Source organism: Pongo abelii, chromosome 13 (genome assembly GCF_028885655.2).
Source record: "Pongo abelii isolate AG06213 chromosome 13, NHGRI_mPonAbe1-v2.0_pri, whole genome shotgun sequence".
Lineage (NCBI taxonomy): Eukaryota > Metazoa > Chordata > Mammalia > Primates > Hominidae > Pongo > Pongo abelii.
The window spans coordinates 83,507,193-83,579,281 of record NC_071998.2 but is presented as its reverse complement, the minus strand read 5'-3'; the positions used below and the strand labels follow the sequence as shown (position 1 = coordinate 83,579,281).

Below are 72,089 nucleotides of genomic sequence, written 5' to 3'. Positions count from 1 at the left end.
AAGATAACCATAAGGTTTTGCATGACTCAGCTAGGTTAATCAAAGATGATGGTTGCTATTTTGGGAGAAGGGAAGTTAATTAAATATGTAACTAATTTTATATTAGAGAAAACTAATATAATTAAACTGCAGTTTTGAGTGGTATGAGTCAGTATGATGATTAAGAGTGGGAGTCATGAAAAAATACAGTATTTATTAACTATTGGGGGATTGACAAATGAAGTCTTCAAAAAGTTTGGGATGGGCTTGGTTATGTGTAATCGTCATGAATTTTTTGTTCAAGTATTTAAAATGTTCAGTGAAAGCTATATAACTACATCACAAACTTTATTTGTGATTTCTAGCAATCTTCCAAGTGAGGCGGAGAAATTAAAGATCTAGAATGCACCTCTGTTGGCTGGAAGCAGTGGCTCTTGCCTGGAATCCCAGCACTTTGGGAGGCCGAGGCAGGCAGATCACGAGGTCAAGAGATCGGGACCATCCCGGCCAACATGGTGAAACCCTGTCTCTACTAAAAATACAAAAATTAGCTAGGCACGGTGGCGGGCGCCTGTAATCCCAGCTACTCGGGAGGCTGAGGCAAGAGAATCGCTTGAACCCAGGAGGCGGAGGTTACAGTGAGCCAAGATAGCACCACTGCACTCCAGCCTGGCGACAGAGTGAGACTCCGTCTAAAAAAAAAAAAAAAAGAAGAAGAACCTCTGTGTGGAGGAAAACAATTCTATTAGAGGAAATAAAAGGCACAAGGAGGAATGTCATATTATTTTGGTACAAGCAGATTTCCAAATACTTAATTAGCAAAGAGTGTTTATCAGAAATCTTGTTTTCTTCTGTATGTTTCATCACACTTCAAATTAGCAAAGAACATTGCCTTTCATCAACATCAAGATGAGGAGAGATAAATTCTGCATGTTGCAAGGAAGAAGAAAAATAATGAGTAAGGAAGGAGCTCACTGTAAGGATGATTCTTGGCGGAAGCAAGTGGTAGCTCACAGAGGGTGGTGGTAGTGAGAAAATGGTTCCTGTCCCCCACCCCAGGGCTCAACCCTCAGATTTGTGCTTATGTCTGGTCTCCAGCCAGGGGCAGAGAACTGAAGGATAAAACAGGAAAATCTATTGAGAGGGGCAACTGAGATCCTCAATCACAAGTTACTGTAAGGTGAAAATTGCCTGCTCTTTCTTTCTTTCATTTTTTTCTTTGAGACAGAGTTGCTTTGTCGCCCAGGCTGGAGTGCAGTGGCACCATCTCGGCTCACTGCAACCTCTGCCTCCCAGGTTCCAGCAATTCTCCTGCTTCAGCCTCCCGACTAGCTGGGATTATAAGCACCTGCCACCATGCCCAGCTAATTTTTGTATTTTTAGTAGAGACAGGGTTTCACCATGTTGGCCAGGCTGGTCTCGAACTCCTGACCTCATGATCTGCCCACCTCGGCTTCCCAAAGTGCTGGGATTACAGGCATGAGCCACCATACCCAGCCTGCCTGCTCTTTCAAATGGAATCCTACAGTTGTCACATCTGGGGTACGTGCACTATTGTCTTTATTGTAACGGAAAACTGGCATTTACATGGTGTCTCAGTTTGCTTGGGCTATTGTAACAAAGTACAGCAGGTCCTAGAATAAGGTCATTTTGTTTTTATTTATTTTGAGACAGGGTCTTGCTCTGTTGCCCAGACTGAAGTGCAGTGGCACAATCATGGCTCAAGTGATCTTCCTCCGTCTCAGCCTCCCAAGCAGCTGGGACAACAGGCCCCTGCCACTATTCCTGGCTAATTTTTAAAAAATATTTTTTGTAGAGACTGGAGTCTTCCTGTGTTGCCCAGTCTGGTCTCAAACTCCTGTGCTCAAGCGATCCTACTGCCTTAGCCTCCCAAAGTGCTAGGATTATATCCATGAGCCACCTCCCCTGGCCTCAACAGGTCTTTGTTATAAGGTCGATGAGAAAAGAATGATCCTCATCTGGGGCCACTACCTGTGTTGGAGTCTGTCTGCATGTTCTCCCCATGTCTGTGTGGGTTTTTTCTCGGTGCTTTCGTTTCCTCCTTGATCCCATGATTGTGCCCATTAGGTGAACTGATGTGTCTACATGGTCCCAAGGTGAGTGAGGGTGGGCATGTGTGTGAGTGCGCCCTGCAAAGGGAGAAGTTGTGCTGTAGGAACTTAACTCTTGTTTATATCAATTAGCCTATTGATTAGAAAATTGATTTTGTTATACATCATTTCACTTAAAGTTAGTTTCCATGAACTTACTGACAATGTTAAGTGAGGGCTTTCTGTGTCACAGACTGGGCAGCTTAAACAACAGAAATTTGTTTTCCCACAATTCTGGAGTCCGGAAGTCTGAGATCAAGGCATCTGCAGTGTTGTTCTTTCCTGAGTCCTCTCTCCTTAGCTTTGCAGATGGGCGTCCTTGCCCTGTGTCCTCATCTCCTCTTCTGATAAGGAACACCAGTCATATTGGATTAGGTTCCACCTTAAGGACCTCAGTTAACCTTAGTTACCTCTTTATTTTTTATTTTATTTAATTAATTAATTTATGTATTTATTTTGAGACAGAGTCTCACTCTGTCACCCAGGTTGGAGTGTAGTGGCTCACTGCAACCTCTCCCTCCCGGGTTCAAGCGATTCTCCTGCCTCAGCCTCCTAAGTAGCTGGGACTACAGGCATGCGCCACCACACCCAGATAATTTTTGTAGTTTTAGTAGAGGCAGGGTTTCTCCATGTTGACCAGGCTGGTTTCGAACTCCCAACCTCAGGTGATCTGCCCGCCTTGGCCTCCCAAAGTGTTGCAATTACAGGTGTGAGCCAACACACCTGGCCTGTTATCTCTTTAAAGACCCTGCCTCCAAATACAGTCACATTCTGAGACGCTGGTGGTTGGGACTTCAACACACGAATTTTGGGTGTCCAGAGGACAGAGTATTATCTGCCACAGCAAACTGACACACACGGCTTCCAGCCAGGAGCATCTTGGAGAAGCTTTTGTCAGAAAGTGAGTCCAGGACTTGGCAACTATACCATGTGTGTCCCCTCTGAAGGGGACAAAGCCCAACCAGTTATTAACCACTCATGTGGGGTGCCTTTGGTTAATTAGAGTAAAAGGAGTCCAGTGGTAGGTGTTCTACTTCCAAGGAACAAGACACTGATACATTTACAATGTTTAGTAACAGCTAAATCACAGATGTTGATGGGATGCTGTTGTCTTTGGTTTTAAAACGGTAAATATGTTTCCTGAAGTATGAAAAAGCTCCTGTGTAGCAAATGCTGAGAAATACCATGGTGACAGTATTTTTGTGAGCCTGTCACCACAGACAGAGCCAATGCAATAATCCATCAGGCCCCTTCACCAGCCTCATGCTCTTCTTTATTCTAAAGAAGTGAGCAAGGAGAGGGCCACAGTCCAGTGTGGGAAAATGAGCTCTTTCAATGACACTTAAATTTAAATGTAATGAGCATTAAATGAGCATATTAATTCACAGGAGCAGTTGGTGCTTCTGCCTGAAAGTGGAGAAATGCATGTTTCCAGGGAAGCACAGACACAGTGGCAGGGTGACACAGCCAGCGCTCACAGAGCGTCCCTCAGGTGGGCAATCCGCAGTGCAAGGCCACCACACAGCAATGCCACTACACTGGCAGGGGCTTTGTAGCAGGGTTTCTCAAAGGGCATCCTCACACAATAGCATCGCTGTCAGCTGGAAACGTATCAGAAATGCAGATTCTTGGCCAGGTGCCATGGACCATGCTTATAATCCCAGCATTTTGGGAGGCTGAGGCGGGAGGATCACTTGAGCCCAGGAGATCGAGGCTGCAGTGAGCCGTGATTGTGCCACTGCACTCCAACCTGGGCAACGGAGCTGAGATCCTGTCTCAAAAAATGCAGATTCTTGGGCCCCATCCCAGATCCACTGAATCAAGAACTCTGGGTGTGGGCACAGCAATCAGTGTTTGAACCTCTATGTAGGTAGAGCAAAAACGCAAGACACACAGTTACATTTCATTTTAGATAAGTGACATCATTTTTTAATATGAATATGTCTCAATTATTGCATGGGACATGTTTAATACTAAAATGATTTGTTGTTTAACTGAAATTCACCTTTAGCTGGGGTACTGTTTTTTTTTAGACAGAGTCTCTCTCTGTTACCTAGGCTGGAGTGCAGTGGCGTGATCTCAGCTCACTGCAACCTCCGCCTCCCAGGTTCAAGTAATTCTCCTGCCTCAGCCTCCCAAATAGCAGGGATTACAGGCACATGCCACCATGCCCGGCTAATTTTTGTATTTTTAGTAGAGACAGGGTTTCACTATCTTGGCCAGGCTAGTCTTGAACTCCTGACTTTGTGATCCACCCGCCTTGGCCTCCCAGAGTGCTGGGATTACAGGCATGAGTCACTGCGCCCGGCCTGGGGTTCTGTATTGTATCTGGCAGCTCTGCCTCCAGGGGATTCTGATTCATGCTGAAATTTGGGAACCACCGGTATGGAGGCTTTGCCTAGGTCCAAAGCCCTGTTCTGACCATTTCAATGATGAAGAAAGTGTCTGATCCTCATATTCATTTCCCTGTTACCCTCTTTACCTCCCTGTTTCCCTGTTACCCTCTTACCTCCATCCTTCTTGTCTGATTCTCTCTGTTTACTCATTTGCATTTCCTGTGCCTTTTCACATTCGTGACTTCTTAGTTCTGTCTGTGATTTTATAAAAATAACTCCCAAATAAAAATTGCATGGATCTACTGCTTATTGGTTGTGGCTAACTCAGCCAGAGGTTAGACTGTGCATATTTGACACAGCAACTTGCCCAGGTTCATAAGTGCATTTATAAGACCCTTCTGCATCAGGTTTCCTGCCTGCATATGTACGTATTAAGTAGGTCTAGTTACTGAGAACTATGAACTCAAAGGAAAGGAAAACTCCATGCTTAAAAATGGTTGAAGAACATGCTCTTGCATTGATTCTGGGTTGGACTCAGCTACATGGAACTGTTGATGTTTAAGGAACCTTAAATGTGGGAGGTAGAGGGAATGGTCTATTGTATTGTTTATGACAGGTAATAATGAACCACCAAAGTTAATTGGATGATTGACTGAAGGTATTCGTTGGCCAAGGGCCTAAGAGCATTATATAGTATTTTGCCAGCATTTTATACAGAGAAATGGAAATTAAGTATTCTCTGTTCTTGGCTGGGTATGGTGGCTCACGCCTATAATCCCAGCACTTTGGGAGGCCGAAGCAGGTAGATTGATTGAGCTGAGGCGTTTGAGACCAGCTTGGTCAACATGGCGAAATGTCGTCTTTACAAAAAATACAAAAATTAGCCAGGCATGGTGGTGCACATCTGTAGTCCCAGCTACTCAGGAGGCTAATGTGGGAGGATGGCTTGAACCCAGGAGGTTGAGGCTGCAGTGAGCCGAGATCACGCCACTGCGCTTCAGCTGGGCGACAGAGTGAGACCCTGTCTCAAAAAAAAAATTTTTTTTTCAAGCATTCTCTATTCTTGTTAATGGCACATTTAATTACAAACAGAAAACCTCAGCCCCTAATGTCTGATGAAGGCTTTTATTTTTACTTTTTATTTTTATAAGCTCTGTTGGACTTGAGAAAGCTTTTTAAATTTTCTTTTTTTTTAAGCAGAATCTGATCAAATATTCAATATAACAGGAAACAGTGCATTTTATGCTTAAGAAGAAAATGTAGCACATCATGATTTAGGTTTTTAATACATTTCTATTTTGCAAATTGGGATTGAGACAGTTATGTTTGGTTTGGACAGTGACCCCAGCGTGATGATTGTCTGTGTGGCCTTAATGTTGATCAGGGTTGCTCTCATGAAAGATCATTTCAAGATCCATACAACCAAGATTTCAGGACTGTTGGCAAAATAGGGGAAAGTAAGTCACTATGGTGACACAGACACTCAAAAACATCTGCATCGGGAAACTACTTCATTTGGGTTTATAACGACCACTTTTTCTCTTTTTTTTTTGAGATGGAGTTTTGTTCTTTCACCCAGGCTGGAGTGCAGTGGTGCGATCTCAGCTCACTGTAACTTCCTCCTCCCGGGTTCAAGCGATTCTCCCGCCTCAGCCTCCCAAGTTTACAGGCTCCGGCTAATTTTTGTATATATATACACACATATATATACACACACACATATATACACATATAATTTTTGTATATACACACACACATATATATATACACACACACATATATATACATATATATTTATATATATATTTTTTGAGACGGAGTCTCGCTCTGTCACCCAGGCTGGAGTGCAGTGGCGCCATCTCGTCTCACTGCAAGCTCTGCTTCCCGGGTTCACGCCATTCTCCTGCCTCAGCCTCCTGAGTAGCTGGGACTACAGGCGCCCGCCACCATGCCCAGCTAAATTTTTGTATTTTTAGTAGAGACGTGGTTTCACCGTGTTAGCCAGGATGGTCTCGATCTCCTGACCTTGTGATCTGCCCGCCTCGGCCTCCCAAAGTGCTGGGATTACAGGCGTGAGCCACATCGCCCGGCTGCCTAATTTTTGTATTTTTAGTAGAGACAGGGTTTCACCATGTCGGCCAGGCTGGTCTCGAACTCCTAACTTCAGATGATCCACCCACCTTGGCCTCTGAAAGTGCTGAGATTACAGGCGTGAGCCACCACACCAGGCTATAATGACCACTTTTTACATAGTAGTCAATATAATGCATTTGATGCATATTGATTTTTATCTTGTAGAAACAGCAGTTAGACAAAAACATGGACAAACCCAATATAGTTGCAGAATAGAATGCAAGTGGGCAAGTCTCAGTGCCATCAAAATTGGAGTGCTGCTGGCCAGAGCTAGGAGGGGCCGCTGTGCTGGCGACCGAGCAGCAGGTGCTGATGCTCTCACATAGTCCAAGGGCAAGTTAAGTTGACAAAACAAGAAATGGAGTTTTGAGATTATTATTTGAAAGTGTAAAGATAAGCAATAAAAGAATCAAAATGAACTGAGGATTTATAGAACAGTAATAAAAGGGAAACTATAGGATTTTAAAGAAGAATAATAGAGTTAACCACCAGAAAAGTATTAACATAAGTGTTCCCAGCTTTGACAGAAAACTTTTTATTTCTTTTCTTTTTTTTTTTTTTTTTTGAGTTGGAGTTTCGCTCTTGTTGCCCAGGCTGGAGGGCAATGGCGTGATCTCGGCTCACTGCAACCTTTGCTTCCCAGGTTCAAGCGATTCCCCTGCCTCAGCCTCCCGAGTAGCTGGGATTACAGGCATGCGCCATACCCAGCCAACTTTATATTTTTAGTAGAGATGGGATTTCTCCATGTTGGTCAGGCTGGTCTTGAACTTCCGACCTCAGGTGATCTGCCCACCTCGGCCTCCCAAAGTGTTGAGATTACAGGTGTGAGCCACTGTGCCCGGCCTAGGAAAGCTTTTCTTTACCAATAGATCTGAGTGGTGGGGAGGTGGAGAGGATGGCAATTTAATTGACAATAGAAAGAATAACAGCAGAAAAGTTTGCTTTCACTGTATTTAGGAGCACTCCGAAAGGAGTGGCTCCAAGAGCCGCCAGGGGTGAGAGTTCATACATCAGCATCGTAAAAACAGGGTGGTTAGGACTTTGGAGGGAAGTATGGAAGGTTTTCAGAGGGCTTGCTCACACAGGGTTTAATCTTGGTGTTAACAGGCACCTTGAGAGGGGATGTATGGCAGTTTCATGATCAGAAATCTCTGCCTTTAATCATATATGGGAAGCTCAAAAAAGGCCTCTAGGCCGGGCGCAGTGGCTCACCCCTGTAATCCCAGCACTTTGGGAGGCGGAGGCGGGCAGATCACTTGAGGTCAGGATTTTGAGACCAATCTGGCCAACATGGTGAAACCCTGTCTCTACTAAAAATACAAAAATTAGCCAGGTGTGGTGGTGTGCACCTGTAATCCCAGCTACTTGGGAGGCTGAGGCAGGAGAATCGCTTGAATCCAGGAGGTGGAGGTTGCAGTGAGCCGAGATTGCACCACTGCACGCCAGCCTGGGTGATAGAGAGAGACTCCGTCTCGAAAAAAACAAACAAACAAAAAAAGTCTCTAGCTGTGTCTGCTGTATCTCAGATGTCTTCAATCTAAAGCAGGGGTTTCCAACTCCTGGACCATGGACTGGAGCTTGTCTGTGGCCTATTAGGAACGGGGCCACACAGCAGGAGGTGTATGGTGGGTGGGTGAGCCAGCATTATCTGTCAGATCTGCAGTGGCACTAGATTCTCATAGGAGCGCAAACCCTATTGTGAACTGCACATGTGAGGGATCTAGGTTGCTTGCTCCTTATGAGAATGTAACTAATGCCTGATGATCTGAGGTGGAACAGTTTCATCCTGAAACCATCCCCCCACCCAGCCCCAGGTTAAAAATTGTCTTCCACAAAACTGGTCCCTGGTGCCAAAAAGGTTGGGGACTGCTGGTCTAAAGCAATCTTTCTTCCCTCCTGGTGGGTTGTGGGTCCTTTCACTGGGAAGCTGCATTCCAGGTGGGGATGAGCAGGGCAAAGGAAATTTTCATCATAAACTTTTCTATGCAAAAGTTTACAATGTGCAATTTGATTTCCTTCCATGCCCTTAAATTACATCGATCAAAGAGAAAAGGGGAGAAGAGCCCCAGCCCAGCTTGATCCAGTGAGCTATGTTTGGAGAGGAAGCTCTGGGCAGGAGCTGGGGATGGTGGTGTTGGATCCTGTTGGGGGACAGGCCAGGGAAGCTGTGAGACAGATGATGGATGTGATGGGATGTGCCAGCAGAGGCCGGCGGGGCCAGCACATCCCTCCTACCTTCCTCCCTTCTATGGACATTTGGCGGAAGTCGTAGGTGACTAGTGAGTTAAAAAATGAATTACCAATGAGTAATTAGTTACTGATGAGGTTTTAAGGTTGTAATTATTAATTAATTCATGAGTTATTAGAGGAGTGTTAGCTATTAATGAGATGCTCTCTAACTCCAGTTCCTATGGTTCTGTGTTCCAGCTTCTAAAAAGAATAAACTCGGAATTAACTTTCAAATGTTATTATGCTTTAAATTTGTATCTGTCAAACCTCACAGTTACCTAAAAGAAGACATTTTTTAAAATAAGTAGAATATTCACTGTTGTAAACAAATGCTCAGTGCTACAAAGTGAAACCAGCACTCAGGCAAAAGTTTTCTCCGCAAGGCAATTTACTTCTGCAGAAGGGTGCTGCCTGCATCAATCATGATCACAGGAGCACATTGAACAAAAGAGGGAAAAGGTTTTTATCCCTAACACAGTCCCTACCTCTGTGTCACTTCCCCAGGGGCTGGGGTTGGACCGCTCATTATAAGTTGACCCGATTGGCTATTTGTGAATGCTTTTCCAAATAAGGAAGGGAAGGGGGATATGAGTTACAGTGGTGGGAAGTGCAGTTTCAGTGGGAAGAATGGGTGCAGAGGGTAACCAAGGGAACAGATGTGAGTTATTGATTAGAACTGGTGGGAAGGTTGTTCACAGTAACTAGGGACAAGGAGGCATGGACAACAAGGAAGTCGAGTTTGAGAACAAAAAGAATAAGGAAGTCAACAGGCTAAATCTTTGAAGAGGAATTTACTGTATCTTATAATTTCCCCCTTTCAATTTTTATGGTCCTTCCTCTTCAAACCTTTTTAACATGTCTTGGCTTTGCTATTCGACTTGATCCTCTAAAAGGAAAAGCTTATCTGAATAAGGTGGAGGAGAGCTAAGGGAGGTTTTAGTAAGTGCTGTTTCTATAAGCCTCTGTACTAGCCCATAGATACATGGTGTGACATGACACCCAACAGGAATGACTACACCTATTACGGCTGCAAGAGAAGTAAGAATTGAGGCTATGATTCCTTTCCATTTACCAAACCACCTTTCTAGCCATCCTGAAAAAGGGTTATTGACTCCAGAATTTTTAGCTAATTCATTGGATAAAGCAGTAAGGCCTTGTAAGGCCCTTGTTATGCTCCCACTAGGGGCAGTATTGTTTGGGATGAAGGTACAACATTGAGTTTTGATCATAACACAAACTCCACCTTTTTTGGCTAATATCATGTCTAGGGCCATTCTGTTTTCCCAAGCCATCTGGCTAGTAGGCCCTAACTGTTCAGCTATTCCTTTGACAGCATCTCTAGTGTAGTTAATAAACCACTGCTGGTTATAATAGATGTAATTTATCCAATCTATATTTTTATTGATAGTTACCCACCAAAATATTGATTCAAATCCTGCAGCTATCTGGTCTTGAGCTTTGAATTTGTGTGGTATTCCCTGCGGGACTCCAATTGCATCTAAATAAACTTGAGAGTCAAAAGACCCATAAGGGGCTTCTCTTATTTTACAGTGTTGTGGCTTTTCTTTTTCTGGTTGAAGAAATGCAAGGGTGAAAGGGATAGCCAATTGGACAAGAGTGCAAGTACCACTCCAGTTACTTGGCAGAGTGTCCAGTAAGGGCCCACCACAATACCACCATACATCTGCTTGAGAATGACTAACGGCAGACTGATGGGTAAGCTCTTGGAAGGGCTTAAGCTCACTACATCCCATTAAGCTTCCAAGGAATGCCAAGTTTTCCCCTTGTCATGAGAGACATGAGGTGAAACTGACATTGGGAGATGGAAGCTGGATGGCCCTCGGGGGCTGACCTGCAGGGTGTTGAACTTCAGGATAGAGCAGAGAGAGAGCTTGGCATGATTTATTGCCCCAAGCTGTAGAATCCTGGAAGAGAGCTACCATACAACCCATGCTTGGTCAACGGGAGGACCATCTGAGTGGAAAGGGGACAATCTGGGCCTCTGGCCTGCTGTGTGCACAAGCATAACAATTGCTTTTGTTTAAAGTGTGGATGGAATATTTAATCCATTCCATCCAGGCATTTGTGTCTTGATATCCTGTTTCAATTGCTAAAGTTTGTTTTAGGTCATTTACTTCTACAATATCTATTTTGGTTTTATCTTTGGGTGGAGGAAGAACAGAACATTGGGGGATAGTGTAGAAGGAGATGTAGGAGGTGAAGGAATAATAAAACATATCTCAAAAGATCCAGTAAGATGTGTCCCTGCTATTTTGGCTCCCATGCCATATAAGCGACTTAAAGTAGGTTTAGGGTCAGTAGAAGTTGGAATGAGAATAGAAATTTGCACTGGATTACATTGGTTATCCTGGCAATTGTGGGGGGTACTTCCTTTAGCAAAGCGAATGTATGGTTTTAAGGACATAGAACCACCGGTTGACGAGGTCCAGCCTTGATATTCAGTTGTCCACATAACATCATTCCAGCTATGGCAGACCTGTTTTCCTGCATTCGTTAAGGAACAAGGGTCTCGATAGGGGGAGCCTTTTATCTTAAAGGGGCAGAGATACTTCTCTGAGGCTGAGAGTTGCTTTTGACTTTGGAGATCTCCACAGGGTATGACAAGACATGCATCAAAGGTAATAGTTTGGGGTGAGCTTGACCTGGTTACATTAATAATGAGGTGGTCAGCCATAGAATGACGAAAGAAGAAGGAGTAATAGAATAGATGAAGGAGAGTTAAACTTTTCTTAGCATTAGTTTGGTAGGGATTTCCCCTGGGATAACGGCCCATGACTCCGGAGGTGGTGGCGCTTTCTTGACTCGGGTGTAATGGGTCCATTCTTTTTCTGCTATCCGGACTGCGGTTTCAGTGTTAGGAGCACCAGGTAAGGTCCTTCCCAGGCTGGTTAGAGTTTCTCCTCTTTCCAGCTTTTGATGAGGAGATGATCCCCAGGCTGATGTTGACGTACTGGGAACTCCAGGGACCGTGCCTGTGTTTTGAGACCTTTGGTTTTAAGAAAAGAGAAAGTAGAGTCTGATGAAAGCTTTTTATTTTTACTTTTTATTTTTATAAGCTCTGCTGGACTTGAGAAAGTTCTTTAAATTTTCTTCTTTTAAGTAGAATCTGATCAAATATTCAATATAACAGGAAACAGTGCATTTTATGCTTAAGGAGAAGAAAATGTAGCATATCATGATTTAGCTTTTTTTTTTTTTTTTTTTTTTGAGACGGAGTCTCGCTCTGTCACCCAGGCTGAAGTGCAGTGGTGCGAGCTCGGCTCTCTGCAAGCTCCTCCTCCCGGGTTCACGCCATTCTTCTGCCTCAGCCTCCTGAGCAGCTGGGACTACAGGCGCCCGCCACCATGCCCGGCTAATTTTTTTTTGTATTTTTAGTAGAGATGGAGTTTCACCGTGGTCTCGATCTCCTGACTTCGTGATCTACCTGCCTCCGCCTCCCAAAGTGCTGGGATTACAGGCGTGAGCCAGCGGCTCATGATTTAGGTTTTTAATACATTTCTATTTTGCAGATTGGGATTGAGACAGTTATGTTTGGTTTGGACAGTGACCCCAGCGTGATGATTATCTGTGTGGCCTTAATGTTGATCCGGGTTGTTCTCATGAAAGATCATTTCAAGATTCATACAACCAAGATTTCAAGACTGTTGGCAAAATAGGGGAAAGTAAGTCACTATGGTGATGCAGACACTCAAAAACATCTGTATTGGGAAACTACTTCATTTGGGTTTATAACGACCACTTTTTTTTTTTTTTTTTTTTGATACGGCGTTTTGCTCTTTCACCCAGGCTGGAGTGCAATGGCGAGATCTCGGCTCACTGCAACCTCCACCTCCTGGGTTCAAGTGATTATCCTGCCCCAGCCTCCCGAGTAGCTGGAATAACAGGCACCCAGCTAATTTTTGTATTTTTAGTAGAGACAGGGTTTCACCATATCAGCCAGGCTGGTCTTGAACTCCTGACCTCAGGTGATCCACCCGCCTTGGCCTCCCAAAGTGCTGGGATTACAGATGTGAGCCACTGTGCCTGGCCTAGATGATTTCTTCACAGCACGTATCATTAAAAAGTTATCCCAAACACCAGACATTAAATGGGAATATCATACTCTTTGGCACCCACCTTCGTCAGGTAGGGTAGAAAGGATGAATCAGACCCTGAAGAACCACTTAACCAAATTAGTTCTAGAAACTTGGTTGCCATGGATTAAATGTCTTCCTATTGCCTTGTTAAGAATCTGAACTGCCCCTCAGAAAGCTATTGGCCTTTCTCCTTATGAGATGCTCTATGGATTGCCCTATTTACACTCCACTGCTGACATTCCTACATTAGAAACAAAAAGACCAATTTCTCAGGAATTATATACTTGGTCTCTCCTCTACTTTCTCTTTAGAAGGCCTGGGAAGTGAGGGCCTAGGTCCCCTAGTTGGAGGCTTGGGTCCTTTGAACAGGGGTCTGGACGCTTTATAGTTTTTGGCCCCCTGGAGACCTTGTTTAGAAGCATATGGGTTTGGAGCCACCTGCTGGAAAGTAGACAGCATGGATTTTGCCTTTTGTTTCTGCTTTTCTTCGCCTCTCCTCACATACACTTTTTGAGCTTCTCTGAGAAGTTCACTTAGGGCTTGGTTTTCCCAATCTTCTAATTTTTGTAACTTTTTGAAAATGTCTGGCTAAATTTTAGTGACAAAATGGAGCTTTAACATTCCCTGTCCAAGGAGATCTTCCAAATTTTGGCCTGCATATCGTCTCATTTGCTCCTTTAGCCTGTCTAAGAATTTCATAGGCCCTTCATCTTTTTCCTGTTGTATATTAAATGCTTTAGAGAGCTTTGGGGTTCGGGTACTGATTCTCTAATTCCTTTTATTATCATTTCCCATAGGTCTTGCATATTTTCCCAGTGAGCTGCATTATTATTGTCCCACTGGCGGTCTTGGGTGGGAAATTTTTTATCTGCAGTAGAATGTTTTGACCAGGAGGGTGTTCATGTTCCCAAATTGGCATAGCAGCCCTACAGATTATGCTTCTTTCTTTCCTTGAAAAGAGGATACCTAGGATGGACATTAACTTGACTCAAGTGTGTAACTGAGGTCTCAAGAATTAATCAACTTGATCTGACACCCCATAAGGGTCATCTAACAATGGCTTCGGTTCCTTTTTCAAACTTTGGACTTCTGAACTGGTTAAGGGAGCATTCACAAAGCCAATAGCTCCCCCTCCTTGTGGCACCTCTTTTAAGGGAAAGAGAGCCGGGGCTGACTCCGTAGGTGTGGAGAGAAATGGGAAATTCTGGATATTCTTTTTATATTGTTCTACCTCATGCTGGAGTCCTTTTAGGGAGGAGTACTTAGGTTGGGAGGGAACAGGCTCATGGGATGATGATTCCTAAGAATCAGGATTGTAAGGAGGAGGAATAATGTGAGCAGGGGAAGGATCTGGAGCGAGATCCAGGATGGCAACAGCTGCCTGAGGGGAAGGTTTAGGGGCACTGAGTGGGGGAAGATGGTCTAGGGGAGCCCATGTGCTGGAGTCTTTAGGCACGGGAACTGGCTTTTCTGACTCTTCATTCTGAGTTGCTAGATTGGGTTTTTTCCTAGTTGTCTTTAAGGGAAAGAGGAGGACAGGTCCCTGCCTTCAACAAAGAGCATAGTCCAGTTCTTCTTAATTTTTTTTTTTTTTTGAGATGGAGTCTCGCTCAGTCACCCAGGGTGGAGTGCAGTGGCCTGATCTCAGCTCACTGCAAGCTCTGCCTCTTGGGTTCACGCCATTCTCCTGCCTTAGCCTCTCAAGTAGCTGGGACTACAGGCACCCACCACCACACCTGGCTAATTTTTTGTATTTTTTAGTAGAGACAGGGTTTCACTATGTTAGCCAGGATGGTCTTGATCTCCTGACCTCGTGATCCACCCACCTCGGCCTCCCAAAGTGCTGGGATTACAGGTGTGAGCCACTGCACCCGGCCTGTCCAGTTCTTCTTGAGAAACTGGACTTTTATCATTTACATATTGAATTAAAAGTTGACACATCACACCCTCATTGGACCCAAACTTTGGCCAGAAGATTGAGGGACTGAGGATGGGTCCCTGAGTCCAAATAAAATAGCAATATTTTATCATTTGTTGCTTTTTCTTATGTTTAGTCCTCTCATTATCTTTCCAATATTTCAACATGAAACCTAGGGAACTATCAGGGGGAGTATCTTTATCCATTTTTTTTTTTTTGAGATGGAGTCTTGCTCTGTTGCCCAGGCTGGAGTGCAGTGGTGCAATCTCAGCTCACTGCAAGCACTGCCTCCTGGGTTCACTCCATTCTCCTGCCTCAGCCTCCCAAGTAGCTGGGACTACAAGCGCCCGCCACCGCGCCCAGCTAATTTTTTGTATTTTTAGTAGAAATGGGGTCTCACTGTGTTAGCCACGATGGTCTCAATCTCTTGACCTCATGATCCGCCTGTCTCAGCCTCCCAAAGTGCTGGGATTACAGGCGTGAGCCACCGTGCCCAGCCCTATCTTTATCCTTTTTATTCCCTGTCTTGCTTGGGGTATTTCCCATGTTGGGTTCCAATTAGGTTCAATCTCTCATACTAGAGACTTCTAACCTATTCTTCTCTGGAGGCTTGCTGAGGCTCAATCCCTTGTATTAGAGATTTCTTGCCTATCCTTTAACCCCACCTGCTGGAGGCTCTTTGCACCCTTCTCCCTTTGCTTTGTCCGCTCTGGCCACTTCCCTCTTGGGAATGTTTCAGGCCCCTCTTAGCATTGATGGTAAGTCAGTATAAACCCCTGCTGGGACCCCCGAAGGGCCTCCCTAAGCCATATGAGGTGACCACAGAACTGCAGATTGGACTCACTCACACTGCACAGCAGTCATGCTTGTTGCCATTCATGCGCTTTAAGCCTCCAGAATATCCCAACCACCAAGGAAGTACTTTGTTCCTGCTGCAAAATTTCTTACCTTAGTATGTGCACAGAGTTACCTGGTCACCACAGTGTTGCAAGACTTTTTCTCCTCGCATTGCTGAGAGTCCGGGTTTATTCGTTGCACCAGGTGGGTCCTGATCCCTCACCCTGAGGCCACCTCAGTGAGGCAGTGGGACGCATTTCCTCACGGGAGGTGACTGAAGACCCCTTTCCCGGAGGAAAATGGGGATCCTGGATGAGTCCCCAGATTTGTTGGAAACAAATGCTCAGAGCTGCAAAGTGAAACCAACACTCAGGCAAAGGTTTTCTCAGCAAGGCAATTTACTTCTGCAGAAGGGTGCTGCCTGTGTCAATCACGATCACAGGAGCACACTGAACAAAGGAGGGGAAGGGTTTTTATCCCTAATGCAGTCCCTACCTCTGTGTCACTACTCCAGGGGTTGGGGTTGGACCACACATTCTAAGTTGACCTGATTGGCTATTTGTGAATACTTTTCCAAATAAGGAAGGGAAGAGGGATGTGCATTACAGTGATGGGACGTGCAGTTTCAGTGGGAAGAATGGGTGCAGAGTGGATAACCAAGGGAAAGATGTGAGTTATTGATTAGAACTGGTGAGAAGGTTGTTACAGTAACTAGAGGCAAGGAGGCATGGAGAACAAGGAAGCTGAGTTTGAGAACAAAGAATAAGGAAGTTAACAGGCTAAATCTTTGAAGAGGAATTTACTGTATCTGACATTCACCATCCACCCATTGCTCAGCAGATAGCCTGTGCTCGGCTCAGGGTCATGCTATGAGTGCCCACCAAGGCCCTCAGGCATTGGGACATCAGGTAGCAAGTACACATGGTAGCCCAGGTGTGAAAATGCCCAAGGAGAACATCAAGAGAGGCCACGCTGTCAGCCACCACCTCTAGACATGATGGTTAAAGAGAGCTGTCTCACTGGATTAGTGTTTCTCCAGAGAAACAGAGATAAGATGATCTATCTATCATCTATCTATCTATCTATCTATTTATCTATCTATCTATCTATCTGAATGTAAACCAAATATAAAGTCTAAGCCTCCTAACTGACTGAATGGATCAGTGGCCAAAGGGATTCCAAAGACACGGGAAAAACTAGTTCAGGTCATGACGGGAAGGGATGAGGGGTCAGACGTAACTCATTATACTCCCTCCCTTTTGGAGTTTAGAAAAACTGACCAATATTATCATTAAAATAGAGATCCCAAGACTGACAACACAGATTCTGTGTAGCAATGAGATACCCACTCTGAACTGACCCTGGTATAACATCCTGTGACAGATAACAGGCCCTAAAGAAAATCAAAGTATTTCACGCCAAAATTTATTTTTCTTTGACATATTTTGAAATGGACCTGTAAAGCTTTTTCTTTTGTTTCTTTCTTTCTTTTTTTTTTTTTTTTTTTTTTGTGAAATGGAGTTTCATTCTTGTTGCCCAGGCTGGAGTGCAGTGGCATGATCATGGCTCACTGCAACCTCCACCACCCAGGTTCAAGTGATTCTCCTGTCTCAACCTCCTGAGTAGCTGGGATTACAGATGCCCACCACCACACCTGGCTTATTTTTTGTATTTTTAGTAGAGATGGGATTTCATTACGTTGGACAGGCTGGCCTTGAACTCCTGACCTCAGGTGATCCACCTGCCTTGGCCTCCCAAAATGCTGGGATTACAGGTGTAAGCCACAACGCCAGGCACAAAGCCATTTCTTGTGGGGAAATCTACATTCTGTAGAAAATCCCCTTCCCTTTCCAGGTCTTTTCCTGATCCAGGAGAGATTTAATTAAGAGTCTGGCACCTTTTAAGGTCTGATAAGAGACAGTTACCATCTATTCTCTCTGAAGTGTGCTACCTGGAGGCACCATCTACATAACAAGTAACTCGGCTTCCACAGCCCCCTTATCTTAACCCCAAGCATTTCTATCTACTGACTTCAACTCTTCAGCCAAAGTTTAATTCTTCCAACTAATTTCCAATCAGGAAATCTTTGAATCCACCTATGACCTGGAAGCATCTTGCTTCGAGATGTCTTGCCTTTCCAGGCTGAACCAATGTATAGCTTACATGTATTAATTTATGTCTTTACCTGTAACTTCTGTCTCCCTAAAATGTATAAAATCAAGCTATAACCCAAACACCTTGGGCACCGGTTCTCAGAACCACCTGAGGATCATGATCCTCACATTTGTCTCAGAATAAACCTCTTCAAATATTTTGCAGAATTTGGCTTTTTTCATCAGTCTGTCTGTCTATCTATCTATCTATCTATCTATCTACCTACCTACCTATGGTAAAAGGAATATAAATCCTGGGATTTCCAAATCACTAAGCCAAAGGGAAAAGTCAAGCTGGGAACTGCATCAGGCAAACATGCCTCCCATTTTATTCCTAAATAAGATAGCTACAAAGATAAAAAAGCTACATGTTTCCCTAAAATATATAAAACCAAGCTGTACCCCAGCCACCTTGGGCACATGTCATCAGGACCTCCTGAGGCTGTGTCATGAGCTCATCCTTAATCTTGGCAAAATAAACTTCCTAAATAGATTGAGAGGTTTATTTTGAGGCACTGGTTCATATGACTGTGGGGCTGGCAAGTCTGGAATGTGCAGGGCAGGTGGCAGGCTGAAAACTCAGAGAAGAGTTGAAGCTACTGCTCGGGCCCAAAGGCAGTTTGCTGGCAGAATTCCCTCCTCCGTGGGGGAGGTGAGTCTTTTTCTTAAGGCCTTCAACTGATTGCATGAGCCCTGTAGGGGAGGAATAAAATATCTTTCCCTTATCCATCTTAGGGTTCATTGCATGAGGCCCCGCAAATTAGACTAGTAAAAGATGGAGAAACAGGAGAAAAACAAACTGAAGTTTACTAAAGCATGCTTACACATGGGAGGATTCAGAGATGAGTCGTTGAAAGGGGTAGTTAGTACTTGGGCTTAGGGCCGGGCACGGTAGCACACACCTGTAATCCCAGCACTTTGGGTGGCTGAGGTGTTACAGGAAAAGGGTCCTGATCCAGACCCCAAGAGAGGGTTCTTGGAACTCACACAAGAAAGAATTCAGCGCGAGTCCATACAGTAAAGTGAAAGCAAGTTTATTAAGAAACTAAAGGAATAAAGAATGGCTACTCCATAGGCAGAGTAGCCCTGAGGGCTGCTGGTTGCCCATTTTTATGGCTATTTCTTGATTATATGCTAAACAAGGAGTGTATTATTCCTGCCTCCCCTTTTTAGACCTATAGGATAACTTCCTGATGTTGCCATGGCATCTGTAAACCGTCATGGTGCTGGTAGGAGTGTAGCAGTGAGGATGACCAGAGGTCACTCTTGTCGCCGTCTTGGTTTTTGTGGGTTTTAGCCCACTTCTTTACTGCAAGCTGTTTTATCAGCAAGGTCTTTATGATCTGTATCTTGTGCTGACCTCCTATCTTATGCTGTGACTTAGAATGCCTGACTGTCTGGGAATGCAGCCCAGCAGTTCTCAGCCTTATTTCACCCAGCCGCTATTCAAAATGGAGTTGCTCTGGTTCAAACTCCTTTGACAGAGACAGGTGGATCACTTGAGTCCAGGAGTTCGAGACCACCCTAGGCAACATGGCAAAACCCCGTCTCTACAAAAAAAATACATAAAAATTAGCTGGGCATGGTGGCGTGTGCCTGTGTTCCCAACTACTTGGGGGGCTGAGGTGGGAGGATCACTGAGCCTGAGAGGTGGAGGTTGCAGTGAGCTGAGGTTGCATGGACATTGCAGTGAGTCCATACCGCGCCACTGCCCTCCAGCCTGAGTGACAGAGTGGCACCCTGTCTCAAAAACAAAAAAAAAGAACTTGGGCTCAGATTGTTGCATCTTAATAAAGAACAATAACTTTGTCGAGAACTGACAAGACGAAAGAGGAGTTAGGCTTTTAGGGGCAGCAAACAGACAAGGTTAATGTCTGGGGAAAAGGCAGGAAAGGGCTTGTGTGAGTAGTCTTCCTTGGTGCTATCTCATCTCGGTGATCTGGCTGTTAGCCCTTTCCTGATACAAGAAAGTGGGGAGCACCTTCACAAATGAAAATTTGTGCTCTGTTTTAAGGAAGGAAGTGGGACAGCAGAGAGCTCACTTTGTCTGCTTTTTTCAGTTGCCTTCAGCTTAAAATAATATTTACACCAGAGCGGCTTGTTCTGGGCAGCACACCCTGAACCCCTTCAGCCCCACCTGTATTACGGAGGTTCATCTGCTTCACTCAAAGTCTGGTGACTTAAACGTTAATCTCATCTGAAAAACACCTTTCCAGAAAGCATCTAGAATAATGCTTGACCAAATATTTGGGTACCAGACCCAACTAAGTTCACACATGAAATTAACCATCACACTGACTAAGTGAAAATGATGAAGACCATTCCAGGAAAGTGGATGATGGGTCCTGACTTGGATGAGAAAAGGTGGGGAAGGGGTCTGAGTGCACCACAGTGAAGCAGGGAGAGGGGAGCTGAAGCCACATGGTGGATATATAGGGAGTTTTGAGTATTCTGAGAGGTATGGGGATGAAACTGCTAAAGGAAAAAAATATATATTTGTGGTATTAGGTGCCAGGGACTTCTACAAAGATCTTCTAGTTCTACATGGCAGGTGTAAAATGGGGTGCCCTGAGGAAGACTGTTTGCCCTACTGAAGAGTGAAGGCTGGATTCTAGTCGCGATGAGGAAGAACAATATTGAATGCGTCAAGTAGCCTTCCCTTTACACTTTTACTCCAAAAGGATACTTGAACCATCACTGATACCCTAACCGCCACTTTTTTTTTTTTTTTTTTTTTGAGATGGCCTCTCGCTCTGTCACCCAGGTCGGAGTGCAGTGGCTCGATCTTGGCTCACTGCAGCCTCCGCCTTCTGGGTTCCAGTGATTCTCCTGCCTCAGCCTCCTGAGTACCTGGGATTACAGGCATGTGCCACCATGCCTGGCTAATTTTTGTATTTTTAGTAGAGACAGGGTTTCACCATGTTGGCCAGGCTAGTCTTGAACTACTGACCTCAGGTGATCAGCCTACTTCGGCCTCCCAAAGTGCTGAGATTACAGGTGTGAGCCACCGTGCCGTCCCCTAACCACTACTTTTAAACATTTTTATGTCATGTTAAATGGCATTGCATTGGCTGGCGCTACAGGCTCCTATAGTACTGAGGCTATAATAAAGAGCCAGTTTCCACTAGAACACAACTGAAGCTTTTTTTTTTTTTGACTGCCTGGAAAGTCAGTTTCACTTTCATAAGGACAATTATTGCAAAAATGTCAAGAAACATTCACCATGTTTTCTCCAGAATGTCTCATACAGCCCTTACTAGGTTTTTTTTTTTTTTTTTTTTTTTTTTTTTTGAGTCAGGTTCTCACTCTGTCGCCTAGACTGGAGTGCAGTGGCATGATTTTGGCTCACCATAACCTCTGGCTCCCAGGCTCAAGTGATTCCCCTGCCTCAGCCTCCCGAGTAGCTGGGATTACAGGCGCCTGCCACCATGCCCGGCTAATTTTTTTGTAGTTTTAGTGGAGATGGGGTTTCACCGTGTTAGCCAGAATGGTCTCGATCTCCTGACCTCGAATGATCCACCCGCCTCGGCCTCCCAAAGCGATGGGATTACAGGCATGAGCCACCGTGCCTGGCCACTGATTTTTAAGTAGCCACCAGGTAGCACTTGAGAGCAGAGAGAGGAAAAATGGACTCTCAGTGATCACAAAAGGCAGGCGGCTCAGGACCAAGGCCAGAGCTGAAATATTTATCAGGAGTCCCCTCTGAGTGCTGTAAAGTGACCCTTTAAGAGTTCTTGAGAAAAAGAAGCCCCAGGACGGGAGGCTGAGTGTGAAGAGGTCCTCCCCACCCCATCTATGGCTGTGTTTGGGTCTGTGGCCCCTGCGGGGAAGAGCTTCCAGAAGAGCCTCCTTTCTTTATCTGGAACTCAGCAGTGTTTCCAAGAGGCTTCTATTCCTAGCTCTCATTACAATATGCATCTCAAGCCAGCTTGATGAGCGCAGAAGTACCGGAGAAAACAAAAGCGAACCGTAAGAGGCTGCGGGCTCTGGCAGGGTGTGTCCGTCCTGCAGCAGTCTTTCCACCCTGCTGCCCAGGTGTGGGATGGTGTGGGGTGGTGTCGTGGGAAGTGTGAAGTGGTCCATGGTCCAGCTGGTGTATGCTGGTCCCCCCACCCCACCTCCCAAGAACTACTTTCCCAAAACATCTGCTTCATCCTGCTCTTTCTTATCTGAATACGGCGATGGCTTCCAACTCTAGGACACCCAACCTAAAAAAAACCCAAACCGAGCAGTACACGTAATCTGTTGTTCCCCAGATAGTTTTTTTGTTTTTTTGTTTTTTCTTTTTGAGACACAGTCTTGCTCTGTCACCCAGGCTGGAGTGCAGTGGCATGATCTCAGCTCACTGCAACCTCTGCCTCCCGAGTTCAAGAAATTCTCCTGCCTCAGCCTCCCAAGTAGCTGGGATCACAGGCACCCGCTATCATGCCTGGCTAATTTTGTATTGTTTTAATGGAGACCGGGTTTCATCATGTTGGCCAGGTTGGTCTTGACCTCCTGACCTCAAATGATCTGCTCACCGCGAAAGTGCTGGGATTACAGGCATGAGCCACTGTGCCCGGCCCCCCAAATGGTTTTGAATGAAATGCCACCTTCTCACCTCCATTCCCCTCCTCGCTGTGGCAGCAGCCCCTCGCCTGCAGAAGCCAGCTTCCACCATGTGTCCTGATGACCTGTTCTCCTGAAAAATTATGAAGCTCACACCGGGCTCTGTGTCACGCCTTCCCTGGGGGCCTGGCATGCATGAAAAAAGATAGCTCTTCACAAAGAAGGGGCTAAAGTCAGGCTCTGGTCACACCTGTGGCCTCTAAGCTTTCTGCGAAAGGCCAAGGATTATTTTTCAGGGATCTTCTTAAAATTCAAGAGTTTTTCCCTCTATGAGCAGGCATTTTCATTTTCTAGCAGAAGCTAAGTGTGTAGGTAGAAAATTGAGGTACGTGTCAGAAATTTCTTTTTTTTAGGACATAAAGATAGTTCAACTGAAAAAAAAAAGGAAGACAAATGAACCCCATCCTTTGTCCAGCGGGAATCTCATTGACCTAATGGAAATCAATAACTGCTTTCATTTCCTGCAGATTTACTTTCTATAGAAATGTGCTTTTGTGGAGCATGCGGCAGCAGGGCAGCCCCAGGGCTGTGGTGAGCACTGGTAGCGGCTTGTGGGGCTTGTTAGCCCTGAGCTCCCCTGGCTGTGCCGCTGGCGCTGGCGGGTGGTCCCTGTGTTCTGCAGTTAGCACCTCAGAGTAGGAAGGCAGGTGAGGAGGCCAACCAAACAAAAACTGGGCTGGGCGCAGTGGCTCACACCTGCAATCCCAGCACTTTGGAAGGTTGAGGTGGACAGATCACCTGAGGTCAGGAGTTCGAGACCAGCCTGGCAAACAGGGCGAAACCCCATCTCTATTAAAAATACAAAAATTAGCTGGGCGTGGTGGCATGCTTCTGTAATCCCAGCTACTCGGGAGGCTGAGGTGGGAGGATTGCTTGAACCCAGGAGGTGGAGATTGCAGTGAGCCAAGATCTCACCACTGCATTCCAGCCTGGGCAACAGATTAAGAGTCAGTCTCAAAACAAAACGAAACAAAAACTGTACCAGACAGTCAGACAGGTATAGAATACTTTACTCCAGGCTATGACTGTGGGGCAGAGAGGGCAGAACTCAGTCTGAACTCAACTTTGCTGAGACAAAGGGCAGAGGGTTTTTAAAGGCCTGTAGCCAGGCACAATGGCTTATGCCTATAATCCCAGCACTTTGGGAGGCTGAGGCAGGAGGATCGCTTGAGCCCAGGAGTTTAAGACCAGCCTGGGCAACATGGCAAAACCCCATCTCTATAAAAAATACAAAAATTGTCCAGGCACCGTGGCATGCACCTGTAGTCCCAGCTACTAGGGAGGCTGAGGTGGGAAGATTGCTTGAACCCAGGAAGTGGATGCTGCAGTGAGCTGAGATTGTGCCATTGCACTCCAGCCTGGGCGACAGAGCAAGACTCCATCTCAAAATAAATAAATAAATACATACATAAATACATAAATAAATGTTAGTGGGAATGGTGGCATGCACCTATAGTCTCAGCTACTTGGGAGGCTGAGGCAAGAGGATTATGTGAGCCCAGGAGGTTAAGGCTGCAGTGAGCCATGTTTGTGTCACTGCACTCCAGCCTGGGAGACAGAGACTCTATCTCAAAAAAATAAAATAAAATAAAATAAATAAAGGCCTGCAGAGTGGACTCTTCGGGCCATCTGTGTGTGCTAGTGGGCTTTACCCAAAAGAAAAGTAAACTTCTCACATCTCTAAGACAGGAAGTAGTTTTACAGCTTGGAGGTTAGGCTCCTACACTCTCACAGTCACTGGGAGATTATAGTTCGAAGAAAGGGTTTCTAGGCCCTTAAGAAAGATATTCCTGGGTTGTAATGCTGGCAAGAGGCCTTTAAAAACGTTTTACATACACCTCAAAGGGACAGAGAAAGAACCAGTTTTCTAAAGAAAACGTTCTAAGAAAAGATAAGTCAGGGCCCTGGAGGCAGGAAGAAGCTGTCAAGCAGAGGGCATGTTACGGCCATGGTGGGCCATCACCCCATCCCCCACCCCCAGCTGCCACAGCTGCGTCCCTGGTGGAGCTGCATCCCAGGCAGAGGCTCACTGGCCGCTGGAGCCCTCTCTGTTTGGGTTTGTGTCAGGCCAGAGCTGCCCATTGGCCTTCGGGCATGACCAAGGAAGCCAGAGCCCAGTGAGGAGATGACTTTGGGTTGCACATTCCACCCTGTCCCCAGAGCTCCTGTTTAAGGACAATATCTTCATGACACCTGCGGAAGTTTGGTGGGGACCGTCACTGCAGGTGCAGGAGATGCTGCACAGGGGTCTTGTAGTGGGTGAGAGAGATTGAGCCCAACTCTGAATAGAACATGGGCAGGTGGGATTTTACAGCCAAGGAGCAGGATGGGGGTCAGTGGATGGCGAATTGCTAAGAGGAAGTGTTGGGGTGAGGGGGATTCTGGCTAAACTGACCTAATAGGATTCTCGCTGAAGACAGGCCAGGGTGACCAGATGTCACCTGAAACCGATCAGATATGGGGGGTGATCAGATATCAAGGGTGGGGTTCTTGCCAAACTGGATCTCATAAGGTCTAGGAGAAGGTTTGGGAGCCTGACTCAAGTACCGTCAGGGCAACAATCTTTGTCACTTCCCAGTGGTCCCTTCCTGCCTCCTCCCCTCCTTGCTCAGAGTCTCCTCTGAGAGAATACAATGTAGCTCCTGACCTTGGTCAAGGTACTGGGCTAGATATGGGGGAAAGACTTGGATACTCAGGGTAGGGCACCATCACCAAGAGGGAGCAGTGGCTGCCACTTATTTTGTCCAGGAGAGAAGCAATTACTTGGCTGATCATTGGCCTTTAGTGCAGAGAGCCCCAGTGGTGTGCAGAGCACACCAGATATTTTCGGCTCCAGGCATAAAAAGAAGGCTGATTTTGAGCTCTTATCTGATAGGTAATCCGTAAGCCACACTGCAATGGCTGGTTGGGTTGGCACAGGTCTATGTGCCCTGGGTGGAGGGAAGGTGCTGTTTCCCACCTGCACGTGGGCCTTCTGAGCCCACAGGCTTGGTTCTTCAGTACAAGTAGCTACAGGGTGGCAGGAGAGAAGGTAGCCCAGATGGTTCTGCACGTCTCTGGTTTAGCTACTAAAGGATTGAGTACACAAACAGACAATGGTCAGACTATATAAAAAAACAGAGCCCTGCTCCATAGTCTGCAGCAAGCTGCCCAGGAAACCAATGCTTTATCTACAGGAACCAGCCCAGGCAGGCAGTCCATTACAGGTCAGACTTGTAGGAAGTCAGACTGCTATCTCTAGTGACAATCCAGGAAGCCAACCAATAACTCTCCTGTAACAGTTGGCCCCAAATGGCCAGGGCTTGATCAGTAACTGACAGCTTCCCATTTTTTGTTCCTGCTTCCAACTTAGGACCAACCAGAGAATGCCAAATATGCTTGTCACATTTGACCTCAACTCCTCCTCCCACCGTTGATTCCGTATAACCAGGAAAGGGGCCAACACACTTGCTAAATGGCCACACGTGCTTCTGAGAACTGGCTGAGCTTATGGCCTTGGCCAGTCTAGAGGCGCTAGAATGTGCTCCCTGGTCCTGCACACAGACACGGACTTGAAAAGGCCAAGCCCTTCCAGCACCTGAGTCATTCGTGCTGCAACCTCTGCAGCTGGGACGGGAACCCAGGTGTTGACCACCTGACCCAGGCCACCCAGGGGCATCCAGCCTGGAGGGGAAGTCACCTCACTGGGAAGATCTTCTCTTTTGGTTTGATCTGAATTCAACAACAGCTTTCATGTTAAGAGCAACATCTGTAACTATGATGCTCCTCCAATGACGGAGCCTGGGTCCTGGGCACTGGGTGGTGCAGATGAAGCTGTGAGAGAGCTCAGTGCTGCTTCTGTGACACACAGAAGGGTGAACACAAGTATCTCAGCGCTGTGCCTTTGAGAATTCGCCCTGCCTCTGCAAGCCTCAGCTTCCTCACATTTGAAGTTGCTACCACTCTGGTTTTATGTTGAGCTTGAGCAAGTGTGATTTGGGAGCCCCGGGAAAGGCTGTCCATCGTCAGTTATCACTGTCGTCTCTGCATCAGTGGCCATGGGGCAGGATGTGGGACTTCTGGGGTGCAAGAGGTCACATGATCCTAGCACCCGGGGGGTGCTGGAAGGGCAAAGTGTGGGAAAGAAGCGTGTGTTGTGCAAAGGGCTTGGCAGCACATCCCAGAGCCGAGCACAGGGCCCGTACAAAATGAGGTTTGTGGGAACACGCTGTGAGCAGAGGAGCCGCAGAGGGCTCAGGGCCCTGGAGCTCTTCCATCTGCAAAACTGTGCGGAAGCAGCAGCAGATGTCCTGGAGGGAGGGACTCTGCCCTTGGGACCCTGCCCCATGATGCTGGGAACATCTGTGAGAGTGCAGCAGGGAGTACCTGATCAAGGCCAGGGCCGGGTCCTGGGCTTCTGTTGAGTGACGTCGGTCTCCCTGCCTGGCTTGCTGAGATCTGGATTTGCCTCTCGCCAGAATCCCCACTCATCTTCCACTTTGCCCAGGCGCATGGGTCAGTTTGGGCTGCCGTAACAAAGTGCCACACGCTGGGGTACTTAGACAATATAAATTTATTTTCTCACAGTTCTGGAGGCTGGATATCTAAGATCCAGGCATTGACAGGGTGGTTTCTCCTGAGGCTTCCCCTTGGCTTGCAGATCGCGTCTTCTCCCTGGGTCCTCACATGGTTGCCTTCTGTGCGTGTCTGTGTCCTCATCTCCTCTTCTTATAGGACACCAATCATGATGAGTCAGGACACACCCTAAGGGCCTCATTTTAACTTGGTGACCTCTTTGAAGCCTCCATCTCCAAATACAGTCGCATCTGAAGTCCTGGAGGTTAGAACTTTCATGTCTGAATTTTGGGGGAGATGCGATTTGGCCCATGGCACCAGCAACCAGAGGCATTAGGAAGGAGACAGGTGTGAGGCAGGGCGCCAGGCTCCATGGCACTGTGTCAGGCTCTCACAATCACACATTGTAGGTGGTCCTCATGATTTAACATAAAGAAACTGAGGCGAAGGTAACGTAACTTATCCAGGCAGCATAGTTGGCCAGCAGCGGCCAGCACATCTAAGACTTATTCTAAAGCCCAAGCTCCTCCGCTGGACTTCACAAAGAAGAGTGGGCATTGGCGATCTGTGGGTTCCCAGATGCGGAGTCGTCAGTACTCAAAATATACCGTCAGGTATGTGTGATGAAGTTCATAGCCTTCAAAGTTCCAGAATGCCCCTAAATATCTGTTGTTGATAGTCAATGACACAGATCAATTTATCTCATAGGATGGAAGGAAAGTTAAATTATTACCAGGGACCCTTCAATTAGTAATGATAGGTAATTGGCTGGGAGCGGTGGCTCACACCTGTAATCCCAGCACTCTGGGAGGCCGAGGTGGGTGGATCACTTGAGGTCAGGAGTTCGATACCAGCCTGGCCAACATGGTGAAAACTTCATCTCTACTAAAAATACAAAAATTAGATGCGGTGGTGCGCGCATGTAATCCCAGTTACTCGGGAGGCTGAGGTGGGAGAATTGCTTGAACCCAGGAGGTGGAAGTTGCGGCCAGCCATTTGTACGACTGCACTCCAGCCTGGGTGACAGAGCGAGACTCTGTCTCAAAAACAACAATAGCAACAAAAAGAAATGATAAGTAATTGTGATATAAGCCATTCCCTCTAATGACCAGGTGTCTTGTGACCATTCCACAGAAGCAGCTCAAGGTCAGAGGCCAGTCCCTGAAGCAGTGGTGCCCCAGGCTGGCTTTGACACTTAGAGCCCTTTCCAGGGTTTGTGGCCATCATGGAGGAGGGACTCATCATGGTGCTTAGGCCAAATGTGGGACATTGTGACAATCTGCAGAGAAGCACAGTAGTGGAAAGATGCAGACAGCATGTATTTGGAAAAGGTTGCAGTATTTATCCAGGAAAACATTTATGATCTATAAAGAGATAAATATATGTCTTGGCAAGTCAAATATCAAAGGCCTACAAAGGGTCCTCAAAGACCTCTTTGTTTGTTGGGTTTTTTTTGTTTTGTTTTGTTTTTATTTTCTATTTCCTTCCTTCCTTCCTTCCTTCCTTTCTTCTCTTTTCTTTTCCTTCCCTCCCTCCCTCCCTTGCTCGTTCCCTTCCTTGCTTCCTTCCTTCCTTCCTTCTCTCTTTCTTTCCTTCAATCTTCTTTCTTTTCTGAGACAGGGTTTCACTCTGTCTCCCAGTCTGGAGTGCAGTGATGTAATCATGACTCGCTGCAGGCTTGGCCTCCTAGGCTCCAGCAATTCTCCTACCTCAGGCTCCTGAGTAGCTGGAACCACAGGCATGCACCACCATGCCCAGATAAAATTTTTATCTGTAAAGATGTAGTCTTGCTATGTTGTGCAGGCTAGTCTCGAACTCCTGGGCTCAAACTATCCTCCCATCTCAGCCTCCCAAAGTACTGGGATTACAGGAGTGAGCCACCATGCCTGACCTACCATGTACATTGTAGAATTAGTTTACTGAAATTGGAAAAAACCCACAAAACCTCAACATTTTATAGGTATTCTATAAACCTTCTAGATTATTTTGGGGGTGAACTGACATCTTTACAATGTTAAGTTATCCCTTCTATGGACATGGCCTATTTCTCTATTTACTCTTTTTCTTTTTTTTTTTTTTGGAGATGGAGTCTCACTCTGTCCTCCAGGCTGGAGTGCAGTGGTGCCATCTTGGCTCACTACAACCTCTGCCTCCCAGGTTCAAGTAATTCTCCTGCCTCAGCCTCCTGAGTAATTGGGACTACAATTGTGTGCCACCATGCCTGGCTAAGTTTTATATTTTTAGTAGAGATGGGGTTTCACTATGTTGGCCAGGCTGGTCTCGCACTCCTGACCTCAAGTGATCCACCTGCCCTGGCCTCCCAAAGTGCTGGGATTACTGGCATGAGCCACCGCGCCTGGCTTAGCCTACTCACTCTTTTACGACCTTTTTAGACTTTCAAAATTGACTCCATTAATATCATGTGCTTTTTGGGATGGGTTAATTCCTACCTGCTTTATAATTTTATACAGTTGTAAGTTTGTGAAAAGGAACACTAGTATTTTTTGTTTTTGTTTTTGTTTCTGTTTTGAGTTGGAATCTCACCCTGTCACCCAGGCTGGAGTGCAATGGGGCAATCTCGGCTCACTGTAACCTCCGCCTCCTGGGCTCAAGCGATTCTCCTGCCTCAGCCTCCCAAGTATTTGGGATTACAGGAGTGTGCCACCACACCTGCCTTTTTTTTTTTTTTTTTGTATCTTTATTAGAGATGCGTTTCACCATTTTGGCCGGGCTGGTCTCGAACTCCTGACCTCATAATCTGCCAGCCTCGACCTCCCAAAATGCTGGGATTACAGGCGTGAGCCACCGTACCTGGCCCCACACTAGTGATTTTTATGAGTTAATATTATTCCTGGAAACCTTTATAAACTCTTCTAATTTTTTTTTTTTTTTTTTTTTTTGAGACAGAGTCTCACTCTGTTGCCCAGGCTAGAATGCAGTGGCACAATCATGCAGCCTCGACCTCTTGGGCTCAGGTGATCCTCCCACCTCACCTTCCCAGGTAGCTGGGACTACAGGTGTGCACCACCACGCCTGGCCAATTTTATGTAAAGATGGGGTTTCTTCATGTTGCCCAGGCTAGTCTCAAACTCCTGGGCTCAAGCGATTTGCCCACCTCAGCCTCCCAAAGTGCTGGGATTACATGCATGAGCTGTGATTTGGCCTTACCTCTTCTAATAGTTTTAATAGATTACATGTTGTTCTGTTGAGATTTATATGTGAACTATCACATCATCTGCAAAGAATGACAGTTTTCTCTTTTTTTATTCCAATACTCATTTGGATGGCAATTTTAATTTCTTAATGTCTTGTAACATTGGGTAACACCCCCGGTACTATATTGAAAAATAGCACTAACAACAGGCATAATTGTTTTGCTTCCAGTCTGAAGGAGAGTCATCTGAAATTTCTGAATTACATATTTTTTTTTTTGCTGTGTTTTAAAAAAATGTAGTGTTTATCAAGGTGAGGACATTTCTTATTTTTTATATTCTGAGAGTGTATTAATTTAAATCATAAATGGGCATGGAGGAAACACATTAAGAGAAAGACCTGCCACTCAGGAACCAGGGAATTTGACCTAGGAGAGAATCACAGGGGATTCCTGGGATGATGGCAAGGGAGGATCTGGAGGGGATGGGGTGGCAATGTGGTGCTGGCCTGCGGCACTGCTGACGGTGTAGGTTAGTGACATGCTGATGGCGTGGCCTTGGCTGTATTTCCTCCGCCTGGCCTCACTTCATTCTCAACTAGTTTCAAAGCCTTATTTCTCTGGCCTTCCCATTGGCTTTAGTAGCTCCCCAGTAGCCCTCCAATATCTTCAATAAATTTCCTTAGGATGGCCAGGAACATTTTCTATTAACTGCACCAAAAACTTAGGTAATACAGAAAGTGAGTAACGGAAAGCGAACTGTTAAAAGAAATGTGGGTTGTTGGGCTTAGCTGTCTGACCTAGTAGTCACAAAAGGTCATGAAAATCCACTTAGTATTTAGGGACACAATGCTGATATGGCATTGGACAGCTTAAGGAAAGAGAAAAAGAAACCTAAAAGTCTTACATTCTGAAATTGAGGCACAAAGTGTAACCCAGGGTCCTTTTGAAATGATAAAGTTCAGTCCTGCAGGTTGCTGAATTGTAAAGTCCATTGAGTTTACAGAATCTTAATATCACTTAGGTGAAAGTTAGAGCATTGCTCAAAACTCTAAGAATTAGATTAGGGATCTAGAAGAGAAGCTGAAGCATCCAGACTACTCTCAACCCCGCCTCCCCTTGCCCCCAGGTCCTCCTTACCAGCCCACATCCTGCCCTCATAATATAACCGGAATGACTTTCCTGGCATAAAGACCCTGAAGGCCTCTTGCTCAAGCAAGTTCCATTGCATGGAGAAATGGCTCCTCACTCACCAGTCCTTGCATGTTACCCTGACGATCTCTGAATTATCTTTGATTAGACGCAGATCTTCACATGTCTAGGGAATCAACTGCAAAGTCAAATCCTGGAATAGGCCAGCCTGGGCAACAAAGTGAGACCCCCGTGTCAAAAAAAAAAATCATTACAATAGAAAACTCTTGATAGCTTCCCTCACCATTGGCAAAAAAGCCAAAAGCAATAGCAAATCCATGAGGGAAATTCAGAGGATGTTGGCTGTTAGTGACCAAAGATGCATGGATGTTGATTCCTGTCATAGTCCTATTTAACCTCCAGTTTGACCAGCATGAAAAGTGGATGGATAGTAGATAATGACAGTGGATTATGACTCACCAATAATTACACTTGTTTTTCCAGATGTGAGCTTTTTTTTTTTTTTTTTTTTTGAGACAGAGCCTCACTCTGTCACCCGGGCTGGAGTGCAGTGGCATGATCTCGGCTCACTGCAACCTCCACCTCCCAGGTTCAAGCAATTCTCCTGTCTCAGCCTCCCTAGTAGCTGAGATTACAGGCGTGTGCCATCACGCCCGGCTAATTTTTTGTATTTTAGTAAAGATGGGGTTTCACCATGTTGCCCAGGCTGGTCTCGAATTCCTGAGCTCAAGCAATCCACCCACCTTGGCTTCCCAAAGTGCTAGGATTACAGGTGTGAGCCACCGCGCCCGGCCCCAGAAGTGAGCTTTGTAGTGGAGCAAATCAAAACACCCTCAGGCATATAGAATGCAGCTACAGATAAGGAAATTTTTTTTTCTTAATCCCAAATTAACAGAAAACAACTGAGAGGGTTTTTTTGACCAAGAAGCACATCTTCCGTGTCTTGCCTCGAGGGTTTCAGTGGTCTGGCTCTCCGCAGCCATCTGCCGTGCACATCCCACAGGACACCACCTGAAACTTGCACCACCCCGCCCTTGAACATCCTTGCAAGTAAGTTTATATGACATAAATGAGAATGGTCCCACACTTTGAGAACAGTTTGGGTTTGGCTTACACACACACAAGTCTCTGCCATGCCCTACCATGAATGGAGCTGTCAAGAATCTGGTGGATGAGATGATTCACATGACGAAATGAGTCAGCTGCTAACCAAGTGCTTGCTTACTGGACTCATGGATAAGATGGCAAGGAAGGCACTGCCCATTGGGGGTGTTAGGCATGATTAATTCTGCGACAAGTAGCAGAAGGATATACATGGATGTGGGGCAGCCAGCGGTGACTGTAGGGTACATTTTTGTGGCTACCTAGTAGAAATATTCACCCTGTGCTGGATAATTCCCTGATTTCGGGAGAACTGGCCCTTCCCTCCCAGTATGGCACGGAGTGGGCCAGATGCCTGCTGTCCACACTCCCTGCACCGTGGCCTGTGGTGTGTCCTCCTGGGACTGGAATCTTGAGGGAGTGATGGAAAGATGGGGACAGTAACATTGTTCATTTGTGGTGGCAGCGGCCAGGCCAAGGGTCCAGGGCCTGTGTGCCCAACGGTCTCCAGTTGACCCCTGCAGTGTAAGCATGACTGCCTGGCCCCTCTTCCTTCCCTACTTCTTCTTTTATTTTATTTTTTTTCTTGAGACAGAGTTTCGCTCTTGTTGCCCAGGCTGGAGTGCAATGGCGTATCTTGGCTCACCGCAACCTCTGCTTCCTGGGTTCAAGTGATTCTCCTGCCTCAGCCTCCCGAGTAGCTGGGATTACAGGCATGCACCACCATGCTCAGCTAATTTTTGTATTTTCAGTAGAGATGAGGTTTCTCCATGTTGGTCAGGCTAGTCTCGAACACCCAACCTCAGGTGATCCATCTGCCTTGGCCTCCCAAAGTGCTGGAATGACAGGTGTTAGCCACTGTGCCTGGCCCCTTCTCTACTCCTTAAACTGGGGAGAGGTGGTGGGAATGACTCACCCTAGGTGAAGGCAATAAGAGGATACATTCTCAATAAAGAATTTTAAAGGTTGCCCTGCAACCTTTCCACATTCTGGGAGCGACCATGTCTCTTTTAAAAAATATCTCTTTTGGTGGGGCGCGGTGGCTCATGCCTGTAATTCCAGCACTTTGGGAGGCATAGGTGGGTGGATCACTTGAGGTTGGGAGTTCAAGATCAGCCTGGCCAACATGGTGAAACCCCATCTCTACTAAAAATACAAAAATTAGCCAGGCGTGGTGGCGCATGCCTGTAATCCCAGCTACTCGAGGCTGAGGCAAGAGAATCTGTTGAACTCGGGAGGCAGAGATTGTAGTGAGCCGAGATCGTGCCACTGCACTCCAAACTGGGCAACAGAGTGAGACTCTGTCTCAAAAAACAAAACAAAACAAAACCTCTCTTTATGATCAAGCCAACCAGTTGTTTTCTGAGGTATGCAAAAAAGAATCCTGTCTAACACATTCTCCAACCCAATACTGTGCATTTTTCTATCTTCAGAGTGATCATTTAGGTATGAATTTTTATGAAGAAACTTTGTTTGATCTACAGAAATTCCTTACATTTGACTTGTTTCATTTTCTTCTATTAAATTCCAGAAAATTAAATTTGACGGCTTTATTTAAAAATTGCATACATAATATCATCTGATTTTTGTGAAAATTTTTCTATTCTTCTCTCTGTGTTTAGGGATGCATTGAGTGTTGTTCGCTGGGTGCTACCTAATACTGTTATTGGCTGATGGGAGTTAGGATGATAGTTTATGTTCTTTGTGTTTTTTTCTGTTATCGCCTATATTTTTTAAAATTAATAATCATCTATTATTTGAAATAAATAATAATGTTAAAAAAAGCATATTCTTAAAAATGTAATAATGTGAAAGAAAGTAGATTACAAAACTGCAGGCCGGGCGCAGTGGCTCATACCTGTAATCCCAGCACTTTAGCAGGCCAAGGTGTGTGGATCACTTGAGGCCAGGAGTTCAAGACCAGCCTGGCCAACATGGTGAAACCCCATCTCTACTAGAAATACAAAAATTAGCTGGGTGTGGTAGTATGTGCCTGTAGTCCCAGCTACTTGGGAGGCTGAAGCAGGAGAATCACTTGAACTCTGGAGGCGGGGGTTGCAGTGAGCTGAGATCATGCCACTGCACTCCAGCCTGGGCGACAGAGCGAGACTCCATCTCAAAAAGTCAAGACAAAACAAAACCCTGTATATTATGCTATTGTACAATTATATAAAGAAAAATGATTGGGAATAATTACATTTAAATGTTTCTAGTTATTTCTGAGAATTGAGATTTTAGGTGAATTTCTTTTTTTCTTTTTGAGACTGGGTCTGGCTTTGTCACCCAGTCTGGAGTGCAGTGGCATAATCTTGGCTCATTGCAACCTACACCCACCAAGCTCAAGCGATCCTCCCACCTCAGCTTCCCTAGTAGCTGCGACCACAGGCGTGCACCACCATGCCAGGCTATTTTTGTTTTGTTTTATTTTGTTTTAGTAAAGACAGGGTCTTGCCATGTTGCTCAGGCTGGTTGCTGCTTACCATGAACTCCTGACCTCAAATAATCCACCCACCTCGGCCTCCCAAAGTGCTGGGATTACAGGCATGAGCCACTGCACCTGGCCTATAGGTGATTTTTAAAATAGCTTTTATAAATTCTAAGTTTAAAAAAGTTAATATATGTATTACTCCTTTGTATTAGGTCAGGGTTTTCCGGAGAAATGGAACCAATAGGATCTGTATATATATAGAAAAAGATTTATTATAAAAAAAAATTGGCTCATACAATTGTGGAGGCTGAGAAGTCCCAAGATCTGCATCAGCAAAAGCTGGAGACCCAGGAGAGCTGGTGGTATCTATAGTCTAAATCCAAAGGCAGGAGAAGACTGATGCCCCAGCTGAAAGGCAGTCAGGCAGAGAGAGCACATTCAACCTTCATCCACCCTTTTGTTTGACTGAGGCACTCAACAGATTGATTTGATGATCCCACATTGGGAAGGGGCAACTGTTTCCCTCTCTCCACCAATGCAAATGCTAATTTCATCTGAAAACACCCTCACAAGACACACCCAGAATAATGTTTAACCAAATATCTGGGTACCCCATGGCCCAGGCAAGTTGACAAATAAAATTAACCATCACACTCATTATAATGAAAAAAAAGTCACTGAAAACACACAGAGTGATCTTTCAAAAGAAGCATTTGGACAAGTTGAGTGGCTGTTTATTTGAAAATTTTTACCAAGTGTTGGGGGAGGGAACCACATACCTTTCTCAGGACATCAGTAAATATTCTAGATAACCTCACATCTTTGTGTTTGTGGAGGGTATTCAGTATCAGAAGTGGTGAGGTAGAGAGTCCTGGGATCCAAGAAACCTCTCTTTTGACTTTAATAGCTTCTGTTCATGGAGTTCCCAGGGTCAGCCTGCTATGGCACTGGTACTTTTTTAGTTGTATGGAGGGGGTATGACTCCTGTCTCCAGATGAAGAAACAAAAGGTCCAACACAAGTAAAGACAGAAGATTTAAACCCAAGTCTGAGTCAGCATTTGAAAGGAAAATAAAGAATGGTTGCTGAGGTGGTTGAGAGTTTGTTTCCTAGGTCTGAAGCTCCATCTCCTGTCTCTCTTGGATGCTGGACAAGAGCCGGTGGAATTTTTTCTTTCTAATCAGGGCATTTTTATTGCAACACACACATGTATAAAATTGCAATGTATTTCATATATCCTTCAATGGGCTTGAAATATTAATTTCCCAGCTATTTAACATAAAATTGATCATAGGAGCTCAGAAATTGGAGAACAAGGAGTAATGAGTGAAACAGTGAATTATACACCCCAGGGCTGCTGTCTACCTCCACTTCCAGGGCAGGTGGAGAACAGTCACTATGGCGGGGAATTATGTCTTTGGCAAAATTCACACTGTCCCATGTCTCCTAAATAAAAATCATCTATTAAATCTTGCAACACAGCCGTTTTCTTTCAAACAGGGAGTCTTGGGGATTTCCCATACTTAGAATTAAATTAAAACAATCTATTCTATCCCGCCAGATGTTCTGCTTTTGTATCTGGACTATGTGAAATTGTGAGGAGAAGCAGCATTTCTGCCAAGTGCCAACACGTTTTAAACACTGAAGCAAAATAGGCTCTAATTTGCTTTAAGACTCAATATTTTTTATTCAGCAGGTAAGTTTTTAGATTCTTAGACTAATGGCAAAGAACACATCCCAATTCTTAGCCTTCTTTTTACCACTGGCTACACTAATACAATTTTAAGCACATTTTAACATGTAGCTGGTAAGGTATCCTCCTAGTCCACACACCTGGGGTTTTAGCACATTTAATTTCTTCTACAACTTCCCTTCTAGATATGGCCCACTATCTTCCTCATGGCAAAACTTGTTTATGACAAATCTTTTATGACACTGAGTACCACTGCTTATGACACTCAGAATTCATGGTTTTGAGATTTAGAAGTCTTTTCTTCCAAACTATTATTTCTGCTGAGACCTTCAAAGTCCATTTTAAGACTCAATGTACTATCTCCATAGATTTCTCCCACCCCCTCCTCTAGGGCAGTGTTCTGTGTGGGAAATGCGTGAGGGGAAAAGAAAAGGCGCAGACAATACTTTTAAGGGTAAACAGCCTTTATCCCAAGTATACGGCAATACACATATAAGCAAATGATATAATAAGCAAATTGCAATGGGAAGGGGAGACGGGAAAAGATATATATGTATATATATATTTACACTCACCAGACTATGGAGGATTCATCACCAGGCCAGGAAGCAACAGCCTGGGCTCCAGAGTCAGCCACCAGTCTGTGCACAGACGAGGAGAGGTCTCATGAGGCTTTGGCGCGGTCTGGGACCCTAGCTCTTTTTGTAACGAGTTGCTTGGCATGAGGCCCAGTCATGAGGGCCCTTTGCGACTGGGCTCAAGGAACACAAAAAGGTCAACTTGTTTTTGTGATTATCTGTTGTTTTTCAGTAAGTAACACATAGGAATAGTTTGAAATAGAGATTTCTCCGAAACAGGGCGGGATAAATGCCTCAAGGGACTCACACAACCTGTTCCCAGACTTGGTGACCATTGTTTGTGTCCACATTCAATTGAGTTCAAATTTAATATTTAACTTTTCCTCCACAGGGAGGAAGTGAGGATGTCAGCCGGGAAAAAAGGAATGACTGGATATGAAAAACATACTGGCCAATGTCAAACTAGACCAAAGCATTCTTTGAGTTTTGCCAACTTCATGAGTTTTGAGTTTTGAGTTTACTAAAACTCATGAGAATGACTTTACTCAATTTCAGTACAAGCCAAGGACTCCAGGTATCAGAGGTGAGAGAATTGAAATATGAAGTGAGACTATATGAAATATAAATGGAAAATTCTTTTTTTTTTTTGAGATGGAATCTTGCTTGTTGCCCAGGCTGGAGTGCAGTGGTGCCATCTTGGCTCACTACAACCTCTGTCTCCCAGGTTCAAGTGATTCTCCTGCTTCAGCCTCCTGAGTAGCTGGGACTACAGATGCCTGCCACCACGCCCAGCTAATGTTTGTATTTTTAGTAGAGACGGGGTTTCACCATGTTGGCCAGGCAGGTCTTGAACTCCTGACCTTGTGATCCACCTGCCTCGGCCTCCCAAAGTGCTGGGTTTACAGGTGTGAGCCACCGCGCCCGGCAGAAAATTCTTTAGTTCAGCATCAAAGCAGGAATTATTACAGCATTTATGGATATTTAATTTTATTTGATACACTTGGATGCAACTTTACTCATCACCATTTTTAAACCCACATTTAAAAGTTTTAAAATTTGGGTAGAGACAGAAAGAGGAGGTTGAGTTGGAGATGCTGGGGCAGTCAGCAGCTCAGTCATCGGTGCTTGTGGGCTTTGTTTGATCTGGGCCTTGACTCTCTCTGGAAAGGGAGGCTTTGACGTCAAGAGGGAGCCGCTGCCACCCATAGTTCTGAGCTTGAAGTTGCTAGGACTTCTTTCAAACTTGTGTGCTGAAGAGACTCAGATGTTGGCCTCAGCTCCTAGCCTGAATTTAGCAGATCGGCCCATGAAAAATCCTATATTGAGACAAAGCAAAGGATCTGTCAGAAAGCAACACCTATTGTCCTGGGCTTGACACCAAGGAAGAGGACAGGTAGTGGAAATCCTGCAATCTGAAAAGCAGACAGAAAGGTGACAAAGCAGCTGAAGACATGTGGTGGAGAGAGGAATAACAATCCAGCTCCTCCATCTAGAAAGGAGAGTAAGAACTACTAGTAGCTTAATAGAAGACCAAGGATCAGAATTCCCCGATGAAGACTGTTTGTAAGAAGAAAGAGGACAGGGTTATAACTCATCAGCAACTGCCTGGCAAGCCATGCAAGATAAGGGGACTAACAAAACTTTTCCAAATAATCAAATTGGAGCTCTAGTTTATCAAGTCCCATCTTACTTTAAGATCTCAAGTTACGGCCGGGTGCAGTGGCTCACACCTGTAATCCCAGCACTTTGGGAGGCTGAAGCGGGTGGATCACCTGAGGTCACAAGACCAGCCTGGCCAACATGGTGAAACCTTGTCTCTACTAAAAGTACAAAAAAATTAGCCGGGCATGGTGGTGGGCAACTGTAATCCCAGCTACTCGGAAGGCTGAGGCAGGAGAATCGCTTGAACCCGGGAGGCAGAGGTTGCAGTGAGCCAAGATCACACCATTGCACTCCAGCCTGGGCAACAAGAGTGAAACTCTACCTCAAAAAAAAAAAAACACAAAAACAAAAATCTGAAGCTAACCAGAATGATGCCAGAGCCAAATGCAGTGAGCTGCCATCAGCAAGTATTCTTCCCTAACCACCAAACCACTGGGTTCCTGATATGGTTTGGATCTGTGTCCCCGCCCAAATCTCATGTAGAATTGTAATCATCAATGTTGGAGGTGGGGCCTGCTGGGAAGTGATTGGATCATGGGGGCGGATTTCCTTCTTGGTGCTGTTCTTGTGATAGTGAGTGAGTTCTCATGAGATCTGGTTGTTTAAAAGTGTGTGGCATCTCCTCGCCTTCTTCCTGCTCCTGTCATGTGAAGTGCTCGATCTCTCTTTGCCTTCCAACATGATTGTAAGTTCCCTCTCCAGAGGCCTTCCCAGAAGCTGATGCCACCATGCTTCCTATACAGCCTGTGGAACTGTGAGCCAATTAAACCTCATTTCTTTATAAGTTACCTAGTCTCAGGTATTTCTTTATGGCAATACAAAAATGGACTAATATACTTCCTATTGCCTTTAATCCTTTAGATAAGAAAATAAAGACATTTGAACATAAAATCTAAAGTGCAGATATAGGCCAGATGCAGTGGCTCATGCCTGTAATCCCAGCACTCTGAGAGGTCGAGGCAGGTGGATCATTTAAGGTCAGGAGTTCAAGACCAGCCTGGCCAACATGGTGAAACCCCATCTCTACTAAAAATACAAAAATTAGCCAGGTGTAGTGGCACATGCCTGTAATCCCAGCTACTTGGGAGGCTGAGGCATAAGAATTGCTTAAACTCAGGAGGCAGAGGTTGCGCTGAGCCAAGATCATGCCATTGCACTCCAGCCTGGGCAACAAAAGCAAAATTCCATCTCAGAGTGAGACCCTGTCTCAAAAAAACAAAAAGTGCAGATATAAAATAAAGTACTTATGTTTAAATTTAATTATGTTTACAGATAGTTGTCAATTGGTCTGAAACCAATTCACCAGGGAATTAATCTATTTGCATAGAATTGCTTATTAATGTAAAAAATACACCCAGGTGTGGTGGCTCATGCCTGTAATCCCAGCACTTTGGGAGGCTGAGGGAGGCAGATCACTTGAGATCAGGAGTTTGAGACCAGCCTGGTCAACATGGTGAAACCCCGTCTCTACTAAAAACACAAAAATTAGCTGGGCATGGTGGCATGTACCTGTAATCCCAGCCACTTGGGAGGCTGAGGCAAGAGAATCACTTGAACCTAGGAGGTGGATGTTCCAGTCAGCTGAGATCACGCCACTTCACTCCAGCCTGGATGGTACAGCAAGACTTTGTCTCAAAAAACAAACAAACTATATATATATGTACACACACACATAATTAGACTTCATCTCATCTGCTTTATGTGTTGCTTTATATGTTGGGTGCACTGTGATGTAACGGTAGCATCAGTACAACTTAAAGTAACTAAATTAATAATTGTACTTGATATTAAATGTTCTCAACTGAGTAACTTTTAGGTGAAACCATTCATGTTTAGACCTAGGGACTGGTAAAAGAACCAACTTTTTCTATTGCTGGGTTGAGGAAAATAGTAATATAAGATTATCAATCATGGACAGTAAATTGCTGAAAGTTGCTGAATCAGATTATAAGCATCTAGCTAAGGATATAAAGATTGAGAAGTAGGTAAACATCTAAATATCTAGTATACTAGAAACACCCAAGACGGTAATATGCCAACAACTTGATGTACTGTAAAATAAAAAGATGAAGTTTTCCTAATAGTTGCATTTTAGTAAACTGTACAATGATGAAGGTGGAAAGGGCACTTGGGGCTCATTAGAATGAGGCACAGTATACCCCAATAGTATTCTTTCTTAAATGCAGTGGATACGTGTCTGCCAACAAATACACCAAAACCATTTTTACAGAAACATTATTTAATAGTGACTCAACAGCTTTCAAAATACACTTTTGTATTATAGCACTACACAAGCTATTCTTTTTTTTTTTTCGAGACAGAGTCTTGCTCTGTCCCCCAAGCTGGAGTGCAGTGGTGCCATCTCAGCTCACTGCAACTTCCGCCTCCTGGGTTCAAGCAATTCTCGTGCCTCAGCCTCCCAAGTAGCTGGGATAACAGGCATGTGCCACCACACTTGTCTAATTTTTGTATTTTTAGTAGAGATGGGGTTTTGCCATGTTGGCCAGGCTGGTCTCAAACTCCTGAGCTCAGGTGATCCGCCTCCCTCAGCCTCCAAAAGTGCTGGGCTTACAGGTGTGAGCCACCATGCCCCACCTGCACAAACTATTCTTATGGTGATCTGGCCTCATTGTTTCTGCAAAGTTTGCTTTGGGAAGAGGACACTTACTTTGGGGAGTTGTATAATGTGAAAATTTTAAGTAACTAGGGAAGAAAGAGCCATGTAGATACATGTAATAAACTTGTAGCATATGTAAAGTTTTCTTGTTCTTTATCCTACAAGAATGAGATATTTTAGTATGAATTTGCTGAATGTAAGAGCGTGGACTTGTTTTTTATACTATGGCCTACTTTTAAAGGTCCAAAACAAATTTTTAAAAAGTTTGCCCTTGTGCTAAAGTGCCAGTGTCTGTATATTATACTTGATTTGGTTGTAAACTATATTTCCAAGTAAATCCTAGTGTAATAAGTTTTAGAGGTAAAAAGTCTTCAGCTGCTAAAACACTATTTGTAGGAGATGTGAAATGTAGTATAGGACAATTTTTTTTTCCTTCTCTAAGCCCAAAGATGAACTACTAACGGGTCCCTCCAACCTTAAAGGTTCCCTTTGGCTTTCACCAAGTCTTACAACCTATGATACAAAGATAGTTCAGAGTATGGTGCCAGCAGTGTTTGTTCTTCATTTGGTCAAGAATAAGCTCAACCTAGGGCACCACTTACGCAAAAGATGTAAACTCCTGCATAATACCTTGATAGGATGTTTCAACAACCTTAAGGGTAAATGCTATATATAAATTTACCCAATAGCAGGTTAAAAGAAAAAAGTATGTGGGTAAATCTAAAAATTCTGATTGTAACAAAAAGCTGGTTCTTTGAAACAATAAAATTCATAGAACATTAGTGAGATTAACCAAGAAAAGAAGAGAGAAGATCCAAATAAGCTCAATTAGAAATGAAGCAGGAGGTATTACAACTGATATCACAGAAATATGAAAGATTTAAAGGCTATCTTGAACACTTGTATATGCAGAAACAAGAAAACCTAGAGAAAATGGATAAACTCCTGGAAATGTACAACCCTCCTAGATTAAATAAGGAAGAAACAGAAACCTGGAAGAGACCAATAACAAGCAGTGAGATTGAAGCAGTAATTTAAAAAAATTGCCAACAACAAAAAAAAGTCCAGGACCAGATGGATTCACAGATAAATTCTAGCAGACATTCAAAGAATTGGTACCAATCTTACTGAAACTATTCAAAAGATAGACACAGAGGAACTCCTCCCAAACTCATTCTATGGAGCCACTATCACCCTACTCCCAAAACCAGGAAAGGACATAAGAAAAAAGAAAACTACAGACCAATATCCCTGATGAATATAGATGCAAAAATCCTCAACAAAATACTAGCTAACTGAATCCAGCAGCATATCAAAAAGATAATACATCATGATCAAGTGGGTTTCTTCCCAGTGATGGGATGGTTTAACATATGCAAGTCAATAAATGTGATACATCATATAAACAGAATTAAAAACAAAAACCATATGGTCATCTCAATAGATGTAGAAAAAGCATTTGATAAAATCCAGTATCCCTTTATAATAAAAACCTGCAGCAAAATAGGCATAGAAGGGACTTACCTGAAAGTAGTAAAAGCCGTATATGACAAACCCATATGCAACATCATACTGAATGGGGGAAAGTCAAAAGCATTCCTCTGGAGAACTGGAACAAGACAAGAATGCCCTCTCTCACCACTTCTATTCAACATAGTAGTGTAAATCCTGGCCAGAGCAATCAGAGAAAAGAAAGAAATGAAAGGCATCCAAATTGGAAAAGAGGAAGTAAAACTCTTGCTATTTGCCAATGATGAATGTATACTTAGAAAACTCTAAAGACTCATTCCAAAAGCCCCTAGATCTAAAAAACAAATTCAATAAAGTCTCAGGATACAGAACCCATGTATACAAATCAGTAGTACTGCTATATACCAACAATGACCAAGTTGAAAATCAAATCAGATCAAGAACTCAATCCATTTTACAACAGCTGCAAAAATAAAATACTTAGGAATATACTTAACCAAGGAGGAGAAAAATCTATACAAGGAATACTACAAAACACTGCTGAAAGAAATCACAGATAACAGAAACAAATGGAAACACATCTCATGCTCACGGATGGGAAAAATCAATATTGTGAAAATGACCATACTGCCCAAAGCAATCTACAGATTCAATTCAATTCCCACCAAAATATTATCATCATTCTTCTAGAAAAAGAAAAAGATATCATCATCATCTAGAAAAAACAATCCTAAAATTCATATGAAACCAAAAAAGAGCCTGCATAGCCAAAGCAATACTAAGTGAAAAGAACAAATTTGGAGGCACCACATTACCTGACTTCAAATCATACTACAAGGTTATAGTTACCAAAACAGCATGGTTCTGGTATAAAAATAGGCATGTAGGACAGGTGCAGTGGCTTACGCCTGCAATCCCAGCACTTTGGGAGGCCGAGGTGGGCAGATCACAGGGTCAGGAAATCAAGACCATCCTGGCTAACATGGTGAAACTCCGTCTCTACCAAAAATACAAAAAATTAGCTGGGTGTGGTGGCAGGCGCCTGTAATCCCAGCTACTGGGGAGGCTGAGGCAGGAGAATCGCTTGAACCCAGGAGGCAGAGGTTGCAGTGAGCCGAGATTGCACCATTGCACTCCAGCCTGGGAGACAGAGCAAGACTCTGTCTAAAAAAAAAAAGAAAAATAGGCATGTAGACCAATGGAACAGAATATAGAACCCAGAAATAAAGCCAAATACTCACAGCCAATTGATATTTGACAAAACATACAAAAACATAAACTGAGGAAAGGACACTCTATTCAATAGATGGTGCTGGGAAAACTGGCAAGCCACATGTAGAAGAATGAAACTGGATCCCCATCTCTCACCTTATACAAAAATCAATTCAAGATGGTCAAACACTTTGTATTAGTCTGTTCTCACATTGCTATAAAGAAATACCTGAAACTGGGTAATTTATAAAGAGAAGAGGTTTAATTGGCTCACGGTTCCACAGGCTTTAGAGGAAGCATGATGCTGGCATCTGCTCGGCTTCTGAGGAGGCCTTAGGAAACTTTCAATCATGGCAGAAGGCAAAGGGGAAGCAGGCACAGGCATGTCTTGCATGGCTGGAACAGAAAGAAGAGAGAGAGAGATGGTGGGGAGGTATCACACACTTCTAAACAACCAGATCTCCTGAGAACTCTATCATGAGAACAGCACCAAGGGGATGGTGCTAACCCATTCATGAGAAAGCCACCCACATGACTCAGTCACCCTTCATCAGGCTCCACTTCCAACACCGGGGATTACAATTCAACATGAGATTTGCTGCGGACCCGGACACAGATCTAAACAATATCAGACTTAAATCTAAGACCTGAAACTATAAAAATTCTAGAAGATAACATCGGAAAAACTCTTTTGGACATTGGCTCAGGCAAAGAATTCATGACTAAGACCCCAAAAGCAAATTCAACAAAAACAAAGATTAATGGGACCTAATTAAACTAAAAAGCTCTGCACAGCAAAAGAAATAATCAGCAGAGTAAACAGACAACCCACAGAGTGGGAGAAAATACTTGCAAACTGCATCCAACAAAGGTCTAGTATCCAGAATCTACAAGGAACTCAAACAAATCAGCAAGAAAATAATAACAATAATAATCATCATCATCATCATCATCATCATCATCATCATCATCATCCCATCCAAAAGTGGGCAAAGGACATGAATAAACATTCCTTGAAAGAAAATATACAAATGACCAACAAACATGAAAAAATGCTTAACATCACAGATCATCAGGGAAAAGCAAATTAAAAAAACAGTGAGATGAAACCTTACTCCTGAAAGAATGGCCATAATTAAAAAGCCAAAAAACAACAGATGTTGACATGGATGTGGTGAAAAGGGAACACTTTTACACTGCTGGTGGGAATGTAAATTAGTACAACCACTATAGAAAACAGTGTGGAGAGTCCTTAAAGAACTGAATGTAGAACTACCATTTGATTTGGCAATCCCACTACTGGGTACCTACCCAAAGGAAAACAAGTCATTATATGAAAAAGACACATACACACGCAGTACAATTCACAGTCGCAAAGACATGGAACCAACCTAAGTGCCCATCAACCAACGAATGGATAAAGAAAACGTGGTACATATACACCACAGAATACTACTGAGCCTTAAAAAGGAATGAAGTAATGTCTTTTGCAGCCACTTAGATGGAGCTGGAGGCCATTGTTCTAAGTGAAGTAACTCAGGAATGGAAAACCAAATATTGTATGTTTTCATTTATAAGTAGGAGCTAAACTATGAGGATGCAAAGGCACAGAGTGATATAATGGACTTTTGACTCGGTGGCGAAGGTTGGGAGGGGGTGAGGGATAAAAGAGTACATATTGGGTACAGTGTACACTGCTCGAGTGACGGGTGCACCAACATCTCAGAAACCACCACTAAAGAACTTATTCATGTAACCAAAACCACCTATACCCCCAAAACCATCTAAATTAAAAAAAATTTAAATTCTGATTGTTAATGACCTATTTTCTCATTTGGCACATTTTTTGATGTTTATAAGCAGACAGCTAAGTTGTATTTCTCCAAATAAATTCAGATGAAATAATATTGCCCAAGTTAAATACTGATATCCTAAAGACAAGTTTACATAGCACTTAATGTACATAATATAAATTTGAAGCATAAAATTAGAAAAATAAAATTTTCTCCCCTCCTTTCAAAAAAGTTTTAAAATTTAATTGTACCAAGAACTTTAGCAGCAGATTCAGTAATAAAGGTCATGGAGATTTAGGAAGATATTTGAAATATTGAAATGTAATTTAATCTGTATTAACTAGTTTCCTAAATATAAAAGCATCTCAGATAATCAAATTTTGATATTTATTCAAGAAAAGAAAGACTATGTCACTGATCACTGTAAATATGTGGGGATTTTTTGTAATTTTACCTTGAGGCTAGTTTTCTTTTGATTTTACAGATCTCTTAAAACATACATACACACATACACATGGACACAGACAAGCACACACAAACACCTGCACATTTGCACACACTTGCACATTCATGTGACATGTGCACACATATGGACATGCACAGACATGCACGTGTGTGCACATGCCGGGCAGTGTGAAGGTGATAGATTATTTCAACAACTCTTCTATCAAGACAATACCAACTGTTATGCCAATCTGGGAATTCATGGGACAATTTTTAAAGGCAAAAATTTAGGCTGGCATGGTGGCTCATGCCTGTTGTCCCAACACTTTAGGAGCTGAAGTGGGAGGACTGCTTGAGGCCAGAAGTTTGAGACCAGCCTGGGCAACACAGCGCAACCTCTTCTCTATAAAAAAATCAGCTGGGTGTGCTGGCACCCACCTGTAGTCACAGTTACTCAGGAGGCTGAGACATGAGGATCGCTTGAGCCCAGGAGTTAGACAGGCTGTAGTGTGCTATGATCACACCATTCCACTCCAGTCTGGGTGACAGAGAGAGATCCTATCTCAAAAAAAATTTTTTTTAACAATAAGCATTTTTAGATTTTGGGGAGTTCCTTTCAAAATTCAAAATTTTAAGTAATAATACACTTATCGAGCTTCTGTATTTATCAACCTCGATTTCTTTTGCAGTGGCTTTCCATTATGAAAGATGAAGGTTTAGCTGATTAAGGCTACTTGTCTTCTTCCTAATTTGCTGTGCTTATATTATTATACTCACTTTTCCTATAGGTTAACTAGATTTAAGCAATATGCTTGAACTTGAATTTCTTCTTCTGTAAACTTAGACTGTATTAACTGCCACACCACGATGTGAATGAGGGTCTTAGCTCCCCTACCCTACCCTCTTTCCCCCCAGCTTCTGTATCTTATCTTCTTCCAGTTAGACACGTATTTATTTTTTTACTGATAGACTTTTTTTTCATTTTTAACAGCTGGCATTTTTTACATGCTACATATTTCACCCATTGTCAGTAAATCTGTAGAGTTGTGTAACCATCACTGCAATATAGTTTTAGAATATTTCCATCAGTCCAGTATACTTTTATTTCTCTATTGCCAAAGTAAATATCATTTAATCCAGTCCTCTAACCATATTTGAGTTTTCCGGGTTTCATCTATAAATTGATTGAATACGTAACACCAGAGTCCTATTAATACATTGTCTTGAAACATGTCCAGGGTAAAACTAAAGGCACAGAATTAATCAGAAAGCATTCCATTGAAAGTACCGATCAATAGAGTGAAATTAGACTTCAACAGCTGCAGCCTGTTACCGCCTAAGGGTAGGTTGTATGAGGACTCACGAGGACCTGTTGTTGAGGTTAGGACGAAATGTTTGGCTAAATTCCCTTGAGAACACCACGCTGTCCTGGGATAGAAAGCCAGGCTCTGGTCATTGCCCACTCCCGCCTTCCCTCCCACCTCCCGCCCTTCTGATCCCATTAATTGCTCTTTTTGGCGGGGTCGAGTTGTGTCAAAGCAGACACAGTCTGCTCGGTATGGCCGTATTTTTGTGAGCGGAGCTGCTTCTGTGAGCGCTGCCTCCTTGCAGCATCTCTGCACTCACGCGTGGAGTCGCCGAGAAGCTGCCCGGCGGCTCCAGCAGCCTCCACGCCTAGAGGGCTGCGCGTCCGGGATCGCAGCGCCTTAGCGTCTCTTTCCCGCCTTCCTCCGCCTTCCCGCCAGCGAGCGCGTGGCGTCCCGGAGGTGCGGGGTTGACCAGGGTGCACCCCTCTACTCCTAAGCCAACCTAGGCAGGGGCCTTCCAGTTTCTGCCGCAGCATTTCCAGCCCCTCGAGCCCCTGCAGCTCCTCACGGTAGCTCAGCAGCCAGCCCAGGGCATCCTCTTCCGGGGCTAGCGCGCACTCCCTCGGCTCTGCTTGCCGTCCCTCGGTGTCCTTCTGCCCCTGGCAGACGCTCTCACACCACCCTCCCTTCATTTCCCCTGCCGGGCGGGGCTCGCCATTCAGCTCCCTGTGCTCAGTCTGACCCCTCAGCCTGCTGTACCCGCAGGCTCTGCGGAATGAGCCCGGGCCCCCCAGCCCTTGCCCTCCCGGCCGCCACCACGTCCCTCCTCCCGCCTGGAGCTTCCAGGGCCCTGCCGCGGGCCCCTGCATCTCCCGCCAGGCCGTCTCTCTCCGTCTCCGTCTCCTGCAGCCCAGCTCCGCCTCATTCTCCATTCCTCGCCCAGAACCCTGGACATTCTGTCCGCGGTCGCCGCCTGCGGTTCCTCCACGTCACGCAGGCAGACGCCAGGCTCCGCCAGCTCACAGAACTGCTCTTGCCGAGCCCCGAACGCCTCCACTTGGTTGACCTTGGCAGCCAGCCCGACCCTCCTCTGTCCTGACTTTGGGGCCGCTGCCTCCCGCCAGCGCTGTCTTTGCCTGGTTTCAGGGCCCGCACCGCCTTTGCCGGTACAGCCTCACGGCCCGACCCCTGGCCTCCAGACCCCAGGATCTCCCCCTACACACCGGCCCCTGCCCAGGCCACCCGTGTCAGCTCGGGGCACCTCTATCCTTGCACTTGTTCAGACCTCCAGTGACCTCTGAGTCTTCTCTCTCCCCGTGTTTTCACATCCCACCCTCCAGCGTCCTCCTTTCTCAAGATGGATCTAGATTCCAACCCCCTCTCATCCCCCACGGTGCTACCTGCCAGTTCTCTCTGCCTCTAGGGTGTCCTTGCTTCCCCTCCTGGGCCTGGCTGGGATCCTTGTAATGTGGTGTGTGTGCTCCCGACGGCTGGCTTCCATCTAGGAAAAGGCCAACATCAGGAAGCGGCCTAGGAGGCCGCCTGGCCCACGACCTTTCTAACCCATGTCCACCTACTCCCATCCTCCTCCCGGTAATCATGGCTCCCCCTCCCCCCACCCTTCAAACCTGCCTCCAGTTCCCCTCCAGGGCCTTTGCACCGGTTAGTCCTTGTCTTAGCTCAGGGTGCCGTAACAGAATCCAGACGGGGCAACTTAACAGAAACGCATTTCTCACAGCTCTGGAGGCTGGAAGTCCAAGATCAAGGTGCCTATAGATTCCATGGCTGGTGAGGCTTCTCTCCTTGGCTTGCAGATGGTGTCCTTCTGGCTGTGTCCTCTCATGGGAGAGGCGAGAGGGGAGGGGGAGAGAGAGAGAGAGAGAGAGAGGGAGGGGGAGAGAGAGAGAGAGAGGGAGCGGGGGAGGGGAGCTATTCCTAGGGCTTCTTCCTGTTCCTATAAGGACACAGTTCTATTGGATCAGAGCCCACCCTATGACCTCACTTAACCTTTATTACCTCCTTATAGGTTCCGCCTCCAAATGCAGTCACACTAGGGGTTAGAGCTTCAACATACAAATTTTGGGAGGACACAGTTTAGTCCATAACTTTCCCTCTGCCCAGGTGGCTCTCCCTTGAATATCTGCAAGGCTGACCTGTTCACCCCTTGAACTAGGCCGTATGTCGCTGGAGTCCTCTTTACTACAACCACCTGGAGTTGGGGAAGTAGCCATCGTTTAGGAAAAATTAGCCTGTGATTGTTGGTGGATGCTGGGTGGTATAAAACAGAGGTAAAACCAACAACAACAGAATAAAAAGCCCAGATGGCCACAAGTTCACTTGCCATTTGTAGCAAGAGATGGACATTTGTGCATCCACCCGACACCACATTTCCAAGGATGCTGCATTCCCAAGTGAGCTGCCAGACCAAAATACAGACGGTGCTGATTTAAACATCCGTGATGAAGCAGTGAGCAGATACACGTGGCGAGAAGGAGGAAGGTTAAGGAGCTTTGAGAGGAAGACTTCTGTAGGCAGCCATGTGCCGTGAGCCCCTCCTCCTGCCTCGTCAAGGACTTGGGTAGGGGGAGCTTGTCTTCTTGCCTCAGGGTCGGTGAAGTTCAGCTCAACTGAACCTCTGGAGTTTGGGGGATGCAATGGCTGGGGGATAACTCCTGCCCAGGGAAACACAGAGGGCAGAAGAGATGAGCTGGCAAACTGCTCCTTGGTGGGAAGGTGTGTGGGGAGGTGTTTCTAGGCACCAGTATGAGCCAGCTTACTTCTGGATCCGTGTGAATGACATTTCTTTTTTCCCTTTGCTTCATCCCTCCACGTGCTCCAACCTGGGGTACCATGGAGCACTGTTGGCGGTGAGCAGAGAAGGAACCAGGAAAGAGAAAAGGACCACATGAGGCCTTTCCAAAATCACTGTTTTGGAGAATGATTTATGTACAAGTTGCACCTATTTTAAGTGTGCAGTTGCTAAGTTTTGACGAATATGCACCACCAGAGAGGAAATTCAGAATGTTTTCATTGCCCCAGAAAGCTCCCTGGTCCTCTGCAGTCATACAGGACGCCCACAGGCCACCACATGCTGTTACTAAGGTGTGCAAAATGCCATTGCCTCCCTCTAATTTCAGTGTGCTCTCTTTGTTTTACTTTATCCAGGTCAAAAAAACCTTGGGGCTGGAGGTGAGCAATTTTCAATTAGACCTGAGTCCTCCTACCTTATTTTCCTTCCCTGAGGCCCCATGGACCTTCTTGGGACTTGTGTATTCTCTGCAGGAAGGGGACACATTGGGTTAGTTACCATGTGACCCACAGCCTGGCTCTGAACTTGGTGCTTAGGGGGGAAACTCAAACTAAGGTACAGACAAAACACCTCGACAGGCAGAGGAGGAAGCAATATCCAAGTTGTCAGGGAGAGGAGAGGGTTGGTTTGTAAAGGACTAGTCTATACACCTTAGAAAGTGACCCCAGCAAATGTGAGAAAAACATTGTAGAGTCACTGTTTTTAAGAGCTGCAAAACCAGCTGGGCACGTTGGTTCACGCCTATAATCCCAGCACATTGGGAAGCCAAGGCGGGCGGATCACGAGGTTTGGAGTTCGAGACCAGCCTGACCAACATGAAGAAACCCCATCTCTACTAAAAATACAAAATTAGCCAGGCGTGGTGGCACATGCCTGTAATCCCAACTACTCAGGAGGCTGAGGCAGGAGAATCGCTTGAATCCAGGAGGCAGAGGTTGTGGTGAGCCAAGATTGTGCCATTGCACCCCAGCCTGGGCAAGAAGAGTGAAACTCCGTCCCAAAAACAAAAAACAAAACAAAACAAACAAACAAAAGAGCTGCAAAACCTTGACAGTCAATTTTGTCTCTCCAGTGGAGACTATTGACTTATTTATTTAATTCACTAAGCAATAAATAATTACGGAGAATCTACTTCATGTCGGGTACTGTTTTAAACATATGTGATCAAGCAGCAAGCAGATACACCTGGTGCCTGCCTTTATGAAGCTCATAGTCTGATGAGGTTATTGATAGTAAAAAAATTTCCATGGATATCCATCAGTTTCCCCTCACGTTCAGTGGCTTTAATCCACCACCATTTTATTGTTGTACATGATTCTGTGTGTCATCTGGGCTGAAAGGGCCTTCCAGGCTGGGTCAGCTTGCGTGGGCTCTGCGCAGCTCTCTCCTCTGTCCCTGGTCAGTTAAGGGGTGGGCTGACGCTGGCTGTTGGAGGATGGCCTCACACATGTGTCTGCCAGTCAGCAGGTCTTCCACCAGGGAGCCTTAGCTCTTCTGCACATGATCTTCCAGCATTCAGAAAGCTGATTAGGACTTGGTGGTCTTGGGCTTCCAGTCATAGCAAGAGAGTAGGCCCTGATGCACAAGCACTTTTCAGATTCCTTCTTGTATTCATGTTTGTGAATGACCCATTGGGCAAAGCAAATCACACTGCCAACTCCCATGCATAGACTCTACCTCTTGACGGTGCGATCTGTAAGGTCACATTATAGGGGGCTCCTACTTACTCTGGGGTATAGAGAAGCTTCCCATGTGCAAGTGGTATGAGTAGGAGGTTTCTGGGTGAAGGTTAGTGGGATCTGCAAAGAAGAGCATTTGAGGCAGAGGGACCAGAATGTGCAAAGGCCCTGAGGCACTAGAGGGCATCCGGCACTCAGGAAGATAATGAAGCCCAGGGTCAGGAAACTAGATATATCACCAGGGACTAAACCACACAGGGCCTTCTAGACCAAGCAAGGACTCTGTATCTTTTTTTTTTTTCTTTTTTTTTTTTTTAGAGGGAGTCTCAGGCTGGAGTGCAGTGGTGCAATCTCAGTTTACTGCAACATCCACCTCCCTGGTTCAAGCAATTCCCCTGCCTCAGCCTCCCAAGTAGCTGGGATTACAGATGCACGCCCCCACGTCGGTCTACTTTTATTGTATTTTTAGTAGAGATGGGGTTTCACCATGTTGGCCAGACTGGTCTCGAACTCCTGACCTCAGGCAATCCACCCACCTCGGCCTCCCAAAGTGCTGGGATTACAGGCATGAGCCACCGCGGCCGGCCCAGGACTCCGTATCTTAATCTCCGAAGGTTGGAGGCTGGTGATAAGCAGATTTGGGTTTGTACAGTCACCCTGCTTATAGGGCGGAGAATACATGGTGGCTGAGCAGTGCATAAGGGCATGTGCAGGGTGAGCAGTGAGGAGGGTTTCAAAGTGGTCCAGGTAGGAGAGGATGGTTTGGAACAGGTGGTGGAGAAGAAAAGAAGCAGGCCCAGGGATGCTCAGGAGGTCAAATGAAGAACATGTATGAGACACACGGCAGTTTTTAAAAATGGCCACAAATTCTTTGCAGCCCCTCCCATCAGGTGGGGAGTGGTGGGGGGTGTTCCCACCCTTTTTATTTGGGTAGGCTGCTCTGACCAACAGAATATGGCAGAGGTGAACCTATTTGTGATATTATGATTTCATAAATATAATATATACATACACACACACACACATATATGTATACATATAAGTCCTAAACCAGTATATATATACACATATATACATACATACATACACACATACATGTGTATATATGTGTGTGTGTGTCCACAGTTTCTGGCTTGTATTAATAACTCCCATAACCCTTGTTACAGTCTTTTGTTATAATGTTGGGACACTTTGGGCCTCAGAGGCAGGCCTGAGGAAACAGAACCTCTCTCTGCCCTTCTCCTTCCCATCTTTCATTTGCCCAAGGCAGTACTTAATCTGATTGTGGGTCAAAAGACTCCCAGTCCAGAGAGGCCCCAGCTCCCGACCCTAGAGGAAGGAAGGCTACATAGAGAGGCCGAGAGAAGTCTGAACAGACAGGCGGGACTTGCCAGGTTTAGATCATGTGCTTTTTGTCCAATCACATTTCTACATGGTTGTCAATCATCCTAGGAAATGAGTCCTCCATAAAAACCCAAAAGGACGGAGTTTGGAGAACTTACCTCCAGATAGCTGAACACGTGGAGGCTGACAGGAAGGTGAGCAAGAACCCATCCACATGCCGGAAGGGTGGCACACCCCAACTCCACAGGGACGGAAGCTCCTGCCCTAGCGACCCTTCTAGACCTGCCCTGTGTATCCCTTCATCTGGGTGTTCATTTGTATCCTTTAACGTATCTTCATGATAAGGCCAGGTGCGGTGGCTCACCCCTGTAATCCCAGCACTTTGGGAGGCCAAGGTGGGCGGATCACCTGAGGTCAGGAGTTTGAAACCAGCCTGACCAACATGAAGAAACCATGTCTCTACTAAAAATACAAAATTAGCCGAGGGTGGTGGCACATGCCTATAATCCCAGCTACTCGGGAGGCTGAGGCAGGAAAATCGCTTGAACCTGGGAGGCGGAGGTTGTGGTGAGCCGAGATCGCGCCATTGCACTCCAGCCTGGGCAACAAGAGCGAAACTCCATCTCAAAAAAATATATATATATATTCATAATAAACAGGTAAATACAAGTAAGTGTTTCCCTAAGTTCCGTGAGCTGCTCCAGCAAATTAGTGAAACCCAAAGAGGGAATTATGGGAACCCCACCCTGAAGCCAGTCAGTCTGAAGTTCCAGAGGCCTGGACTTGAAATTGAGGGGAAGGAGGAGAGGGGGCTTGCCCTCAACCTGTGGGATCTGATGCTATCTCCAGGTAGATAATCTTGGAATTGAATTAGAGGATGCCTAGCTGGTGTCTGCTTCTTGGTGTGTAGGGAAAAAAACCCTTCATTTGGTCACAGAAGTCTGCTGTGTTGATGGGTGGTGTGTTGGTATGAGAGAAGAAAAAAATTAGTTTGTGCTTTCCCAAACACTATGGGATTTCTGATTCTGGACCATAGAAGACCATGCAGCTTCTGCCTTCATTATCAGACACTCACTCTCACAGCCATGGGTCCCTGTGTAAGAAGAATCCACATCCACCTGAGGCAGCCATGCTGGCAGGAAGTCCAAGCTTCACAGAGAAGCCACACCTCAGAGCTCCAGTCCTAGCTCCATCCGGCATGTGGATGGGTTCTTGCTCACCTTCCTGTCAGCCTCCACATGTTCAGCTGTCTGGAGGTAAGTTCTCCAAACTCTGTCCTTTTGGGTTTTTATGGAGGACTCATTTCCTAGGATGATTGACAACCACGTAGAAATGTGATTGGACAAAAAGCACATTATCTAAACCTGGCAAGTCCTAGATGAGTTCAGCCTTGAAGTCAAAGCTTCACTCATTTCTTCAAGTGAGTAAAGAAGCCTCTGGTATTCCAGCCCCTGCCATTGGAGTCCTTTTCCCTGTGATCCCAGACCCTGTGGGGCAGACAAGCTGTCCTCTCAGGGCCAGTTCAAAGTCCTGACCTGAGAATCCAGGTAGCATTGTTGATGTAAAAGGGAGAAGCTGAGGCAAAATTAAAACCGACAGTTTATTTGGGCCATGGTTGAGGGCTGTGCCCAGAACAAACTTTCCAGGTTGCCTTGGAGAGTGTTCTGGGGAACAAGGGAGAAGCTCTGGTTTTCAAAGAAAAAAGGATGAATCAGGAGAGGGGATATTATAAAAGTTGTCAGGAATTCTCATTGGCTTACAGAAGTAACATTGGTTAGTAATTAGCTACACATTGTTGAACCAACCATAGGATATATGGCTTCGTTTTTGTTTTTTGTTTTTTGAGATGGAGTCTCGCTCTGTCACCAGGCTGGAGTGCAGTGTCGTGATCTCGGCTCACTGCAATCTCTGCCTCCCAGGTTCAAGCAATTCCCCTTGCTCAGCCTCCCGAGTAGCTGGGACTACAGGCACACACCACCACACCCAGCTAATTTTTTGTATTTTAGTAGAGACGGGGGTTTCACTATATTGGCCAGGATGGTTTCCATCTCCTAACCTCGTGATCTGCCCATTTTGGCCTCCCAAAGTGCTGGGATTACAGGCGTGAGCCACCTCTCCTGGCCAGATGTATGGCATTTTATGGCTACTTGGTGTCAGTTAGTCTAGAGTCCACAAAGCAAGGGGCTTCAAAATGTAACTATTTAGCTTGAGGGGGAGACATATGACTGCTGTTTCATTCCAACACTTCTCTGGGCCTAATAATTTAAAGGGGCTCATATTCCTCGGATAAAAAGTTTGTTTTCTTCTTTTCTTTTTTCAGCATAACAAAATGGATGTTGTTTTACACCACTGATTTTTTTTTTTTTAACTTTTAGTTTATTTATTTTTTAGAGATGGAGTCTTGCTCTCACCCAGTCTGGAGAGCAGTGGCATGATCATAGCTCACTGCAGCCCCAAACTCTTGGGCTCAAGAGATCTTCCCACCTCAGCCTACTAAGTAGCTGGGACTAGAGGCACATGCCATCTCAACCAATATATATATCTTTGTATTCTTTGCAGCAGAGACAAAGATAAAGATACAAGAGGTATTGGGGTGAGTTGCAGAGAAGAAGGCAATAAGTTCTATGGTCTTGTTTCCTGTCTGTTAAAATGGTTTTCGTGAAGGAGGTAAGACGTCAAGAATGATGTGCGAGACATTGGGAGCTCCTTTCTGGCTGGCAGTCAGTTGGAGCAGGGATTGGAAATGTGAGTGGACTAACCCTCTTGAATGGTGAGGATGTGCCCAGGAAGGGATCCTGATCCAGATCCCAAGAGAGGGTTCTTGGATCTCATGCAAGAAAGAATTTGGGGTGAGTCCATAAAGTGAAAGCAAGTTTATTAAGAAAGTAAAGGAATGAAAGAAGGACGACTCCATAGGCAGAGCAGCCCCAAAGGCTACTGGTTGGCTATTTTTATAGTTATTTCTTGATTGTATGCTAAACAAGGGGTGACTTATTCTTGGGTTTTTGGGAAAAAGGGGTGGGCAATTCCTGGAACTGGGAGTTTCTTCCTTTTTTAGACCATATAGGGTAACTTCCAGACATTGCCATGGCATTTGTAAACTGTCGTGGTGCTGGTGGGAGTGTCTTTTAGTATGCTAATGTATTATTATTAGCATATAATGAGCAGTGAGGACGACCAGAGGTCACTTTCATCACCACCTTGGTTTTGGTAGGATTTGGCTGGCTTCTTTACCACAGCCTTTTATCAGCAAGGTCTTTGTGATCTGTATCTTGTGCTGGCTGACCTGTGTCTCTCCTGTAACTTAGAATGACTAACCTCCTGGGAATGCAGCCCAGTGGATCTCAGCCTTATTTTATCTAGCCCCTATTCAAGATGGAGTTGTTCTGGTTCAAATCCCTCTGACAATGAGAGGGCATATGGGGGCTGGAGGAGACCAAACCCCAGCAGCCGGGGTGTACAAGGCCATTGGCTGTCGTCCCACTGAGCACTGGGTGGAAGTTGAGTCTGTACTGGAGAGTATGATAGCATATCTAGATCAAACTCAAGGTGCTTTGAGTTCAGAATGAGGAAAAAGAGCCTTATGAAAAACGATGGGACTTAATTATTTTTCTGGACTATTTATCCTTCGTTTGTCTTTCTACATAAAGACAAATTCCAAAGAATATTCATGGATTCATTGATTTAAATAATTTTCTAGTGGGAAATTCAGCACTTAGTTTCTAGAGGAATGAAAGGTACATGCCTGAAAGGACTTCGCTCTCTTAAAAAGTGTGATTAGGGGATTACCCAGAACGCTCTGCGTTGCATTTCTCTGTGGCTTTTCATTACAGCTGCTCCTTCCTCAGCAGGTTCCATAATTATACAAATGTCTTAGCCTTTCAAGTGTTTCATTATTCATTTGTTGCTCACCAAGATCACCTAAGGCCTATTCAGCTGCAGAGATGACTCGCTCAATTCACTGGCTGTGGGTTTAATTTTTGATTTGGGTCTTTTATGTTTCGTAGGAAAGATGAAAATGAAAGATAGCATTTTATGCTTGCAGACTTAGCTTTTATTCTTTGTAGTCTTTATATGTGATCCTACAGACTGTTCAGTGCTTGATTCTAGTTGTACTTGCTTGCAAGTGATAGGCCCCATCATTGTAAGCAATTTTGTCCACTTGAAATATCTAATTTACTGTCATTCCTTCATCTAAGCAACAGTCTCTCCCCCATCCTTTGGATCTCATGGCCATGGTACCATCTGCTTCTTCTATTTAATCATTCTGTAATAAAATATTCAGTGAAACCCATTTCGGAATCCCAATTTCGAATAACAAATGTTATTTATTTATTTATTTATTTTTTGAGACAGAGTTTCTCTCTTGTTTCCCAAGCTAGAGTGCAATGGCACAATCTCGGCTCACCACAACCTCCAACTCCTGGACTCAAGCAATTCTCCTGCCTCAGACTCCTGAGTAGCTGGGATTACAGGCACGCGCCACCACACCCGACTAATTTTGTATTTTTAGTATAGACGGGGTTTCTCCATGTTGGTCAGGCTGGTCTCGAACGCCCAACCTCAGGTGATCTGCCCACCTTGGCCTCCCAAAGTGCTGGGATTACAGGCGTGAGCCACCACGCCCGGCCAACAAATATTATTTATATATAACTTCTAAAAAAATTTATACGGTGCTTCTCAGCAATATGTATATGGAGGAATGATTCAGTCATGTGAAATAGATAAAAGAGATAAATCCTTTTGACAAACGACAAGAAGCTAACATCTTTTCAGTGGTTTAATTAATCATTTGGCAGTTTAATTGTCATTTAGAAGAGTTCAGAAATTCAAATACTTATGGGGTCAAGGAAATATAAATGTGTGTTGTGTTGGGATATATAAAACAACAAGAATGAAGTGAAACACACTTATAATCACACCATATTTTTCGAAAATTAACCTTTTGTTTAGAGAAAATTGTGTACTCACTTGCAGTTGTAAGAAATAATACAGAGAGATCCTGAGTATCCTTCGCTGAGTTTCTCCCAATGGTAACATCTTGTAAAACAAGTATCATGGTAGGATGTTAATGCTGGCATAGTCAAGATACAGAACATTCCCAGCACTCCAGGGATCCCTCATATTAATCATTTTTGGCCCCTGGCTTTCCCATCCCAACCCTAACCTTGGGCAATCACTAATCTTCACTAGATTATTCCCGATTTCTATAATTTTGTAATTTCATTTTTTCTTTCTTAATTTTGTGATTTTGAGAATGATATATAAACAATCGTATAGTACGTTACCTTTGGCTTTTTTTTTTTTTTTTACACTCAGTGTAATTGCCTTGTGATTCATACAAGTTGTTGCATGAATAGTTTGTTGATTGCTGAGAAGTAGTCCATGATATGGATGTACCAGAGCTTGTTTAACCATTCATCCAATGAAAAACCTCTGGTTTGCTTCTAGTTTTTGGTTGTTACAAATAAAGCTGCTCTGAGCATTCACATATAGGCTGTTTTTTTTTGAGACAAAGTTTCGCTCTGTCACCCTGGCCAGAGTGCAGTGGCATGATCTTGGCTCACTGCAACCTCCGCCTCCCAGGTTCGAGCAATTCTCCTGCCTTAGACCCCCCAAATAGGTAGGATTACAGGCGCTCACCACCACACCCAGCTAATTTTTGTATTTTTATTAGAGACCAGAGTTTCATCATGTTGGGCAGGCTGGTCTTGAACTCCTGATCCCAAGTGATCTACCCACCTCGGCCTCCCAAATTGCTGAGATTACAGTTGTGAACCACTGAATTCGGCCACATATAGGTTTTTGTATGAACATGAATCTTCATATTTCTAGGATAAATACCCCAGAGTTTACTTGCTTGTTTGTAGATTAGTTGCATGCTCAGTTTTGTGAGAAACTGTCAAAAAACTTGGCCGAAACTATCCTGAGTGGCTGTCCCACTTTGCCTTCCCACCAGCAGTGTGTGAGTGATCTGTTTTCCCAGCGTCTTCACTGGCATTTGGTGCTGCCACTGTTTTGTATTTCAGTCGTCCTGTTAGGAGTGTAGTGATATCTCATTTTGCTTACTTTACATTTCCCTAATGCCTAATGATGCTGAGAGTCTTTTCCTGTGCCTGTCTGCCATCTGTAGATTTTCAGTGAAATGTCAGCTCATGTCTTTTCCCACGTTCTGGTTACTCCATCTTTTAAAACAAGGAAAAGAAGAGGGTGGCACTTTGTGGTTTGTGAAGAGCCTGCCACATAGATGACCATCTCATAGTGACTAAAAGCCACGAAAGTTTTTCTTTTTAAAGAGTTTTACCACGGCCTAGTGAATTGCCAATGAACTCAATTTAGTAATCACTGACATGCGCCCAGAGACAAAAGTAGTGCTTGTCTGCTGTCGATTGATGGACTCTGAAATCTAAGGTCGGGATCTCTCATAGCAAAGAAACAGAAAACACATTTGCTTTTATCCAGCTCTGCCCATGTCCTTCTTTCTGTAACCAGGCAGGGAGACCCCTGGGAGCTGTGAGAGGCGGAAGGAGATGAGGGAGCACATAAGCTCCAAATCCCATCTCTTCCTCTTTCACACTTAAATTTTCACTTAGTTTTTTTTTTTTTTTCCTCTCCCCATTTCTTGAAAGTTTCACTTCAATCCAGAGTGGTTACACAAGTAAGAATTCCCTGGTTTGGACCCCAAATCTGTATCTTTAGCAAGCATCCCAGGCCATTCTTATCTTCTGCTAAGCTTGGGAAACAGTACCTCATTCTGCTGTTTCCGAGCATCTACCACTGCTCTATAATAAGGTAGGTTCTTTGGGAGATGGGCTATCAGGCCTCTGAAGTGTCCATCAGTGCCATTTAGTGCACACACTGTGGCCTGGTGTCCCAAGGTTAATGCCTGTGACCATGTCTATCAGCTCCTCTGTTAAAAGTGTCCTGTTGTGATGTTTACGAACATTCTCAGAAGAGAGGTAGGAACAAGTCTTTTTCAATGGCACATGTCTGACTCATCTCATAGAGTTAAACTTTCTGCTTCCTTCCTCGTAATCAGGTTATGCACATAATAGGCTTTGTTAATTTAGAAATGTTACATAACATTTCTAAAATAATTCTGCCCTGTGCCTTAGAAATACATTCTCAAAACAAAGGTGAATGGTCACTTGAAGTCCTAACCAGCCGAATGCACTAGCAAAACCTGTTCATGCTCTGCTGGGGTCAATTCTCATCATAGGCAGGTTTCGCTTGTTTGTTTGTTTGTTTGTTTTTGAGACAGAGTCATGCTCTGTTGCCCAGGCTGGAGTGCAATGACACGATCTCAGCTCACTGTAACCGCCACCTCCCAGGTTCAAGTGATTCTCATGCCTCAGCCTCCTGAGTAGCTGAGATTACAGGCGTGCACCACCGCACCTGGGCTAATTTCTTGTATTTTTAGTATAAACCGGGTTTTACCATGTTGACTAGGCTGATCCCAAACTCCCGGCATCAAGTGATCTGCCCATCTCGGCCTCCCAAAATGCTGGGATTACAGGCGTGAGCCACCACACCCAGCTATCATAGGCAGTTTTAATGTCTGCCTTGAAAGGCCTGAGACAACAGCGATTTCACCCCCACCTCATGTTTTCCCATCAGGGCCTGGAGAAGGGCCCTGTTGGTGGCAGGCACAGCCAAGGACCCAGCTTTCCTATTTCTAAACTGAGAGATTTTGAATTGCTTCCTCCCTCTCTCAGTTGGTACACAACAATTCAGATAAGAGCTCCCTAGAATACAGAACCCAAACAAGCCACAAGGGCTTGTCCAAATTGCTATGTGTCATGGTCAGACAAGAACCTTGGGTTGAAAAGACTTTTCCAGACACATTCTTCAGTCCTCCAGAGTAAGTGTCCTCCTGTCCAGGTGCTTGTTCTCATGGCTCAAGGGGAAGGGAAGAAGCATTCAACAGTCTTGTTTCTGGATGGGAATGGGAATTTCCCCTCTATATCCCATGTCACTCAAACTATATGCAACGTGCTTCAAGCTGTCTTTCTCCGCCAGCAGCAGGTCCCCTCCCATTGTGGGAGTCTGCACGAAGGAGGGGACACACTGCGTAGTGACTGAAAATACGGGTAAGAAAAGATGACTGTGCAGGGAGAGGACTGGGGTCACAGGCTCCTTGAGACGCATCAAGCTTCTACTTTAGTAAAAAGCATTAAAGGTAAGTCACTGGAGAAACCAGGAATCCTAAACCACTTTGCCTGCCTGCCAGCAGCCCTCACCTGCTGTGGGGCGCCGGGTCAGGGAGCAGCATCAAGACTTCAGAAGCCCATCGTGAAAATCCAGAGTGTTTTCATTGCCTCCTTGCCTGTATTTAAAACCAATCTATCCCCATCAAAATGGTGTTCAGGGCCTCCCACAGACCAGGAGGAATGCTCTGGCTGTTATGTCAACATTATCTTAGGCCTGTGAGGGTTGATCATCCCAACTGGGTCATTCTTGTCCTACCAAACTAAAGCAGAGATGAGAAGCGAGAAACCAGTGGTTGGGGGGCAGGGGGGTGTGGGAGACGACGGTGGGAAAAGCGCTTAGGGACCAAAAGATTGCTCCCAGGGTGTCATCCTTTGCAAGTCTCGCTGCTGGAACTGCTTGTTGAAATCTGAAACCAGTTTTATCTCTAGCTTCTGAGATAACTTGCTGCAACGCTAGGACTAATTTTTCCCATTGCCATTGCTCAGCAGTCAGAGCTTGCCAGCTCTCCAGGAGCTTCCCAGTGTCAATGAACTTTCTCAAAGAGCATCAAAGAGCAATACGTAATATTGCGGAGCGTACCAGAGGCCACCTGTTCTGTGTGTATGCCCTGAATTGTGATTCTCTCTTCCCAAATGAAACATTAAATTTAGATATTTGGGTCTATATTTATATTTTGACTTTGACAGGCTCTATGTATTTTACATTTTTACCATTCCATATCAATTCCTCTGTTTGTTTAAATTAAAAAAAAAAACCTCAAATCCTTGGCTGGGCATGGTGGCTCACGCCTGCAATCCCAGCACTTTGGGAGGCTGAGGCAGGCAGATCACTTGAGGTCAGGAGTTTGAGAACAGCCTGGCCAACATGGTGAAACCGCATCTCTACTAAAAATACAAAAAATATCCAGGCGTGGTGGCAGGCGCCTGTAGTCCCAGCTACTAGGGAGGCTGAGGCAGGAGAATCGCTTGAACCCAGGAGGCGGAGGTTGCACTGAGCCAGTATCACGCCATTGCACTCCAGCCTGGGCAACAAAGAGCCAGACTCTGTCTAAAAAACAAACAAACAAACAAACAAACCCAAACCCTTTAAAACAATCCAAGAAATAGGCTAGGCACGGTGGCTCATGCCTGTAATCCCAGCACTTTGGGAGGCCGAGGTGGGCGGATCACAAGGTCAGGAGATGGAGACCATCCTGACTAACGGTTAAACCCCGTCTCTACTAAAAATACAAAAAAATTAGCCAGGTGTGGCGGAGTGCACCTGTAGTCCCAGCTGGGGAGGCTGAGGCAGGAGAATGGCATGAACCTGGAAGGTGGAGCTTGCAGTGAGCTGAGATCACGCCACTGTACTCCTGCCTGGGTTACAGAGAGAGACTCTGTCTCAAAAAAAAAAAATCCAAGAAATAAATTAGCAGCGTGATCTAAAAATGAGTCACTAATTCAAAATTGAATCCTCCTGAGATAATGCCTGCCAGGTGCTTAGAAGAGTGCCTAGGGTATATCAGGCACAAAGGGCTTACCAGCCATGGAGACTGTTAGGTTTCCAGATTATGATGCCCATTGTAATTTTCACATTTGCTACAAGAGGTTGTCATGTGAACCTCACCTCACCCCACGCAAATGTTGTTTAGCTATCAGCCAAGTGGACAATCACAACTCCATTAATATGATATGAATGGAAACCTTTCCATTTTAGTTACCATTTTGATTCTTCTGTCCAGTTTTTCTGTGTTAAACATAAATATGAGCCTGTTTTCTAAATCTCAAAGCATATCTAAAATTCTCTTTTCTTTGAAGGATACGAAATTCTAATCAGTTTTGGGAATTTGCTCATGTTGTCATTTATTTGACAAATACCTTCTCTGGAAAAGCCACTTTGTGTGGTTCTGATTTCTCTCTTTTCTAAATGTCTTTGATAAATTTAAGCATGTTTTTATAGTCAGCCATATCAATAGTAAGCAAGGAATGAATTACACACACACACATACTTTATTCTCTCAATCACAGGTCAGCAAATTTTTTCCATGAAGGGCCAGATAGTAAATATTTTAAGCTTTGCAAACCTCTATCACAACTACTCAACCTTGTTATTACAGTGGGAAAACAGCCCTAGACCAGTCCTGAATGAACAAACATGGCTGTGTTCCAATAAAACTTTATTTTGGACATTTATTACAGTCACTAAAACTTGAACTTCACATACTTTTCACATGTCACTAAATATTCTTCTTCTCCCCACCGTCCCGCCCCCCAGGCATTAAAAAATGTAAAAAAACTATTTCTAGCTTATAGGCTGCATAAAAGAGGTGGTGGACTGTAGTTTGCTGCCTTCTGCTGTAAACTGTCGATGATTATGACCAATAAATTATTACGAATCGTTTTAGTGCTGTCACTAACAGTAAGCAGATGCCCACACTGCTAGATGACTTAGAGAAAGGGCCCCAGTGCTGAGGACATTTCCTCTCAACAAAGCCAGACAAACTGAAAAATAGAAATTTTGATTAAAATTCTATTTTCTTCGGTTCCAATGATCTCTGTTTGTGGCTAGCTCCTGTTTGATTTCTGATCAGTAGTCTGGGATGGGCTATCTTACATGAACTTCCTGATGATCAGGAGATCTCTTTTTCTCTTCTGTATTCCTCATATTGAAACTGCCTCCCACACTCCCCCCACCCCCCACCCCTCCGCAATTTTGTAAAATCAATTAAGAAAAAAGAAGAAAAGAAAATCCAACTAGGCTTGAAACAGCCATCATTAGGTCGGCTTGCCCTTTGGCCCACTTCTGGGTTGCCGTTCTTTGGATAAAGTCTGAGACGCTGTGAGGCCATCAGCTTTCTGTTCGAGCTGCTTCTTCAGGTTCTGCTCAGCGACAGACACCAGCTGGTGTGGAGGGCCCAGGAGGAAGCTGGCTCAGGAAGGAATGCAGTTTCCACATCCTGATGATTTCATCCCCTCACCCCGACCAATTGACCATCCAAATTTCCCAGCCCCTCACCTCCACAAATCCCCTTAAAAACCCTTTCCCAGAACCCCTCAATGAAATGAATTTGAGGCTTGAGAAGTACCCCGCTTTCCTCACTGAGCACTAGTGATGACGAAACTGTTTCTCTGCTGCAGCCCCTCTACAGCTGTGTTTGTCTGTTGCGCAGCAGACATGTGACCTGGGTACTATCTTACACTCTGACCCATGAGGCAGCCGCTGTACAGACTCGCCTCCTGGTCCCCTCTGGAGCCCCGTTTCTCTGCCGTCTGATTGCCTCTGGTCTGGCCCAGGTCTCTGTCAGCTCCAGCCTGCACATGGCCTGTGCATGGCCGGTCTCCTGGCTGTTTGTCTTCTCTACTTTCTATCTACTTGCCCTTCACTCAACTCCAAAGGGAGCATCTGACCAGGACTTCTCTAGGTATAAGCCCCCGCCCTGACTTCCCTGTGGGTTGGGGGTATCAATTTCCTCTTCCTCGAAGATACATCTTGCCATTAGGTGACTGTGTAACTAATTCACAGGCAAAAAATGTGAATTTTTCTTTTTTGAGACAGAGTCTTGCTCTGTCGCCAAGGCTGGAGTACAGTGGTGCGATCTCGGCTCACTGCAACCTCCGCCTCCCAGGTTCAAGCAATTCTCTGCCTCAGCCTCCCGAGTAGCTGAGATTGCAGGTGCCCACCACCACACCGAGCTAATTTTTTTTTTTTTTTTGTATTTTTAGTAGATGTGGGGTTTCACCATCTTGGCCAGGCTGGTCTTGAACTCCTGACCTTGGGATCCACCCACCTCAGCCTCCCAAAGTGCTGGGATTACAGGCGTGAGCCACCATGCCCGGCCGAGAATGTGAATTCTTAATCCTCTTGTGCCTCAACTTCTTCTTCTGTAAAATGGGGCCAATTATGGGAGAATTGCCGAGAGCATTTCCAGGTGCACTGAAGATGCATGAGAAATATTAGTTCTTTTCTCCTATTTCTACTTTTTAGTCTCATCCCTGAGGCCAAGAGTTAAGTTGAAGAAGACACTTAATTCTCTGTGACACATTCTTGAATAATGAAAAGCAAATATTGAAGTCTTTTATTCTCTAGCCTTAATAGCTTTGGTCTTTTTGACCACATTGAGACATCCTGGCTCCAGGTTCCTGTGCTTGAGGGCAGCTCTCTACTAAGGGTGTGCCTGATGCAGCCCCCACTGAAGACCCAGCATCTGGAGCTGAAGGTAGCACCTTGAATGCAGTTTGGTCAGAGCCTTGTCTAGTGGGATTATTTTTCCCCTAACGTAACCAAATTTTCTAATAAAACACTCAGCATTACACCTTAAGGAATGAGAGAGCTCTAGTTTCTCAGTTTGGTATATGTGTATATATATATTTGGTATATATATATTATATATAGTATATATAATATATATTAATATATACTATATATACTATATATAATATATAGTATATATAATATATATACATATATATTATATATAGTATATATAATATATATACATATATATTATATATAGTATATATAATATATATACATATATATTATATATAGATATATAATATATATACATATATATTATATATACTATATATAATATATAGTATATATATTATATATAGTATATATAGTATATATAGTATATATACTATATAGTATATATAGTATATATACTATATAGTATATATAGTATATATACTATATAGTATATATAGTATATATACTATATAGTATATAATATATATAGTATATAATATATATAGTATATAATATATATAGTATATAATATATATAGTATATATAATATATATAGTATATAATATATATAGTATATATAATATATATAGTATATAATATATAGTATATATAATATATATAGTATATAATATATATAGTATATATAATATATATAGTATATAATATATAGTATATATTATATATAGTATATAATATATATAGTATATATAATATATATAGTATATAATATATAGTATATATAATATATATACTATATATATATTATATATATAGTATATATATTATATATATATAGTATATATATATATTCAAGCAATTCTCTGCCTTAGCCTCCCGAGTAGCTGAGATTATAGGTGCCCACCACCACACCAAACTAATTTTTTTGTATTGCTTGAATTCAAGAATTGCTTGAAAATATATATAAAAATATATATTTTATATATAAAAATATATTTTAAAATATAAAAATTTTTTTCTCACTCTGGTTGCCCAGGCTGGAGTGCAGTGGCGTGATGTCAGCTCACTGCAGCGTCCACCTCCCGAGCTCAGGTGATTGATTCTCTTACCTCAGCCTCCCAAGTAGCTGGGACAACAGGCACAAATCACCATGCCAGGCTAATTTTTTGTATTTTTAGTGAAGATGGAGCTTCACCATGTTGCCCAGGCTGGTCTCGAACCCCTGAGCTCAAGCGATTGTCCTGTCTCGGCCTCCCAAAGTGCTGAGATTACAGGCATGAGCCACCACGCCTGGCCCCCAGTTTGGCATATTTTAAAAGAAGGAAATGGGTAATGAAATCATTTTGAAAGAAAAGTGCCTGGAATAACTGTTTTGTACAAAATGTTAAAAATTTGATGGAAAAAAAGAAGCTTTGTAGACAAATAGAGCGCTGGGAAGTGGCAGGAACTCTGATCATTATTTGAGCAAGCTCTTTGCTCCTGTGTCGTGACTGACACCACAGCTTATCTTGATAGAGCTATGAGATGACTGCGCTCACTACATGTGTTCATTCGTGCCAAGTATCTTGTGATATTGCTACTAGCACCTTGAAATGAATTAAAGTATAATTTTGATAATTTTCAATAAAATATACGACAACTTTATCAAAGGGAATGGGGGTCTTCTTGTTATAATACATGTTTCCTTTTTGGTTTGTAATTCTGAAGGAGATGTTTGTCTTCAAATTTGACCCCCAGGAGACAGGCAGCTGGTGCAGCATAATCTCTCCCATTCTCCCATTCCTGCTGAGGAGAGGCAGAAGTCTAGATGTGAGGTCATGAAGTAAGCTGTCAGCTGTGATAGCTTTGGAGCTGTTAACCACTGCACCAAGGCTAACCCTTCCCTCTGAAAGATTTTCATCCTGGGCCCACGAACCTGCCCCTTCCTTGCAGATGTGTGACTGTCCCAGCTTGCTCATCTGTGGACATGAAGTCCTTCCCCAGCCTGTTGCTCTGACCATGCCTATATCAAGACTGACCTGCTGCATATCTTCCCATCAGCTAGAAAATCACCACTGTGAGATCTAAGCTAAGAGTCCTCTTCTCACAAGAAGCAACTTCCATATCACGAGAGTTGTACAGCATGGTCACAGGTCAAGATGCTCAAGAACAGGGATCAAAATCCCCAGTGAGACGCCAACTTTTAGATAGGCTGGCCGAACCCAAAATGTCTGGCAGAACTTTCATGTTGTGTAACTTTGGGTCAAAAAAGAAATTCTGTGGCCAAAATTAAACTACATTTTTTTTCTTATTGAAAGTACTGAGAATTTCTGCCAGGCACGTTGGCTCACGCCTGTAATCCCAGCACTTTGGGAGGCTGAGGCGAATGGATCACGAGGTCAGGAGTTCGAGACTAGCCTAGTCAGCATGGTGAAACCCTGTGTCTGCTAAAAATACAAAAAATTAGCTGGGCATGGTGGCGCACGCCTGTATCCCAGCTACTCGGGAGGCTGAGGCAAGAGAATTGCTTGAACCCGGGAGGCAGAGGTTGCAGTGAGCCAAGATCATGCCACTGCACTCCAGCCTGGAGAACAGAGTGAGACTCTGTTTTGAAAAAAAAAAAAAAAAAAAAGGAAGTACTGAGACTTTCATGAAATGTCTGTTGTTTGATTGAGAAAAAGTTTTATATAAAGATGAGACAAAAACGTCCAAGGAATTTTCTCTTTGGAGAAAATGTTTTCCAGTGGAAAACGACATGCAGAGAAGGCCTTTGGTGTGTTGCTGGTGGGTTGATCCCAGACTCCCCAGTCCATTTTGAACAAGCATCAGTGTTGAAGCTTTGACCTCACTGTGATGTCAGGGAAGATGCCTGCTGGCCAGGGAGCTTTCTCCCAGACATTGCCACCTTAGCAAGGTCTCTACTGCCTAGTGTCCACAGTTATTTTCCATAGACCCATAGCTATAAACTCAAGTTAACCAAACTCTCAAGAGACCCCAAACACGAAATATATATATATATATATATATATATTTTTTTTTTTTGCAATGGAGTCTCGCTCTGTCACCCAGGCTGGAATGCAGTGGCACGATCTCGGCTCACTGCAACCTCCACCTCCTGAGTTCAAGCGATTTTCCTGTCTCAGCCTCCTGAGTAGCCGGGACTACAGGCACATCGCCACCACGTCTGGATAATTTTTGTGTTTTTAGTTAAGATGGGGTTTCACCATGTTGGTCAGGCTGGTCTCGAACTCCTGACCTCAGGTGATCCACCTATGTTGGCCTTCCAAACTACTGGGATTACAGGCATAAGCCACCACGCCCGGCCCTAATTTTTTAAATTCGGAGTGAATAGAGGACCAGAAGCACAGTTCTGCTGTGTTGCACATTCTCTGCCCTCAATATGGGAAGTCCGTTATTCCTAGGAGGCTGTGCTGGAGTGGAGGAGAGGGGTGCATGAGACACATTAAAGGCATCTTCCCAGGTGGCGGCCTCAAGAAGCATCTATGAATTGGAAGCCGAGAGCTGTGTCCTATTGTGACTGATGCGTCCGTCACTCCCATACGTGGACCTCAAGTTGGCCAGAACAGCTTCACTGTGCACTTGGCTGAAACACTGAAAAATCCGTACTGCACCTTGTAGGCCCCGTTGTCTAAAGTACTCCCAGACCATTTCCCTTTCATTGGTGTCCATCGTTCTGACAAGCTGCAACATGTGTGTTGTGACTTCAGCTTCTGAGTGACAATCTTATTTTAGGCCTAAGCATTGTTTCTCCTACACATGATTTACACCCCTTGATCCTACCTGGATATTCCTAAATCCAGTGTCTATATAGTTAGAGATGATATTTCAGGGTAGTTCAAACTTCACCTTATGAGGATGGCCTTGTATTTAGCTTGCGTGGACGCCTTTCCTTGCTCAGTGCCCAGCAGCATTGATGTTATTTAGCTGCATCTTTACTTTTCACGGTTTGGAAGTTAGGGCATGTCAAACAATTTATTAATTTGTTTTTTATATATGCTGCTTTTGTTTCAACATTGGTTTATTGCGGGTGGCATAATATTAGCAGTTTTACAAATAAATCCTCGAAAGGAATGTGTGTATTCAGGCAGGGCTAAAAGTAGGATGGAGACGACAGAGGGAGCGGGGCAGGGAAAGAAACAGAAAAACCCAGCATAGAAATCCTGGCTTTCTACTGGCCCATTAACAAGTTTATTTATATGAAGCGGGTCAGCCACAATTAAAGACATTTTCATTCCAACCCTCAGCAGAGTCAGTGCCTATTCCAAGTGGAGCTTATGTTCTGGGGGCAGGTGCAGCAAGAATGGTGCTGGGTCTGCTCTCTGGAGTTTTCACACATCTGGGATCCCCACTACAGTGTCCCTCTTGATATCTCCCACCTGCCAATCAAATCTACCTTTATTGTGTTATTCTGAGGAATAATTTTAATACCAGTTCTTGATCTCCTATCATCTAGGTAGAAATAGAGGTATTATCATTATTCTTCTGTCTAGTCATGCTTTTGAGGTCACAAATTTAATATCATTGCATGTAGTTAATCTTCACATCATCCCATGTGGACGTTGTCTCTCAGTGACTTTTATAAGAAACATACTTGTTGCTTACAGTCTGCATCAGCAGAGTGATCTTATTTTCTCATATGCTTGCGGTGTTTTGTTTTGTTTTGTTTTGTTTTTGAGACAGAGTCTTGCTCTGTCACCCAGGCTAGAGTGCAGTGGCATGATCTCAGCTCACTGCAACCTCCGCCTTCCGGGTTCAAGCGGTTCTCGTGCCTCAGCCTCCCTAGTAGCTGACATTACATGCGCACACCACCACACCGAGCTAATTTTTTGTATTCTTAGTAGAGACGGAGTTTCACCACGTTGCCCAGGCTGGTCTCGAATTCCTGAGCTCAGGAAATCCACCCACCTCAGCCTTCCCAAGTGCTAGGATTACAGGCGTGAGCTACTGCGCCCAGCCTGCTTGAGTATTTTTATTTCACGTGTGCCTCCTGTAGGCGGTCAAGTACTGAACTTTTTTTTTTTTTTAATACTGGCAATGATCTTTATTTTTTTTGAGTCAAAAGTTCTGCCTATTTGCATTTACTGATATCAGGGACCCTCTTCTATCCCACTGTAGCTCTGTCTCCATGATTGACAGTCCATTTGCCTCCTGCCACATGGCTTCCCTTTGCATTTTGTGAGTGGATCATGGGCGCTCACTGACTTGCTGGTAACTTTCTTCAAGGATTCAAGGTTAAAAAAAAAGGCAAAAATCCATGCCACATTTTTCAAGAAACGACATGGGAAACATTATTGTCAGCCTGCATCCCTCTACTTGATTAGAACAGTCTCTATCTGGAGGAAAAGCCCCTCTGGGACTGGTGGTGCCCACTGTTTGCTTTCCAGGTGGCTTTGAGAATGGGAGGGGCCTCACCCTGGGCCCAGGTTTCCTCAGGACACCCAGTGTGGTATGGGTAGGACAGATTTGGGGACTGAGGAAAGAAAGAAAAGAAACCAAAAATGCATCTTCTTTGCCAAATCGCTCTCTGCTTTGACCCATCCCCTACCTTGTCTTTGGATCATCGGAGACATGACATTGAAATAGATCTAAAATGAAGTTACACGTAAGCAACAAGCCCGCCTGGAGGGCAGTGTCAGGTGTGGACAGAAAGGTGATGTTTCTACCTTCATCCTCCACCTCAATCCCTGCCCACAACTCCTCAGATGTGTCCAGAGTGCCTGGTTTCCAAGGTCAGCAGAGAAGTAGCATGTCTTGCTCCCATCTTTTGGCTGACAATTTTTTTTTTTTTGAGATGGATTTTGACAAGAGCAACTCCCTGTGTGTTGGAAGGCAGGATTCCTCTTAACCAAGGCTGTTCAAAGCACAAGTGAATTCAATGGTTATACATTTCAAGTAAGTACCTTTCAAAAACAGACAATTATGCTTCAAAAGAATTAATTTTATAATTTTTGTTTCTGCTAGATTGATTGCTATTTTGGTGTCATATGAATTTATTGAACACCATTGAGCAAAATATAACATGCTTTTTTCAGTATCAGTTAAATACCAATGTCTAAGAGGAAATCTTGAGACCAGCATATTAAAATCTGATAATGGTTGTGACATTTGATATTTTTGCAACATTCTTTTAAAAAGTGAAGTGTTGCTGGGCGTGGTGGGTCACACCTGTAATCCCAGCACTTTGGGAGGCTCAGGTGGGCGGATCACGAAGTCAGGAGTTCAAGACCAGCCTGACCAACATGGTGAAACCTTGTCTCTACTAAAAATACAAAAATTATCCAGGTGTGGCGTGTGCC

At 44.5% G+C, this 72,089-nt stretch overlaps 1 long non-coding RNA gene across 2 annotated transcripts; it reads right to left on the bottom strand.

Annotated features, from left to right (window-relative positions):
- Window positions 1-36,945: 36,945 nt before the first annotated feature.
- Window positions 36,946-49,472, bottom strand: LOC129047917 (uncharacterized). 2 transcript variants are annotated; one of them, XR_008509801.2, is made up of 6 exons: window positions 49,191-49,472; window positions 48,963-49,063; window positions 46,694-46,813; window positions 44,293-44,414; window positions 40,229-40,326; window positions 36,946-38,373 (listed from the first exon to the last, which is right to left on the bottom strand). It is a non-coding gene; the product is annotated as an uncharacterized LOC129047917 (long non-coding RNA). The 2 variants fall into 2 exon arrangements; XR_008509803.2 differs by having other exon boundaries at window positions 49,299-49,472.
- Between the last annotated feature and the right edge of the window lie 22,617 nt (window positions 49,473-72,089).